Genomic DNA, 60,948 nt, shown 5'->3' with positions numbered 1-60,948 from the left:
CTTCTTGGTGAGTGGGGCCTAGGACCAGGCCACAGAGATGCATGGTGTGTGGCCAAAGACAGTGGCTTTCAGCAGAGCAGGGAACTAGGCCCTGGAGCAGCCGTATCTGGCGCTGCTCAGCCAGTCCGTGGGCAGAGCGAATTTTCTGTGACGCCTGGAACATCAAGCAGAACAGTTCAGATGGGTATTGAAGGGAAGACTTGCTCTATCCGTGGAGGGCTCCCCGGACCCAGGCCCACCTGGCAGTCTCATGGCTGCAGCTGACCCAGGGCACTTACCCTTCAGTTGCCTGCCCTGGGACCTCAGCCCCACTGGCCCTCTGCTGCCAGAGGAGCTCACACCTACAAGGCCAGCAGAGAGAAGTGTGTGTCCTATCTGGTTGCCCCTGGGGCCCCATCCCAAGGTGCCGCTTCTTGATGAAGCAGGTTCTCACAGCGTGTGCATGCCCTCAGACCCCCGTCCCTCTCGTGAACATATCCTCCTACTCTGAGGACGGAGAAGGTGGTAGAAGCAGCTCGCCCTCCTGGGCAACTTACCAGCTGCTGCAACTGAACCCTAAAATAGTAGTGCCTGTGAGCCCACCAGCATCAATGGTCAACCAGGTATGAACTCAGGAGAATGATGGCAAGACAACTCCGGACTAAAGTCTGAGGTTAGTAGCATGAGACGAGGCTGTGTCTGCTCAGATATATGAGGGTGAGGTCAAGGCCGGTGGAGGCAGGAAACACTGCTGAGGTCGGTTTGCTGATTGAGGCTCAGAAGTCAGCAGTGTGTTGTTGCTACTGACAGAGCCTCTCTGCCAACACTCTAAAGGCAATCACCCGACCTAGAAGTGAAGAATTGTGGCCCATCTGGCAGGCACACGCCATGCACTAGAGCATGGGGTCTGGCCGGGGTTGGTGACGCAGGTACAGGCAGAGACTCATCCTCCCAGGCGGTCACCTGCATGGACGCCGTGGCAAAAAAGGTGCAGTGGCCCTGGGAGCTGAGCTGCATCTCAGTGGATGGGGCCCGGGGCCAGCAGGGATCACTGGGTCTTTCCAAGAACATCTCCACTGAATCTCTTGGTTTATTTCTTCTCTTCCGCCTGAAGAGGTTAAAATGAAATGCGGTTTTTCCAACATATTTTTCTTGAAACCTTTATAGATCTCATTATTTCCCTCACTGAGTTTTCCTGAATGACAGAGATTTTAATTGACTAGAGTTTAAACTGTTTGTATTTATTTAACACTTATTAGGAGATTTTTAGATCTACCAAACACGAGTTTCTTCATTGCCTCCTCTGATGACAAATCTCTCTTACTTACATTCTCCTGGCACCAGGTCTTGTTCGAGCACGAGGATAAATGCCCAGGCCCAGGATAAATGTGCCTGCCCCACACCTGCCCAGGGTGGCGAGGATACTCCCAGTGGCCAGGCTCCAAAGCCTGTGGCCTGGTGCTGGACAGCCTGGAACTAGCCCCCAGGGGTCTCTGTGCACCTGTCCCCAGCCCCATGCCCCCATGTTATAGAACGGGGCCAGAGGAAGGGAGCAGCTCTGCCACAGAAGCAGCTCCCACAGCAGCTAGTCACACTGAGCAACCAGGAATCCCCTGGCCACACTCACCTCCACTATGACCACCACCCTTTATTTCCCTCACTCATCAGCCCCAAGTGTTCGACAAGAAGCAGCAGCATCTCCTCAGCATTCGGTGTGTTCTCCACTCTGCACTAGAAGGAAGTGAACAGTTCGGGTAAGAGTGTCACCCCCTCTTTCCTTTTGGGTACCACGGACTAGTGAGAGCATGGGCACAGAAACACTGTGCAGGAGAGGCTGGCCCCCGGGTGCCTGGCTGGCTCAGTCAGTAGAGCAGGTGACCTTGATCTCAGGGTCATAAGTTCAAGCCCACATGAGACATGAAGCCTATTTAGAGAGAGAGAGAAGCTGCCCCAGATGCTGAGCCACTCTCAGCCACTGAGCTTCCTGATGAATCAGCAGACACGGTTATGATCTCCAGCCTCCCTAGCTTCACAGAAACAGCTCTGCCACTGGACCCACTACCCATCTCCTGGGGGTACAGTGCCCCACCTGTCCCGTTTCCAGCCTCACTAAGGGTAGCATCACTCACTACCGTGCCAGACAGGAGCCTTAACCTTGCCCCTCACCATGAGCTTTTTGCCTTTTAGAACTCAGTGCATTTGGGGTGTCCAAGGCAGACTGTGCAGGCTCACCTCCCATCAAATCTGCTGAAGAGCCCCGTCTTGGGAAGGCTCGGCTTAGGCCGTGAGCCTCCGTGGGAATTGGGAACACTAAAGGCCTGCACTCAAAGGCCAGATGGGGCCTTCACAGGGCTACAGAGTTTGGAAGGAAGCTTCCAGACCTTGGACCTGGGTTCTCAGCTTAGCCTCCCTGGGAAGTGGGGGCCTTGCCCTGTGGCTCCTACTGGGCATTCTCTCTAGCCCTGAGTGCTGCTGCTTTCCCTTCACACTGAGAAGCAGCCAATAGAATGCCAGGACATAAAGCACATAACGCTCCATCAGAGATGACAGTCTTTTTAGAAGCAAGAGCAAAATTGTGAAACCTAGAGAGATTTGGGTTGTGTTCCTACCTGGAACCTCCAGTAGGTCCAAGTATGAGCCATTCACAGACCAGAACACAGGGAGCGGAGCAGAGCAGACTTTTATTAAGGATAAATTAAAACATAATTCACTCATCACCCTAAGCGATATCTGACATTTATGTCTACTTTTTTTTCTTCCAGGAAGCTTTCAGAACAGCAAACTTTCAACATGTTCTTCATGAGTGACATGATCCCTGCTGAGTGACTGGCCTCCATTCTTCCGTTTCTGATGCAACAGGTTCTCAGGGTTGCCCTTAGAGCTCTGAGGTTTGAGATCAGGTTCCCTGGGAGGAGGGCAAGAGAGGAGTTATTCTCCTTGAACCCTCACAGATGGAGGAAAATTGAGGGTCTCTAAATGGTCTTCTCTAAGTGGGTTCCAAGGGTGGTCCACTCCCAGAACAGCCATGGACGTCGTGCTGGGTGAGCAAGGGCAGGAGGCAGAGAAGGAAAGGTCTGCAGAGTTTGGAAGGAAGCCTCCAGACCTTGGACCTGGGGATCACAGGAGGTTGCTTTGCTCCAGAAACTCCCAAATTATAGCACAAGTTCACTGCTGACGCTTTCCAGAGAGTTTCCTGAGGTTCACATCACTTCTTAGCAAAACTGGCAGCAGTGTGAGCCTTGGTCTGATCCCTTTGTGGGGTCCCCATGGAGGACCCTCTGTTACCAGAAGGCTATCATTAGGATTCCACGGGCCCCATTCTCTGCCTCATCATGGTGAGGATTGGCTTTTATATTTTTGGTTTTTGTTTTGTTTTGTTTTTTGCTATCCCTTTGGTCTTCACTTAAACAAGAAGATAAATCTTACCAGATGGGGAGAATGCCATCATCACCATAGTCCCTGGGAAGTTTATGCGTTTGGCTTTGCCACTTCAGACAGTGGTCACCTCATACCTTGCAGCCAAGCATCACAAAACACAGGATGGTGGGGCAGTTTCACATTTTAGAGACAAATCAGAGGCTCAGAGAGGGAATATCTAGGCCCAGGTTGGCGTTGAGACTGCAGGTGCCATGCTGAGCCTTTCAAGCACTACAGCTTATGACCCGGGGAGCTGGTGACCTTTCTGAGTCCATTGAAAATGTCCCCCAGCCTGTACGCTGTGCTGGAGAGACGGAGCAGAGAGAATGCAGCCAGCCCTTCAGAGGCCACACTGTGCATTATCACCTTGGAAGCCTGAGCTCTGCCACGTACCCGCCAGAACCCTGGGATAGGTCCCTACGGTGCTGCTCCTCAGGCCTGACTCTGCACACCCCCAGACTCTCTCCCCCAGGGAACCTGCCTGCTTGTCATGCTTTCCAGGCCTCAGGTCAGCCCCAAGAACAGGTTTCTGAGGTCAAAGCCTTATTTTAAAATGCACTGTGCTGCCTGCAGCTCCTGTGTCACCCAAGCTCAGACACGTGTATCCAAGGCAAGTCCTAGGTTAGCAACTGGACAGCAGATCCCAAAACCCACCTGGGGGTATGATGTGTTACCCCTCTCTGCGGGCCAGAGAGTTTGGGAGGATGTGTGTGCTCAGTCAGATAACTATTGACCCCGACCACAGGTATCTGGGTTTGCTGGATGGTGCTGAGATCTGGTCCTTTGTCAGGCTCTGGGAAGAGCCGGAAGTTCCAAGAATGTGGCACAGGGTCAAAATATCCTGACAAGGGATCAAAATGCTGGGACGCACACGTCCAGCAGTCCTCGCAGCTCACAGCTGAGCATCATGTCAATGCCATGGATTCCACACCTCACTGCAAATGCCCGAGGATGGGCAGCTTCCGTCTTTGCAAGTCAAGACTAAGTCTCTTCGGGGGCCAGAAAACAGCAAGGGGAACCTGGGGGGGGGGGTGCTCAGTGGGTGAGGCGTCTGCCTTCGGCTCAGGTCATGATCTCAGGGTCCTGGGATCTGGTTCCACGTCAGGCTCCCTGCTCAGTGGGGAATCTGCTTCTCCCTCTGTAGTTCCCTGCCATTCCCCCTGCTTGCACTCCCTCTCTTCTCTCTCTGTCTCTCTTTCTGTGTCAAATGAATAAATAAAATCTTTAAAAAGAAGGAGGGGGCAGAGACGTGCTTGGGGGACTGGTCTGCAGATCTCTCTGCCTGAGGTCTGTCCCTCGTACCCAGGGAGAGGTGGTGCTGAGAAAGAGCCTCGAGGTCACCATGGGCCCTCACCACCCCCTCCTTGTCCTCTGCCTCTGTTCCTCCACTGGCCCTTCTCACTATGACACATGCTTCCTCCCCAGCAGTGCTGGGTAAAGGCTGGTCCTGTGAGAAATGGAGGATGTGGCTGTCATTCCCTGGGACAGCAGCCTAGTGCCAGGTGGTGCTGCCTGCTGGTGACAGGAGAAGTACCTATCATTCTTCTTGGCCAGTCTGCTGGCCTCGTCATCCCCATCACACCAGTTTCTCTCTGTTGACAGATTTTATCAGTCACAAAACCAAACAGCCATAGAGAATCCATAAAAACTATCAAACCAGAGAGCAATTTCTTGAGTTCCCTGAAAAATGTCTCCTTCCGTCCCTACCCTCCCTGCTTGTCCCAGGCCTCCACTCACCACCCCGCAGAGAGGCCCACAGACTATCTGTAACAGGGCTTCTTCCAAATGCAGGGGCTGGGCCGGGCTCCGCTTTGGGGGGCAATGATAGAGCTGGCCCCTCGGAGCCTGCCTTTCACCTCCGCTGCCCCCCCCACCCCCTGCCCCCCCATAATGGTGCCTGGGGCTGCTCATAGGAAGGAGCAGGTTGTCACTGCTGGCTAGCCCTCCTAATCACTTCCTAATGCTATCAAGGCTTTAGCCAAGCATTGATTCCATGATTACAGTGTGCAAGCTGTGGAAGGAAGGGAACGAGAATTAGAAAAAGAAAGCATGCTGTGTGCCTTCTGGTAGCCCACTGAGGAAGCCACAGGGTGGAGAAGCATGGACAAGGAGGAAGACTCCACAGGCAGAGGGAGCACCTCTGCCCAGACTAGGCCCCGGAGGGCACACAGCACATTCTGGTTGCTGGCCTGGCACTTGGGGACGCTCTCTCACATGGCTGTTACCAAACTGGGGCCCTGGGGCCGTCAGGGAGCCACAGGGAGCACTGAGGTAAATGGAGTCAGGGAAGCATCACTGAGGACTGGCAAGATGAATATGGGTGTTCCTGGGAAGTGAACGGCACAATTCACGTAAGCTAGCTTGTGACCATTTCACACCCTGGACCCCTAGGGAAACAGTCACTGTCATCGGAGCATAGACCTCTCAGTAGCACAAACACAGGCACCAGCTGCCTCTGTCCCTCTATCCATGTGAAGAAATGAAAGAAGTGCCCTCTGGGGCTTGTGCCAGCCTTGCCTCCGAGTTTGTTCTCAGGAATAATCGCAGCCTGGCCAGAGCACAGGAAAGCCAGGATTGACCAGAGGCCAAAGGGCCCACCAGCTCCCAAAGCCAGGATGGGGATGGAGGCATGGCTGCTGGGGTGGCTGTGGGGCTGGGCGAGCCTGAGACCCTCACAGCAAGCATGGCCTCTGTAAACAGTTGGGGTGTCAGGAGAGCAATCCTCCTGCTGCAGGAGGATGCTTTGTCCTTGCCATGGGCCACCCCTCGGAGCCGAGACTTTAACGCCCTGCAGGTACCCCCCTGCCCCAGGGCCAGAGTCCCCAACCAGGGTCAGGAAGGCAGCTCGCCCACCTCCTTGCCATTGACTTCTTACTCTCCGCTTAAATCATCATAGGGACTCCACTAGGAAGGTGGCGGTGTTGTTTTAATCAGGTATTTGTTTACTGGGTTCCACTTACCATGCAGTGTAAGGTTTTCTGTTTAGGACAGGAAGAGCAATTGTCCCACTTCTCTAACTGTAGGAGTGCAGCCATGTGTTGCTGGAGCGGAAAGATGTCATCCCGGTGGCTCTCAGAAAATGTTTTTTTCTGCTAATGGACACTCCTTTTGATGAAGGCTTTGCATCAGCAGCAATCCCCACTTAATGGTCGCAATGACCTGAATGACTGTGTCCCCCGAAATTTCAACACTGAAATCCCAGTCCCCGAGGTGATGATACTAGGAGCTGGGACTTTTAGGTCAGAAGGGTGGAGCCCTCGTGAAGGAGATTTTTTTTTCATGAGGGGGATTAGTGCCCTTTTGAACGAGACCCCACAGAGCCCCCTCACCCCCTTCCACCAGGTGAGGACTCCACGAAAGACAGGCATCTATTAACTAGAGAGCAGGCTCTCACCCGACACCGAAACTACTGGCCCTTTCATCTTGGCCTTCTCGCCTCCAGTCCTGTGAAAACTAAATTTCCATTGTTTACCAGCCCCCTGCTGTGGTGCTCTGTGAGAGGAGCCCACATGGACGCAAACACTGTGCTTGTCAGGGTTTTTTCTTGTTTTGATTCAGTACATTGTTTCTATGAAAACTGTGTATACACAGTGTTACTATATGTCTTACAAGGGGATAATGTATATTTTTTAACTGAACTATCCTTCATCTAGAGTGTGATATTGGTTTCAGGTGTACAACACAGTGATTGGACAATTCTGTGCATTACTCAATGCTCACCACGAGTTACCGCACAAAGTGACCACACACATTATTGAGGTGTATTCCCTCTGCTGTACTTTTCATCCCCGTGACATTCACGACTGGCAGTTTGTACCCCTTCCTATCCTTCACCTGTTTAATCGCCCACCCCTCCACCCCTTTCCCTCTGGCAACCACCAGTCTGTTCTCTGTTTCTGAGTCTGTCTCTGTTTTGTTTTGTTGGTTGGTTCATTCTTCTAAATTCCACATATGAGCAAAATCATATTATTTGTCTTTCTCTGTCTGACTCACTGACCCTCTAGGTCTATCCGTGGTGTTGCAAATTGCAGGATTTCCTTCTTTTTTTATGACTGAGCAGTAGTGGTCTATTTCTTCACGCTGTTAGTTCTATCTACATGGCAGGCGCCAAAGGGAGTCTGTTGGCAAGATCCTCCCTCCACACTTGGCCTGGATGCCTTCAGGACATGGTCAGCTGCCTTAGAGTGCAGAGGACACTGGCTCTGGCTCTGGTTTTGTGCCCAAGATCTGCCATCTGAACCCACCAGGAGTAAAGCAGCTCTGTGTGCACCCACGTGCAAGAAGAGCACGTGGACCCTCATTGGAGAGTAGGGAATCAGTTAAGGAGAAGACAGAGGAGTCTGGGGTGACCTCTGGGGACATCTCGCGTTCTCAAACTGAGTAGCTGACCAAAAAGAGTGATAGGTTGAGGAAACAGGAACACAGACAAGCCACACTTGGAGGAACAAGCATGGAAGCATCTACAGAGCAACCAGAGGGACCCCTTTAAAATATCACCAGATCACAATGCTCTCTAATTAGAGCCCCCTTCTCCCCGGGATTCTATTATACCTGGAATAAAACGCAAAGTCCTTCCCTGACCTACAGGATCCCCTGGGACCCAGCTTCCCTCCTCTCCCTCTCCCTGTTCTCCATCATCAGCCCATCATTAGACTGGCTCCCCCACACCTCAGAGCCCCACACATCTTGTTCCCTCCGCCCAAAGCACTTCTTCCTGGATCTTCCACGCCGTGCTCCCCACCCCATAGCCAGTGTCTGCTCCAGGTTTACCTGCCCAGAGAGGCCTCTTCTGGCCTGTCAGGTGGAAACAAGCTCCCACACCCTGGAGCAGAAAGCAAAATCCTGGCGCCCCCACCCTCCCACACCAGGGACCCCACTAAGAGCCTTCTCTATATGGAGCCTGGGTCTCCCTGCTTTTCCCTCACCATCGTGGATGCACCTGCTTACCACACCCAGCTCATCTATTTCCAGAACCAAGAGACCTGTCTCTTCGGCCTGCACAGCCTGTTTCAGGCAATGTGGGTTCTCCCCAAGTTGACTAATATGTTGACCTCCCAGGGGTCCTGGGTCCCTAGGCTGGGGTCTGGCAGCCAGGGGAATTAAGCAACTAGTAACTAGGCAGTGATTAAATAGAGACCACTTCCAGAGAAAGAAGAAAAAAAACAAAGATGCACTGGGGCCAAAGAGAAGACTGAACAGTAAGGCCGAGGGCTGACCGTCCCTGGATTTGGAGCCGCGGGAGGGGCTGGGATGGAGCAGAAAGTCACCTGAAGGGGTCCTGAGGGAAAAACTAGAGCAGAGGACGAGTTAGCGAAGAATAAACAAATGAAAGATCGGGGGAGCTGGGAGGCCTGCAGTTCCTGGAGAAGGGGGAGACCTGGCTCCTGCAGGAGGGCAGACCCAGGGCGGACTGCGGGCGGGAGGGGCTGCAGGCGGCAGGGCCTGAAGGGTGCAGGGTTCCCGGCCCCCACTGTCCGTCAGTCTAACGTCAAGGACGCACAGGGCCCGTGACCCACGCGCCCAGATGGCGGCGACAGGCCCGCATCTGCACAGCTGGACGCCAACACCCCGACCTCAGCAGGTCCTGCCCGCAGGCGCCCCGAGGCTCCGCTTCGCTGATTGATCTCGCAAGAAACGGGGGCGCGCTGGCCTGCGGGGTCCTGGGAGGTCCTGCGTGGGGGCCCCCGGGGCGCACCGGGCAGCCTGGGGCCAGGGCGCGGGCCTGCGGGGAGGCTCAGAGGCCCAGGAAGCCGTGGCCCGCACGCGGCGCTCGTTCCCGCCGGTGCCCCCGGTGCGCGCGCGACTCGTGCACGGAGCGAGGGCCTGGGGTGCGGAGCCGCGTTCCCAGGCCACGGCCGCGCCCGCGCTCCTCCGCTCAGCCTACCCGGAGCGCCGGGCCCCGCCCACTCCCCTCGAGCCCGCCCACTCCCCTAGGGCCATTCCACCCCGCTTCCGCTTCCGGTCGCGGGGGTGGGCGGGGCCCGGAAGCGGCGGCGGCGGCGGCGGCGGTAGCGAGGGGAGCGCGGGGCCGGCGATGGCTGCGAACCTGAGCCGGAACGGGCCGGCGCTGCAGGAGGCCTACGTGAGGGTGGTCACCGAGAAGTCCCCGACTGACTGGTGGGCCCCGGGGGGGTTGGGGGGGCCCGGGGGCCGCAGGTGAGCCGCCGCACCGCGGTCCCGCCGTCCGCTGGGGTGGGGGTGGGGGCCCCGCCGCGCCCCGGCCCCGCCGCGCTCCGGCCCCGCCGCGCCCCGGCCGCGCTCCCCGCCGGAGGCCCCGCCCAGGACGCCCCCGCGCCGAGGGGCTCTGCGCAGCCCTCCCCGAGGGATGGAAGCCGCGCCGGGCCGCCCGGGAGCGCAGGGGTGTGCGTGGGGCTCCGGGTTTCCGGGCCTGGGGGCTTCAGTCTCCCTCCTTCCAGAGCAGCCCTTCCCGCGTGAGCCCCGCGCGGCCGCCCCGTCCCCCGTATACCCCGGCGCCCTCCCGGGCGGTCGGTGTGCGGTGGCCCTGGGCGGCTGTGGGTCCTGCAGGCCCCGCTGGCTGCGCGTGGCCCTCCGCTGCGTTCCCGGTGGCCTTCAGTTTCGCTGACCAGTTGTGAGCACTTCCTAAGAAAGACGCTGAGTGTGATGACCAAGGGTGACCGGCTGTGAAGGAGCGTCTTCCCGGGGCAGGGGCAGGTCCCTCTCAGGGTGGCAGAGCCGCGGAGCCCTGCAGCCAGCACCGAGGCCTGGGGACACGCGCTCGCCGCAGCACCGGCTACACAGGGGACCCCGGGTGGGCCTTCTGCGCGGTGTTGCCGGGGAGCAGCAGCTCGTGGGGAACGCGTTGGGAAGGGCTTCAGTGCCTCCTTCCCACGATGCTGTACGGAGTTCGCGCACACATCAGGCTCTCATTTTTCTATGAGTTTCCAAGTGTCACCACCCCCACCCCGGTCCTGCCTCTCCCATTCTCAGAGAACCCTGCTGTTCCTCCAAACCACCATACCGCCGCACTGGGTGCCCGGTTCACATCCACGTGAGGCCACCTGACTTTGGAACCTGGGAGTGTTGTTTGTCCCTCTCCAGTCCCGCTTGCTTAGGGTGTTGCTGTTTCACGTCCCCTTTCTTGTCCAGCATAGCCTTTGCTAACTTACGTGACGGAGTCCTAGGCCTCCTACTGCCTTCCTTCGGGAGTCTTCACTCTCAGGGACCATCACTGGTTTGGGGAGGAGGTCCCACAGCCCAGTGGGCAGTCCAAGCCTCCCACGTTTCTAGCTATTCCTTGGGCGTCTCACAGCTGTCTGCTGCCACCCTACCTTCCCTTTGTCCCCTCGCCCAGTCAGAGCCCCCCACCTCCGTCTGACCAGCCAGCCTCCTGCAGCACTGCAGGTCATACACGCAGTGGCACGGACCCTGGCTTCTCTCATCATCACAGCCTCAAACATCCCAACAGAGAATGTGTGGCCTGTCCCCAGTTATTCGCTGAACAAGTAAATATAGACAGGTTACTGCTTAAATTTCAGTGGCTTCCTCTTTCACATGGAATAAAGCTCAGACCTCTTGCCTGGGCTCCTAGGTGCTGTGTGGCCTGCTCCTGATCCCTCTGGCCACCCCTCCCACTTACCACACTGGGGCCACACCTGTTTGCCACCACCGTGGCTTTCTTTCTCTTCCTCAAACTTGTGAGCTGCTTCCTCCTCAGAGCCCTCTCACTCTTGCTGCTTCCCCATTCTAGAGCACCCTTCCACATCACCCTGGGGGGCTCCCCACACTGCCTTCTTGGAGAGGCCTTACTTGACTCCTGGCGCCCTGTGCGACTTTCCCTAGATACGTGCCAGACGCTGCTCTCCTCGCCACAGAGGCTGGGCCCTCTCTGTCCCCAGCGCAAGGCTGCTGTGTCCCCTCAGGGCTCGCATGGACAGTGACCTAGAGGGGTACAGAACATGGGGCAGAGGATACCAGCAAGACAAGGTGGGCTCTGGCTTGGTGGGTACAGAGCAGGTTATGCTGGTTGGGGGCCTGAAGCTAGGGAGGGTGGGGAACAAGCGCATATCAGCTCTGCATCACAGGTCTTTGCTTTGGTTCCCGAGGTGGTTCTAGACTGAGGCGTGTGAGTTTATCTCCTGCACCTACTTTGCTGCCTGACAGGGTGTTAGTCTGGATGGGTTTCCTTTTTTGTCTCCTGTTAGAAAGTAAGCTTCATGGTCCCGGCCTGTTGGGGTTTATTGGAAGCCTCATGCCAGGGACCAGCAAGCGGTAGGTTCTCAGTATGTGTTTTTGGAAGGGTTGTATTACCAGGCTTGGTGCACCACGCTCCGTGTGCTGTGCCCAGGCGAGCACACCACTTGTCCACGGTGATTTGAAAGATGGACCGAAGTCTGTTGAATGTGGGAATGAACCTCTGAGCCAGGAGCATTCCAGAAAGTGGGTTAGGCTGGAGCCCAGAGTGGAGGGGAATGAAGGTAGAGGGCAGGCAGCAGGCATGGGCCCCTTGGAAGTAGGAAGTATCTCTGCTCCCTGCAGCTTGTCCGGCATCCCCGTCTTCTGCAGCCAGGGCTGGGTGGCTTCGAGATATACAGGCTTCTTTCCTCCAGCAGGAAGGCTGGCCAGGACTCCGGCCCCCAGAGTCTGGACATCCAGCACCTCCCATATTTTTGCCCTGTTGGCGCGTTCCTTCTAGTGTGTGTCTCCTCCTCAGAGGCCTGTCCCCCCTGCCAGGCAGACCGGCTATGCCTGGGGCTCCTTTCTTCCCACTTTCTGACACTCGGCAGCTCTGCCTGGTGGCCTTAGCAAGGCCTTGGGGATGCTGAGTGGAGGCTGATTTCATTCCTGTCAGATTCTTTTTTTTTAAGGTTTTATTTTTAAGTGATATCTACACCCAACATGGGGCGTAAAGCCACAACCCGAGATCAAGCGTCGCACGCTCCACCAACAGAGCCAGCCAGGCGTCCCGGTTCCTGTCACGCTCTTTACCCCGTGGCCCCTGTCTGGCCGGCCTGGGCAGGCCTGTGCTCAGAGCATGGGGGCATGACCCGCTAGTCCAGGTTCTGCCTCTGACCTGCTGTCTGCTGGGTCAGCACCCCACCCCCTCCACCCTCTGTCTGCCAGCGCTGCCTGGAGCTGAACTGCGGCTATTGATGGTTGGGCCCTGTGTGGACTGTGGATAAGCCACATCTTCCAGAAAGTTCTCCATGGGTCACCTCTGTGCTGGTCAAGCAACTTTCCATGCCCTAGACGTAATAAAATTTGCCGTATTTCCTGAACACCTCAGGCCCAGTTCATAGGCATGAATCTTTCCCAGAGTTCTTAGGTGCGGCCCAGGGTCACCTGTGAAGACTTAAGGCTCCTCCAGAAAGAGTTTTCCCAACCATGGAGTCTGTCCCGTGAGGAGACTGACTTCATGCTGAGTCATGGCCCATATGGCTTCTGGGTTTTCCAGGAGAGTCCCAAGCCCAGAGAGACCTGCTGCACCAACTCCTCAGGCTTTCAGGAGGCAGAGCACACAGGCACCAGGCTGTGGTGTTGGGTGTGTGTTGGGCTGCCTTCCCAGATGCCCAGTGTGCGCACTCCCATTTCCTGCCTCACCTGCTGGGGTGCTTTGGTTCCGGAAGGCACGGGAATTCTCTGTCTTCTCCAGTTCACGTACCTGGGAGGCCCGTGGGGTCTGGTGGGGCCCATGCGGCTGTCACGCTCAGCTCCTGGCAGGTGTGGCAAAGGCCACAGAGCTTGTTTGTTTTGTTTCAGGGCTCTCTTTACCTATGAGGGTAACAGCAATGACATCCGTGTGGCTGGCACAGGGGGTGAGTATGTCCCAGTGAAGGCGGGGGGGGGGGGGCGGGTTGTAGGCATCGGTGCTCCCTGGCGGCCTTGGCCATCACAGCTAACGCAAGGAGACTGCGGGCACAGAGGTGTCCCAGCACGTGGCGAGACTGTTAGGACCGCTCCCCACCACAGTGTCGGTGTTGGAGCTACATGCAGCTCTGTTACTCAGCGAGTGCTCACCAGCACCTCCTCCACTGGCTGCACAGTGGTTCTGACTGGGCTAGAAAACCTGCCCCTCACTCCCTGCTGGTTATCTGCTTAGAAGGAGGTCTCAGGCCCCTGTGTTTCTTGCCAGCACCCCAGGGGTACTCAGGCTCTGCTGTGAGAGCCCAGGGTAGGGGCTCAGCACTGCTCCAAGCCCGTGGGGACCCTTCAGCTACATTACTCGATCTAGCTCCTTACAGCCTGGGTGGGTTTGGGGGTGCTGATAACAGCTGAAGAGGGCCCGCTCCTGTGCCCCCGTCACTCCCTTATCTTTACGTGGAGGGTCTGAGAGCTGAGCCCGAGCGCAACTGCAGGCTGGTCCCATCTGCTCAGGGCCCTTTGTGGGGTCCAGGCAGCAGGAAGATGGTTGCAGAGACCCTCTGTTTGGAAGCTTCATGCCCACTTTGTTGCATGACTGTCAACATTTGTTGCATTTTTGTTTCTGGAGCTGTCTGTGGGTTTTATACGAATGGTTTTTAGGCTGGCATGTGGAACATCTCACCTGAGGTGCTTGTCACAGACACAGATCCTGTGCAGCAGCTTAGTGGGGGCAGGACGAGGAGTCTGATTCTGCAGGCAGCACTGAGCCCTGGTTCCGAGGCAGATTGGAGTTCCTCTCCTGGGGGGCACTGTGCCAGGGCAGGCAGCAGGTGTGGGACCCTCTGACCCTCCCTGTGCCCACTGCAGAGGGGGGCCTGGAGGAGATGGTGGAGGAGCTCAACAGCGGGAAGGTGATGTACGCCTTCTGCAGGGTGAAGGACCCCAACTCTGGCCTGCCCAAATTTGTCCTCATCAACTGGGTATGTGGAACCCGGGGGGCTCTGAGTTCTTATCCAGGCGTGACCCCGAAAAGCTCCCTTTCCTGCTTTCCTCCTTTGCCTTCCGTGGTGGGAGCGGAGGAGGACCTGTCTTCGGGGCAGCTCAGAGGTGGTGGATGAAGTCCTTGTGCCCCAGAGGACAGTGGGGGCACTGCTAGCCCAGAACCACTCCCACAACCAGCAGTACAGTCCAGGACACCCACACATTCGTCCCCTTCAGGGGGTTGTCCTGAGGGAGCGAAGGGCCTGGGGAGACCAGGAGGTTCTGAGGCAACCCCCCACCCCCACCAGTGGAAGCTGGCAGTCATCCTGCACTCAAGAATCTCCTTGACTTGAAGGATGTGGGGCTCACCGTATGGTCTGCTGTAGGGTCACAGTTGTCCCTCTGCTGGGTCCCTAGGGAGGCAGGGTGGTGGGAAGTTGGCAGGTCACGCCGGTGTGTCATGTTGCAGACAGGCGAAGGTGTGAACGATGTGCGGAAGGGAGCGTGCGCCAACCACGTCAGCACCATGGCCAGCTTTCTGAAGGTGAGGGTTGCACCCTGAAGGCCTCACACAGGTCTCCAGGCTCCTGTGATCCTGGGCGGGCGTGAGCGCGAATCACAGCCAGAACCGGAAGTGGGTCCCACTCCCCGATGCTCTCTTTGGACTTGAGGACGTAAGCAGAGGCTGCTGTGCTCCTGCTCGGCCAGCACCCAGAGGGCCATGCTGCGGCCAGAGCGACCAGCAAGCTGGTGTTAGCAGCGGGGAGGAACAGGCGATTGTCCTTTTCAAGCACAGGGAAGGCCAATCTGGAGTGAGGTCTTGGGTTCCGTTGGTTTTGTGAGGGTTTATTCAGCCGTGTTGTCAGGATTTGGAGGAGCAGGAAGGGTGCAGGTGCCCAGCCCCCTCAGCGGGCACATTCCCCTGTACGCTGTTTGTAGCCAACCTCTGTGTGTATTTACATCAGTCCTCGCAGTGGAACCTCGTTTAGTTCCAGAAGCCTTTGTTGTTAGCTTGTCAGATAACCTGCATTTCTTTGGTTACTGGCAAAAATATCTAGGACTTTGATTTCTAGTCTGCTGACGCTTTTTCAGACATGCCTCAGTTTCTCCATCTGGGAGCTGAAAGAGAATCCCAAGCTGTTGGATGTTTACCAGCAGGGAGTGAGGTCATGGGTCTGACTTCTCAAGAAGAAATTGGTGCCTGGGGCGCCCAGCTGGCTCCGTGTGAGGAGTGAGCGACTCTCAATCTCAGGGTCCTGAGTTCAAGTCCCAGGTTGAGTGTAGAGATTACTTGAATAAATAAGACAAAAAGAAAAAAAAAAGGAAGAAGAAATAAGTGGTTTGCTCTTTGCAGAAATTGCATTTCCAGATCCTTTTTTAAGTTGGCTTTTCGTTAATTTGTTGATTTCGTTAATCAGGACTATTTCCTGCCTGGGCCTCTAGCAGCGAACACACAGCCCTGGGGAATCAGCCTGGGCAGGGGCAAGGTGCTGGGGTGAGAACAGGCTCTCTGCCTCACGATAGTTTGTCGGTCTTGTGGAGAGCGTGCCTAGGGCCCCAGCAGAGTCTCCTGACCTTGAACCCCAGGCAGCAGTTGTCTGAGCTCTGCAGACTTGGGGCTGCGTCCTGTCCTCTCCTGGAGCTGCAACACCTAGGTGCCGTCCTGCTGCAGGGGGCGCATGTGACCATCAACGCGAGGGCTGAGGAGGACGTGGAGCCTGAGTGCATCATGCAGAAAGTGGCCAGGGCCTCAGGAGCCAACTATGCCTTCCACAAGGAGAGTGGCCGTTTCCAGGACATAGGCCCTCAGGCCCCAGTGGTGAGTGCTGCCCGGGGCCAAGGGTGTCTTATCCCTCATGGGCTTCCGGTCCTGGAGGCAAATCTAGGTGCAGATGGTGAGCCCAGGCCAGAGAGAGCCGGAGCTGCCTCCTAGTAGGCAGGTGCTAGTGGGCGTGAGGAGCAGCCCTCTACCCTGCCTGCTGGTTCCACTCACTGTTCTGGAGCCTCTTACACCTGGATGGTGGGCACCATTGGGGAGCTTCAAGTGCTGGATGGTCAGGCCCCTTCCAGCTGTGGGTAGACACCAGACATCCTGGTTATGGGGAGCCCAGTTCCCCGAAGCAGCGCTGCAGTCTATGGAGACTCCCTGAACACTGGCACGGTGACCAGCTGTCTGAGGCTAGTGGACCAGCTCCTAGAAGCGGTCAGCCTCAGAACCTCCTTGGCTTCTATCCATTGGGGCCTAGTGCAGCCAAAGACCCCCCTTGGCATTGCCCAGTGGTTCCTGGGGCCTTCAGGCCATCTTGGTGAAGAGGCCCTGGGCCAGGTGCCACTGCCGCTGCTAGGCACGGCCCCCACAACTATTGTTCACGTTCTGTGCTCCCGCAGACGGTCCTGTAGCGGATCCTCTGTCGTCCACAGGGCTCTGTATACCAGAAGACCAACGCCATCTCTGAGATCAAAAGGGTCGGCAAAGACAGCTTCTGGGCCAAAGCAGAGGTGAGTGCTGTGCAGGTGTGTCGAGCACAGCCAGCCCTCAAGGAGATCGTGCATGCCAGGTGTCGGGGTGTCTTCCTTGCCGTCCCTGTGTTTCTCATGATAAATAACCTCATTAGTGGCTGTGCTCGAGCATGCTTCTGCACAGGCCTCACTTGCATGGGTTGGGGGGCAGGAAGGGAAGCTCGCCTGCTTGCTGTGCAAGTGCTGAGTGGGGCAGGCGGGGTCGGCTCTCCCTGCAGAAGGAAGAGGAGAATCGCAGGCTGGAAGAGAAGCGGCGGGCAGAGGAGGAGCGGCAGCGACTGGAGCAGGAGCGCCGGGAACGGGAGCTGCGGGAGGCGGCCCTCCGGGAGCAGCGCTATCAAGAGGCACAGGCCAGTGAGGGACCCCAGAGGTGAGGCCCCAGAGGGAGGGCAGAGGGAGGGTCCCACATGGGCTGCAGCTGGGCTGCAGCACCTCCCTCTGCTCCCCCAGCAGGAGGAGTGAACAGCAGGAAGTGGCTTCAAGGAACATAGAGCAGGTGAGACGTGGGTGCTCCCTCCCTGAGGGGTCCCTGATATGCCGGGGCCCAGCCCAGCAGGCCTAGGGAGGGGGCCGCTGGGAAGGTCCTGCAGCCAGCTGGGACCTGTGGGTGCACAGGAGGTGGCAGTGGAGAGTGAAGGGCAGAAGCGGCCAGTGAGGACGAGTCCCGTGAGCCCCTCCCACATCTCCGGGACCCCTCACCGCTGGGTCCACATGCACTCCCCACAGGAGCCGGTCAGTCAGCCAGCACACCCGCGGGAGATCTTTAAGCAGAAGGAGAGGGCCATGTCCACCACTTCTATCTCCAGCCCCCAGCCAGGTGAGTCTTCCTTCTGCACCTCACCGTGAGGTGGGGGCAGGCCGAGTGAGAGCCTAGGATCCCAGTGTGGGGCCCCCAGAGGTAGTGACACGTCAGACAGGCAAGTGAGCAAGGAGAGCTTGCACTCCTTAGAGTGGCTTCTGGAGAGGAGCCTGGGCTTCAGGTGTCCCTTTCCTGCCCATAGCCTCATCCTGCAGAGACCTAGAAAGCAAGGGCCATGTGTGGCTTCAGAGGGGAGACCCTCCAGCCCGGCCCTATTAACCTGTGGTGCAGCACGCACAACGCGGGACCACACTGCTGCCCTCTCCCACGCTGTGCCCTGGGTGTCTGAGGTGTGCACGCCGCTGGTGCTTCAGCTGCTGTGTGCCACCCGTCCTCCTGTGTGACAGCCATTGTCCCAGTGCAGGATGCAGATCTTCTCCTTGTCCAGTGCAGGTGCATTTACCTTTGGTTTGCAGGGAAGCTGAGGAGCCCCTTCCTGCAGAAACAGCTCACCCAGCCAGAGACCCATCGCAGCCCGGAGCCCACCCAGGCCTCCTCCAGGCCCAGGGCAGGCAAGGCATTTGGCCGCCCCTGGGGGGCTGGGGACGGGAAGTGGGAGGGAGGAAGGGTGTGTGATCCCCTTCCTGGGCTCAGAGTAGGCTGCATCCTCCTGTGCAGATATCCATGAGGAGCCCCTGTCCAGCGGTCCGCCATGTGTGGTGCAGGTGGAAGAGGAGGCTGTGTACGAGGAGCCCCCGGAGCAGGAGACTCTCTATGAGGATCCCCCAGTGGTGAGTTCCCCACAGCAGGGCCTGGCTGTGAAGGGGTCACGTGCCCAGAAATGCTCTCTCAGCCACGCTAGTCACGGGATGCCTGACTTTTCAGTAGCTCCCTACATGCGGATTATCTCGTGTAACCTTGGGGCAGTCCCTTGCAGTAACTTGTCTGCCTCACCTCTGACGTGGGAGGTCATGGAGGGTGGGCAGCAGTAGCCAGTGAGCCTGTAACTAGAACCCCAGATTTCCCTTCTCTCCTTCGGGGGGCAGGTGCTGCAGCAGGATGCCGGTTCTGAGCATGTGGATTCCTACCCGGGGCTGCGCGGGAAGGGGCTGTGTGCCCGGGCCCTGTACGACTACCAGGCAGGTAACGTGCTGCGGTCCCGCCGCTACACTGTCAAGGGACAGGCTTCGGAGGCTCCTTCAGGGCGATAGAAAGGGGAGGGGAGGATGGGGTGGACGGCCCGCACAGCCCAGGCCTCCCCCTGGTGCTCTGGGCAGCCGCCCAGCATGTGTTGGTGTGAATCCCAGGTGCCAGCATTGTGCTAGAGCCTGCAAGTGTGACCAGAGGGGTGGGTGACCTGGACACGGGGCCTCCAGTGGTCCTGGGCGGAGCCTCAGGAAGCAGGCTGCTTGTGTGGAAGTGGGGGGCCCCAGGGGGAGTGGCCGGCACCCGACCACCAGCCCCAGTACAGACTCCCCTTCCCACAGCTGACGACACTGAGATCTCCTTTGACCCCGAGAACCTCATCACAGGCATCGAGGTGATCGATGAGGGCTGGTGGCGTGGCTACGGGCCAGATGGCCACTTTGGCATGTTTCCTGCCAACTACGTGGAGCTCATTGAGTGAGGACCCTCCACTGCTGGCTGCAGCAAGGCCATCCTTCCCTTCCCCACCCAGATGTGCTTTCCTTACTTCTGGGAGAGGTGGCGTGCCCGGCACAAGAGCCACACCCTGCTCCTCCAGGAATGGGACCCCCCCCCCCCTCGCCAAACAAGACAAGCCCTTGGGCTCCCTCAGACTTGGGTGCTCAGCCTCTTGTCACCCTAGATGCAGCAATATCCTGTGATTCCCACACTTGGTATCGCAGCTCCCAGGCTCTCCCAGCCTGGCCTTTGACCCCACAGAGGACATGGAGCCACACCCTGCCCATGGCCAGCCCTTCCGTGGCCTCTGCCTGAGGGGGACAGCACTGCCACGCCGGGCGGTCTGCGCAGGGGTATTTGCCTTTTCCTTTTCCTGGCTCTAAAGGGTGCTGGCTACAGCTGTTAGCGAGGCTCAGCATCAGTGAACTGAGAGTTTAGGACCAAAGTCTGAGTGGGTCGTGACAGTTTGGGCAGCAGTAGGTGATCTTTCCGGACCCTACCCTGTGCTCCCAGTTCTGTCCCCCTGCCTGCGTGGCAGACAGTGAGCAGTATGAACAGGATAAATAACTAAGCCCCGATCTGTGTGTAGGATCAGCAAACGTGTCCTTCCATGTGGCATGCCCTCTTCTACTGGCCCTGGTGTGTGCGCTCCCCTGACTCTGGCTCAGGAACCAGAGCAGCCTGTGCCTGCTGTCTCACCCTGTCTGTCCTGGCCCATTCGTGTCTGCTTTTGGACCAAGCACTGCCCTCTCGTGACCCGAATACCCCCGTGTAGAAACCAGTCCCTTCCTGGGTGTCTGGGGGGTGTGTGTGTGCACGCTGCGCCCTCAGACCTGGGGCCCACCGTGGTCTCCTGGGAGAGGCATAAAAGTAAAGATGTGACTAAAGTCCGCCTCTTGCATTTCAGTCTCCTGAATGCCATGGGGACCCTCTGCCCACACAGGGCAGCGTGTGTACGCATCAAGTGAGGTCCCTGGCACCCCCTGAATGTCAGCAGGGCCATTCCTTGTGTGCCCTGGCAGGTGCCAAGTGGAAGCACCTGGGCTGAAGGTCGCTCTAAGGAGACCACTGGGCCTGGATGCTGGCAGGTGGCCCATCTTGTTTCCTCCCCACCACCCCCAAGCGTGGGGGTTTCAGGTCCCACGTTGCAGGCTTTGAGGCTGCTGTGGGCTTGTTCTCAGGCGTGGGGACGTCCAGGAGGTGGTGCTTGGTACCCCTGCCCCATGCCCCTCACCCTGGGGCTGCAGGGACAGCAGAGGACACCCCATCTAGGGGAAACTGGCCATGGTTGCTGTCCCTGCTGCCTGGGCAGAGCTGGGTCACCCCAGGCACCCTGGTTCTAGATCAGGGTTACCAGGTGGTCATTCAGTTTTTGGCATCACCATAGGGGGCCTCTAAGAACTTACCTGATAGCGCAACTTGGGGACCAGACCCCTGCCCTTGGTTCCTGGGGCCCTCACACCTAATGGAGGTGGGCAGCAGGGGCCAAGCACCCTTGGGCCAGGTTTGTGGAACCCCAAGCTCAAAGCTTTGGGAGCCTGGGCATGCTGGGGTCAGTCACACGGTACTCCAGGTGGTAGGAGGAGGTGCCTTTATTGCCAGAAGCCCACCCTTCACTTAGCCTTGCCCTGGGCGGCCACAGCCTCCATGGCCTTCCTCACGGTTTCCTCGTCACCCAGGAACCGCATAGGCTTGGTGGGCTTCAGCGCCTGGTCCAGCTCATACACGATGGGGATCCCTGTGGGTAGGTTCAGCTCCATGATGGCCTGGTCAGACATCCCTGGGCCGGGGAACACAGTCCTCAGTCTTCCAGGCAGCTGCCCGCCCTCACGTGAAGCAGGCCCTGTGACCTTTCTGGGCCACAGAGCCCAGTCCTCCAGGCAGCAGCCCTCCCGCCCCCAGCAGCTGGCCACAGTGCAGATGGGGCTGAAGAAGGTCCAGCCAGAAATGAGAGACCAAGTGGCTTGCAGAAAGTTGTGGTAAACCAGGACCTCGTGCCCCCAAACTGGAGCCACTGGGACCTGGGCCCTCGGCTCGGCATCAGTCTCTTCTGGCCAGATTGATGGATGTTGGGTATTTAGAGTGTCCTAAGTTCTGGCTATCCAGAGCGAGGGTGCTCCTGACAGCTGGTGGTGGAGGGGACACCGAGAAGGGCCTCCTGTGGCCAGGAGGGGAGGCCCTGTGGGTGGAAAGGGCACGGTTTCCTGGGGAAACCTGACCCTGCCTGCCTCCGCAGCCCCTGGCCTGGAATAGCAGCTCGACCTTTGCAGTTCCGACACCCCACCCCCCAGGTCTGCGGACAGTGGGAGACTGTTGCTGGCCTCTTTGCTTCTCTCCCAGACCTAGTCCCTGGAAGGGACGGCCACAAGGTGGTTGTGGGGAGGGTGGACTGGGGCTGGCCAGGCCGGCGGTGGGGAGCCACTTGTCTGCTCTGGCCAGCAACCTGTAGACCCCTAGAGCAGGAGGCTTGGTGCTCCCCACCCTACCTGCCTCCTTCCCCTTCCCATAGTCCCAACAAGCTGCAAGGCCTTTCGGATGCTTAGACTGTCCTGAGCATCTGTAAAGTGTAGAGTGCGTTCACAGGAAGCCCGGAGGAGGAGTGTGCAGTGCTGGGAGGGTATAGTCCCCCACCCACCCCCCAGTGCTCCTTAGTGGGAACCCAGTGAGGGCCAGGGGTCAGGAATGCTCCACACCTGCACTCCAGGTTTCACTAGTCTTACCTTTGCTTGGTGTGGGTGTGAGCTGGGGTCCTAGGGATGGGCGTGGGCAGTCCTGGGAGCAGTCCCGCCACCCCATAGAAGGTGATTGAGCCCCAGCAAGTGACTTGACCAGGGTCACACAACAAATGGATGTGGACCAGACGGCCCCGCCTTTCCCCCCCGGCTGGGTGTCCTTGGGCAGGGCCCTCCCGCGGCTTGCCTAGGCTTGTGTCCGGGAGGCCAGGCCATTCCCAGGCCTCCCAGCCCCTACACAGGGCCTGGGCCCTTTCATCCACAGCCTTCGGCGCGACACTCATTTTCCAGTGTCCCAGGACATACACAAGCAAAACAAGTTTACAAAGTGTTTTTTAAGAATGGTCTCTCGGTCCTCCCCACTGACCGTGTGAACCCCTCCCATGCGTGCTGGCATCTGCAGAGCCGCAGGCCAGGGCGCACTTGGCTGAAATGAGGATTTGCATGCCCGCCCCCGCCCCCGCCCCGCGGGAGGGTGGCCTCACCTTCCAGGTGCTTGACAATGCCCCGCAGGCTGTTCCCGTGGGCCGCGATGAGCACTCGCTTGCCAGCTTTGATCTGGGGGGCGATCTCCTCGTTCCAGAAGGGGAGGGCCCGCGCGATGGTGTCCTTCAGGCTCTCGCAAGTGGGCAACTCCCCGGGCTTCAGGCCCGCGTACCGGCGCTCCTGGGGGCATCCACACTGCTGTTCCCTCCCCAGATAGCCAGTGCCTCCCGCGGCCCTGGGCGCCCTTCCCCGGGGGCTGCCCCTGGACCCTCCCCCGGAGCCCTGGGCTGCTCACCTTGCTGATGGAGCCGTAGTAGGGGTGCTTCTCATCCATGGGGGGTGGCGGGATGTCGAAGGAGCGCCTCCAGATCTTCACCTGCTCCTCCCCGTGCTTGGCGGCCGTCTCGGCCTTGTTGAGGCCAGTGAGGCCGCCGTAGTGGCGCTCGTTGAGGCGCCAGGTGCGCACCACGGGCAGCCACATCTGGTCCGTGCCGTCCAGGATGGTCCAGAGGGTGCGGATGGCCCTCTTCAGCACGGACGTGTAGCAGATGTCAAACTCCATCTTGGCGTCCTTGATGGCCTGGGCCCCCCTCGCAGCCTCCTGGGCCCCCTTCTCGCTCAGCTCGGCGTCGAACCAGCCGCAGAAGCGGTTCTCCTGGTTCCAGGTGCTCTCGCCGTGCCGAACCATCACGAGGCGGTGGGTGGACATGGTGCCGGGACCGAGGCGGGCTGCGAAGGGACGGCTGCCTTCCCCGGGCGCCCGGCCTTATAACCGGCCGTCCCCAGCCCCCACCCCGGCCAACTGCCAGGCTGCATTCCAGGCCGACAGGCGGCGGCAGGTGGCCAGTAGCAGAGCCTGGGGGAGGGCGGCCCCGAGCACCTAAAATAGCCTGGTGGCGGCAGGCCACCGGGCGGCACGGGGTGTGAAGGGCAGACGTCAGGGCCTCGGAGCCGCCACCGAGAGGCGAGAGGCGGGAACGCCGGCGGGGGCCATCAGGCGGAGGGACAAAACCTTCCCGAGCTTACTCTGGGGCCTCAGGGACGCAGCGGGGAGTCAGGTGGGGGGGTGCACACTTGCCTGTGTGTGCCCGGGCGCACGTGTCTGTATGCACACGCATACAGGTAGGCTGCCTGTGGCTCCCCCAAGAATCCGGCTCCTCCCCAGCTCCCTCTGCCCTGCCCACAGGGTGAGTCCTGAGGGGGCCCCTGCCCATGACCAGGCTGGAAGGGGCTGGGACATCCTCTCCACTAGCCGGTCCCTCGAGGGCCGAGGGCCGGGTGGCCACAGCAGAGCCAGGGGAGTGGGTTGGGGCCGGAGCCCTGGAGAGGGCAGTGCGTCCCTGCAGGAGGGGGCGTGAGGCAGAGCTGTGTGCAAGGGGCTGAGCTGAGCTGTTTGCAAGACACCCCGGGGAGGTGGAGGGGTCAGGCCAGAGGGGAGCGGAGGATGCCCCTGTTCTTGGCACATCTGTCCCTTAAGCCAGGCTGGACCCTCCCAGCTGAAACCACCTTTAAGAAGAAAGAGAAACCCAGGAATCCCTGGGTGGCTCAGAGGTTTAGCGCCTGCCTTTGGCCCAGGGCGCGATCCTGGAGTCGCGGGATCGGGTCCCACGTCGGGCTCCCGGCACGGAGCCTGCTTCTCCCTCCTCCGGTGTCTCTGCCTCTCTCTCTCTCTCTCTCTCTCTGTCTCTCTGTCTATCATAAATAAGTAAATAAATCTTTAAAAAAAAAAAAAAGAAGAAAGAGAAACCCTAGTCAGGCACTCCAGGGGCCTCCAGAACCAAAGGCGCTGGTTGTGGGGTTTGTGCCCAGCTCAGCAGGAGCACCCACAAGTGGGCCGAGGTTGGTGTTGGGGGGCCAGCCCAAGACCTCTGCGTTCAGATGTGGGGGGGATGAAGGCCCTTGGGGCAGGAGCTGCGGCCTCAGGAGGGAGGCCACCGAGGGTCCCTATATCCACAGCCTCACCCTGTCGCACGTCTGAAAGTGGAAAAGGGTGGATGGCGGACCGGCAGACGGGTCAGCTACCACGCTGAGCCTTGGGCCTGGGCATGCGAAGCCCTGGCATCTCTCCCTCCGGCCCGCGTCTGCCCTACGGACGGCCTCCCAGCTCTGGGGCCCTCAGACAGAGACTCCACCCCAAGGCTGGCAGGTGGAGGCCACCCGCCTAGCAGTGCCACACGTGGGCCTTGCTGCTCGAGCTCGACATCTCTGCTCTGTCGCCTCGACCACTGACCGGGCCTGGGGGCCAGTGGGGAGCCAGGCGGAAAGCCCAAGTTCAGTGCAAGACGGCTCTCTGGATCCCCCCAGGCTACGAGGAACAAGTAGGTGGAGACAGGGAAGGGAGCGGCAGCCTTGGAGAAGCCCCAAAGAGCAGCGGATTCTGCTCTGGGGAGAGCATTCCAGGCGAAGGGACCAGCGAGTCAACAGGCCCCTGGGGGGCAGCGCCACCACGGGTGCAGCAGGGGGCACCAGGGGCTGCTGGAGGCACAGCTGCATTTTTAGTCACTTGCCTCTGGGGGGGAAATGAGGCCTGAGGGGGGGGTGGCGGAGCCCTGGGGGAGGCAGCGACTTTGGGTTGGGGGAAGAGGAAGCTGCATGGCCTGGGCTGGGTGCCGATGAGGGGGCTGGAGGCTGCTGCCTGGGGGAGGGCTGGGCCTCGGGGCTGCCGCAGCCCCCGGCCTTGGTGGCAACACGAGGGACAGCCCAGGTACCTGCTGGGCACACCCCCTGTGCCGGGCGGCTCAGGCACTGGGGGTGGTGAGGCCCGGGCCGTGGGGGCCTGCGCCTCTGTGAAGGGAGACAGACGGCCTGACGCCTGACCTGCTGGGTGGTGGGATGAGACCGCAGAGGAGGCAGTGCGCGCCCCCCTCCACTCTCCCCCTGACCGCAGCTGCGGGTGCGTGAGAAGTAGCAGCCGGGAGGTGGTGTGAGGAGAGGAGGTTCAAAGTTCCACAGGACGCTGACGACTTCACGGTTTGTCCATCCTGGATTGCCCCGCTCAAAGCCTGGACATGCACCCAGGGTGGACAGAAAGGGCTGTGGAGAAGCCCTAGGGTCTGAAAGCAGCAGTGAAGGCCCTGCAGCGTCCCCACCCCAGCTCCAAGTGATAATGTGCAGGTGGCGTAGTGATGGCAGTGCCAGCCGGGCAGGCCCCCGTGACCCCGAGAGGGGAGCTACCCTCCAACCGGAGGTGCATGCCCCAGCCACCTGCCGCCTTCCCTCTGCCCCCGGCAGCCCCGGCCCAGGCCTGGGTGCAGCTGCAAGAACTGTGCCACGGAGAGGGGAATCCAAGTTCCCCGGGAGCTGTGAAGGGTCAGGGCAGGTGCGGGGAGGAGGGAGATTAGGTGAGTCATCCAGGTAGTTTCTGGGCTCTGTTGAGCTGCAGCTGTGGGGTCTGGCCATCCACGTACACCGTGGGCCCCCCGCTGCCCTGGTGAGGCCACAAGAACCACAGCTGGCACGCGACAGGTGACCTAACTGCCTGCAACACAATACAGTCAACCTTCTCCTTAGGATTTCAACAAGATCCAGGCTCTCAACATACTATTGAGAATACCTAGGACCCTTCTGCATATGGCTGTCCAATTTTCCCAACACCATTTATTGAAGAGACTATCCTTTCCCCACGGTACATTCCTGGTCCTTGGTCATAAACTAATTTACCACAACATGAGGGTTTATTTCTGGGCTCTCTCTTCTATGTGTCTGTGTTTACACCAGTAACTGTTTTGATTACTTATGGCTTCGTATATATACACATTTGTAACTCATGTTTGTATATATATGCTATGTCCATATGAGTTACATATGTGCATATACATTTATATGTATATATATATTTGTGACATCCTTAATACAGATTCAGGAATATTATTCAGTCGTGAGAAGGAAAATCGTGCCATCTGCACGTGCAACAATATAGATAAATTTTGAGGGCATTATGCTGGGTGCAATTAGCCAAATAAAGACAAATACTGCAGGGTATGACTTATATGGGGATCTTAAGAAAAAGAAAAAGGTACAGTCTATAAACCACAGAGTAGAAAAGTGATTGTCAGGAGCTGGGGGTGGGGCACATAGGGAGAGTTTGGTAAAATGGCACAGACTTTCAGCTGTCAGATGAACAAGGTCTAAGGATCTAATGTAAAGCATCGTGATTGCAGCTGATGACCCTGTATTGTAGAATTGAGATTTGTGCAGACCCGGCATAATGAAATTCATGAAAACTAAAAGACCAAGAAAAATTCCAAATTCAGCCAAAGGAAAATGATTCATTTCATGTAGGAGAGCAACTCTTCAAGGCTGTGGGTTTCTCACCAGAAACCACAAGGGCCAGAAGGAACCAAACAATATTCATAAACTGCTGAAAGAAGTGCAGCCTGATACTCTATACCCAGCAAAAATGCCCCTTGGGCACGCCGGTGAAATAAAGATAATCCCAGATGAAGAAAAAGTAAGAGAATTCATGCCTCGAGCAGCTGCTCTGGAGGAAAATGTTAATGAAATTCTTCAGACAGAAGAGAAATGGTACCATAGGGAAATAGAACATCAAGAATATAGGAGGAGCAACAAAAATCGTAAAAACACGTATAGAGGGGCGCCTGGCAGCACGGTTGGTTAGGCATCTGACTCTGGTTTCGGCTCGGGTCATGATCTCAAGCCCTGTGTCGAGCTTGGGATGCTCTCTCCCGCTCTCCTTCTGCCCCTTCTGCTTGTGCTCTTGCTTTCTTCCTAAAATGAATCTTTTTTTAAAATGTGGGGGGTGGGGGGACCTAGTGAAAATCAGTAAGGGAGACGGAGCTGGACCTTCCAGCAGGGGACACTCGCAGCCCTCCCAGTGAGGCCCTCCGCGGACCCCACTGGAGAGCCTAGCTCGGCCTCCCCTGGGCCCGGCCTGGGAGGTGGGAGCCCTGCTGGACAGACAGATGCTTCCCTGTACCCCGCCTCCCGCCCGCCGGCCTGCCTCAGGTTTTGCCAGCATGTGGGTCTCAGATTGCAGTTCTTTTATTCCTGAAAAAATCCATCTGTTCCTGGTAAAACAACTGGCAGTTTTTATTGTTAAGGCTAGCTACACAGAGCCAAATTAGAGTTATAGATCTGTAATGTCATGTAAACTTAATATATTTCTTAGTTTATTTTTTAAAAGGATTTTATTTATTTATTCATGAGAGATACAGAGAGAAAGAGAGAGAGAGGCAGAGATACAGGCAGAGGGAGAAGCAGGCTCCATGCAGGGAACCTGACACGGGACTTGATCCCGAGACCCCAGGGTCACGCCCTGGGCCAAAGGCAGACACTCAACCACTGAGCCCCCCGGGCTGCCCTATTTCTTAGTTTAAATTCAGAATTTATCACCATACAGTTTGCTGGGGGTTCCGAGGTACACAGAGGTGATCCGCCTACAGCCTGAGGGGTAAGGAGACCTACATGGTGGGTTGGCTGCTATGTTCTACATGAAGTGCTAAGATATTAAGTCGAAGCAGTCTATGAAAAGTGTGTATATCATTCCTACAACCACTAAATACCATGTATACAAAGAAATCTAGGAAGAAAGCAGCAGGGCAGGAAAGGAGAAACAGAAAAAATGACAAAGTCTTGGGCCTAACCCCAAACCATGCGGCCCTTCCATCCACGGTGCAGGGCCTTGCCTGGGATGGGCGTGTGCTGCACACCGAGCAGAGCAAAGGAGGCTGCCTCTGCTCCTGTGCACTCCTGCTCACCCCGCCGCTCTGAGTCTTCCCCACTGAGAAGTGGGGTCCAACCACCTAGGCTCTGACACCATCTCCCTGGAGACGCGTCAGCCCCACGGATGAGGGGCTCTGTCCCACGAAACTGCCCCGCTTCGGATGCCAGACAGGTCAGCTATAAACTGGGCCTCCCACCACCCCCTCGCTGGGTTTGATAATTTGCTAGAACAACTCACAGAACTCAGGGGAACTCGATGAAACCCAGATGACAAGGCCCCCAGGGCGAGGTCCTGAAGGGTCCTGAGTGCCACTGCCTCTCATCCTCAACCCTGTGGAGCTGGGCCGAAACCACCTTCCTGGGATCTTTCTGGTGGCTTCATCCCACGGCCATGACTAGTTAGTTGTTAACTGTCTCCGGAGGGCCCCCCCCCCCGCCCGGCCCTCGGGGTGAGGCTCCTAGTCATGGCCTGGTCTTTCTGGTGCCCATCCCCATCCTGGAGCCGTCCCAGAGCCCACAGGCCCTACCTGGGGAAAAAAAACAAACAAAAAACTCCTTTCATCCAAGACACTTCATGGGATTTAGGAGCTCTGGTCAGGAGGTGGACAGAAAGACCAAAATATGTTTTTTGTCTTGTGTTTTTAGAGAAAGCAAGTGAGGGGGCTCCACACCCAGCACAGAGCCTGAGGCGGGGCTCGATCGCGGGGCTCGATATCATGATCCTGAGATCATGATCTGAGTTGAAATCAAGAGTCAGATGCGCTTTTTTTGGTATATTTTTTATTGGAGTTCGATTTGCCAACACATAGTCTAACCCCCAGTGCTCATCCTGTCAGGTCAGTGCCCATCACCCAGTCACCCCAACACCCCCCCCCCGCCCACCTCCCTTCAACTGCTCCTTGTTTGTGTCCCAGAGTTAGGGGTAGCTCATGTCCTGTTTCCCTCTGTGATTTTTACCACTCATTTTAAGAGATGCTTAAAGAGATGCTCAGTTTCTCTGACTGAGCCAGAGTCAGTCTCTGACTGAGACTGAGCCATCTGGGCGCTCTTCTGTATTTCTCACCGCATCACAATATCACAGGCAAACACACTAAATTAAAGACAGGGTATAGTGTGGACGTGTTTGGTTTTTTTGTTTTTTTGTTTTTTTTAGTTTGGACTTTTAAAAATCACCAAATTCCATGCTGGCTTCGAGGCACTTGCTCTAAATATAATAACGCATGCTGGTTAAAGTGAGAGGTAAGCGCCCGTTCCACGCCATCATCACCCAGATCCCATCACTCCTCAGACATCGGAGATGCCACCTGCTGTGAATGCACAAACACAAAGCTTCAGCACAGAACCTAGCAACAAATAAAATGGACTATACACCACATAATTTACGGTGAGGGGTCTGCATCTGAAAGCCATTTATTATATCATATCATAGATTTTTTTTTTTTGACAGAAACAACACATGATCACTTCAAAAGATGAAAAAAGAAAAACATTTGACAAAATCCAACCCGCCTTCCTGATGCCTGGGTTCTGGGATCGAGTCCCGCATTGGGCTTCCTGCATGGAGCCTGCATCTCCCTCTACCTGTGTCTCTGCCTCTCTCTGTGTGTCTCTCATGAAAAATAAAATATTTTTTAAAAAACATAAGTCGTACACTACACAAGAAAACAAAGAATACGTTTGTGATTTGAGGGTCAGAGACATAACCAAAAGCACGAGAAACGAGAAACGGCCCACTGATAACTGGTAAACCAGACCGGCTGCTCTGAGAAATCCCCAGTAAGAAAGGAAAGCACAAGCTGCACACGCAGGAACAGCCACACGTCGTAGCATCAAGCGTCCTGTGTACAAAGACCACAAAAAGCCTTCAAATTCATAGTAAGAAAACAATTCAAGGGATCCCTGGGTGGCGCAGCGGTTTAGCGCCTGCCTTTGGCCCAGGGCGCGATCCTGGAGACCCGGGATCGAATCCCACATCGGGCTCCCAGTGCATGGAGCCTGCTTCTCCCTCTGCCTGTGTCTCTGCCTCTCTCTCTCTCTCTCTCTCTGTGACTATCATAAATAAAAATAAAAAATAAAAAAAAAAGAAAACAATTCAATGTTTTTAAGAAATGGACAGGGGCAGCCCCGCCGCCTGCAGCCCAGGGCGTGATCCTGGAGACCCGGGATCAAGTCCCACGTCGGGCTCTCTGTGTGGTGCCTGCTTCTCCCTCTGCCTGTCTCTGCCTCTCTCTCTCTCTCTCTCTCTGCCTCTATGAATAAATAAAATCTTAAAAAAAAAAAAAAAGAAATGGACAAAAAACTCGGACACGTCGCCAGAGTGGGGATGCTGATGGTACAGCAGTGAAACAGCCCAACGCTGACACTGGGGACACGACAGGTGTAGACCAGCGTGAGCTGGCACACGGGGCCGGCGTGGCCGCTGAGGGCCATCTGGCCAGTCTTAGACCCTGGCACACGCACTAACCCCTGCGTCTCACCCTTTACCCTAGAGAAAGGAAGACCTACGTTCCCATGAAAACCTGTACGTCCAAGTCCACAGCGGTTCCCTCCACGGTCTGGAGGGACAAGCCCACTGTTCTCAACAGGTGCTCCGTGTGGCATGGAACACGGCGCGGGGCGGATGAGGCCTGGCAGCCCCCCGGGGGCCCACACAGGCCACTCCTCATACACCACACTCTGGCGGCGAAACCACAGCGACCGCCGGCCCGCAAGAACGAGGCCACCATGGGACGGGTCGGCCCGGGCCAGCCCAACGGCGACCAGGCACACTGAAGGAAGGAGACTCCCCCTAGAAGAGTCTGGAAGGTGGGAGGGGGCTCGGGGAGGACCCTGCCCTGCTGCCCACATGAGGCGTCCGTGTCCCCCCTCCCCGCACCAGCCCTTGCCTGACTTCCTCCGTGGGACTTGTACTTGCACTTGCACGCAGAGCAGTCCCTCCTGCGTTTCCACCTGGCCCTACCATTCCCAAAGAAACCCAGTCTGCTGGCATAATGACGGGCTGTTTTGCTCTCAAGCCTGGCCTGGTGGCGCTCAATAGGTCGGCACAAACTGCATGCCCCAGGGTCAACCTCGCTGTGTTACTTTAATATATTTAAATGCAGTGAGTGGCCAGGGAAGGCGTCAGCTGGTCGAGCTGCAAAGCTGGGGCATGCCTGGGGGGTGAGCAGCAGAGGGCCCTCCCTGGGAGGCATCAGCTTGCTCAGAGCACTGCAGTGCAGAGGAGCCCCGGGGTCGCAGAGGGGGGCAGGCAGGAGTGCCAGGCCCCTGGGGGCCCCCGGAGGCAGGTAGGGAACTGCTGGAGTGCTGGGAGCTGGGAGGGACGCCAGTGACCCGCCATCCCCAGAACGGGGACCTGCCTTCTGGGAAGGGGACCTTAGACGAGCCAACGCAGAGACAGGAGGCCAGGCTGGGAGGTGGGGGCAGTGGGGCAAGTCCTCTCCCCACCCCTAGCTCCCTACTTCTGTGCCCCGCTATCTGCCATCTGTCTGCAGATGCCAGCAGTGGCCCCAAGGACTCCTGGTGGGAAAGAGCTCCAGGTCCCAGCCCCTTTCTTGGGTCCAGGAGACCACCATACGCCACCTCTGGCCCTGCAGGCCGCCCACCGCACACATGGTGCTGTTCCCGTCCCCACAGGCCCAGGGTCACACAGCCATGATGCCCCTCTGTGCCCAGTGATACCCTGCAGCTTATGGGGGCCTGGGGCCCTGGTAGGTGGCCTCTGGCAGAAGCAGGCAGCGATCTCCCAGGCACCAGTGGCATATTCAGAACACAGCTTGGTTGCTTCCACGTGCTCATTTCATTTCATCAGACTGGAAGTGGGAGAGGGGAGAGGGGTGTGGGGGGGGAGGAGGGTGGGCAGGACCTGGGGCCCACGGGGCCTGGGTCAGGGAGCAGGACCCCACATAGCTGGGGCTCCCAGTCAGGGGCCAGAGGGCATGGGGGGGCTGGGTCTTTTCTCCCTGGAGCCAACAGGGCCTGGCTTGCTGGAGCTGAGCGGAGCAGAGCGGGCAGGTGGATAGGTTCAGGCATTTCTCTGCTCCGGGGGAAGGTACTCAAGGCCCAGGTGCCTGAATATGTCTTCCTCCGAAGCTGCGTGGAAAAGCATCTTCTGCAACAGGAGTGGGGGTGTTAATGCCTGGGAGCCCCCCACCCCACTGTGCTGGCTTCCTTGAGAAGGGTGGGGGGGGCGGGGGGGGGAGGGGAGGGGGAACCCAGCAGGCTCCTCTCCCAGGCATCCCTCCCCAGGCATCTCCCCCCCAGCTGGCTCCTCCCCCAACAGGCTCCTCCTCCAGGGCATCCCTCCCCAGGCATCCCCCCAGCAGGCTCCTCCCCCCACATCCTCCCCCAGTAGGCTACCCCCCAGCAGGGTCCTCCCCCAGGCATCCTCCCGCCCCCAACACACCTGCTCTGGATCAAAAAGCCCGCAGCTGTTCAGCCACAGCCCCCTCTCCTTCCGGCAGAAGCGGCGCAGCTCCCTCTGGAAGTGCTGTGGGGAGAGCAGGAGTGGCAGCGCTGCTCACGTGCCCCAGGCCTGCCCCGCAGCACGCACCCTACCTTGGAGCCTGTCCAGCCCAGCAGGGCGAAGGGGAGCCGGCTGATGGGGACCGCCACCAGGTCCACCCGCACAGCCTTCCGGGTGGGGCAGGGCCCCTGGGTGCTCCCCACAGGCACCCCTGAGGGCTGCGGCAGGCCGAGAATGCAGAAAGTCCTCTCAAAGGCATCCATGGGGTGGCTCTGGCGGGGCGGGGGCTCGGCGTGTCCGCAGCTGCCTCGGTGGTGCTGCTGGTACAGGACAAGGCCCTGCGGGGACAGCAGGCACGGCGGCCACCGTGGCATGGGGCTGGGGGCCAGGAGCCAGGGCCAGGCCGCACACTCGGGACAGGCCTGGGAGCCCCTCACCTGCTTCTCCAGGCACTGCATCACTCTGGGCAGCAGCCCCGCCTCCCGGCCCTCCTGGGGGTGGCTGATGAGCAAGTCCACGTCGTGGCCCTGCAACTTCCCCCTGAGGGGGTCCGGTCTGAGCTGCGGGCCGCCCCGGGGCTGTAGCTTCGGTGTCCTCCCGAGTCCTGCTGGTGGGGAAGGCCCTCCCTCCGTGGCTGGCCTCTGGTGCCTTTGCAGGGGAGGACCAGGGCCATGGCTGCGATGCCAGATCCCTCACCTCCGGAAGCCGCCAGCCAGCGTCACAGTGGCCCCAGGCAGGACGGGTGCCACAGCTGCCTTCACCAGCTGCAGCAGCGCCTCGGCGTCGGGCCGCTGGACCGGGGTGCTCAGGTCGTGGTAGTGCTGGAGCCCTGAGGATAGCACAGCCCTCCTGACCTTCCAGGCCCCACCAGCTCGCGCTCTCCACCGCCCCTCCTCCCTTTTCCGGAGCAAACTCTCCCTTGGAGGGGCCTGTAGATTCACATGCAGCAGCTGAAGGGAAAGCCAGAGGGCCCCTGTGCCCCCGTCCGGTTCTCCCACCAGCAGCACCCGGCCCGGCAGGATGCTGAGAGGGATGCAGCCACAATGCACCCTTTGAGTGCCTCGGTTTCCCATCCATAAAAGGGACCAGAAGGTGATAAAGACGTGGAGGTGGCGGCTGTGCACTCAGGGAGCCCCTCACTGGGCCCTGGGCCCTCTCAGCACCTGCATGAGGGTGGCGGGGGACGGGGAGGGGGGGGAGTGAGGACGTCTGCTTCTGCACTTAGGAGAGGCCCGAGGGGGGGGCCACAGCCCTTGGCAGTGTGGGCTCTCAGTAAGTGCTGCTGGCGGTTCCCTCTTCACCACGGCAGGGGAGAGGCGACTAAGCAGCACCAGTGGTGACACTGCCCGATGTTCCACTGGACACAGGATTCCATGAGTCTCAACCCCCTCCAGCCTGAGGGAAGATGCTCGATGAAGTGGTGGGTGCGGGGCTGTGGGACACCTTGGGCAGGCCCCCAACCCCGGCCACATGGAGAGAACAGAATGCGATAACACCCGCTACCCGCTGGCTCGCACGGAGGAACTCACAGACCCCGTGCTTCACAGCGAACTGAGCCTCAGAGAAGTCGACCTGCCTAGTAAGTGGCTGAGACAGGCCTCAACCCAGAGCTGACAAGCTCTCAGGTGCCACCTGCTACGAGCAGGCCCCGTCCTGAACCTCTCCCGTCACACAGGTCCCTGTGCCATCAGTAGGCGTGCCAGGACACCAGCCCCACAGAGCACAGGCTGATCGGACACAGCCTTCCCTTTCTGGAATCAGGAGTAAAAGGCCCAGGCCTGGCCCTGGTCCAAGTCCAACCAGGAGGTGAGAAGGTCTCAGCAGCCACCGTGCTGTCCCTGTCCACTACGAAAGGGCTGCAATGGATCTGGACCCCACTAGGTGGGAACCAGGAAGCCCAGCTGAGGGGCCTGCGTGCCACCAGGGCCCCGGGGCCCCATCCTTTCTGAGGCTCACCTGCTTTCTGCTGCTGGGTCAGCCTCTGGGGCTGCTCCTGGAGGCTGTCCAGGGTCCGCAGCCCTTCCCGGTACCACCGGTCAGCAGTCTTTACCCCAACGCCGAAGATCCCCGTGAAAAGCTGTTTGGGGGATGAGGACAGCATGGTCAGGAGGAAGCACAGGCTGGAGCTGGAGTCACTGCCTGGCCACAGGGAACCACACCACGGGAACTACCTCTCATCAGGGTGGCTGGCCCCACACGACTCTCCCACAAAGGGTGGGTGCACACCTCAGTGCCAGCAAGTCACCTCTTTCCTTGCCAGCCACGGCAGAGGTAGGCACCTGCCCCAGCCAATCCCCTCCCTGGAAATTTTTGGAAGCAAAACAGAGGTCAGGTCTGTGCAGTGGTGGAGGCTGTAACCCAGGGAAGGGGAGCCTCCTACGGCCAGGTCTCTGTGGGTGGAGGCAGCCAGCGTGCAGATAGGAGGAGGAACCTGGTGGCATTGGGGGCCGCGAGCCCTGCCCATCTTGGGCTATGCTGGCCATCGCCGCCTCCCTCCTCTAAACCAGGAGCTCGGGTCCCGACAGAAACCATGCTCAGAACAACCTAATCATGCTGACGACAATAAACTCCTAACTCTCAATCTCCTCTCTATGGGTCTGGGCACCCGCTAGGCACCTACCTGGGACCCTCCGTCCTTCATATGTGGCTCCCTCTCTGAAGCCCCTGTTGGCCCTCACGACATTCTGGGCCACCTCCCAGAGCCTGCTGACCCTCCCTGCCAGGGAAGCCCCACGCCCCCAACGGGGGCTGACCGGACAGGTGTCAGAGCAGCGTGACTGAGGTGGCCAGAGACTCTGGCTCACCAGGTCAGCAGTGGCAGGAAGAGTGGAAGGTGTGCTGTGACACAGGCAGGGCGACAAGCAGGGTGTGAGATCACAGGGAGGCAGGGCAAGGATGAGCACCCCATAGACTCAAGTGTTTCCATGACCCTCCAGAAGGTTAAGTTCCGTCCGGTAGGCTGTGTTTAAGGTGCTGGAGCATACGATACACTGGAGCATATTCCACTGATGGTCCAATGAGAACAGATGGTGCTGAGCGATCGACAAAATTCCCTGTGCTAAACCCCAGCTTCTCCTTGCCCATCCCGGCTTGGCTGCCTCGCGCATATCGGGTGTCAGCCTAGCTGCCACTCCTTGGCGAGACCTTCTCTGACCCGTGGGCGCCCCTGCTCACCTCCTGGATGGGGTTGGAACCGTGCTGTCATCTGGGGGAGGCTAGTGGGCTCCAGGTCCCTGCTGGGCTCCCCACTGCACATACCTTCATAACTTTATTTTTTTTTAATTTTATTTATGATAGTCACACAGAGAGAGAGAGGGGGGGGGGGGACACAGGCAGAGGGAGAAGCAGGCTCCATGCACCAGGAGCCCGACGTGGGATTCGATCCCGGGTCTCCAGGATCGCGCCCTGGGCCAAAGGCAGGCGCCAAACCGCTGCGCCACCCAGGGATCCCAGCACATACCTTCATGGTTTGGTACCGCTCCGAGAGCCGGACTCTCTCTACCTCCTCACACACTCCCTGTTCCAGAAGCTCCTAGGGACAAGGCACAGGTCTCAGCCTGACTGCAGACCAGAACTGGGCCCCTGGGACCAGGCGGCTGCATCCCTGCAGGGTCCCGGGAGGCAGCAGTGCTCCTGGCCTCACAGCCCCGGGGTCCGGGGAACACAAATGACCAGGCCTGGGACGTGTAAACCGTTGCTTTTCAAGACATAGCTGGTCTATTCAATGGGACTTCATTCAAAAGCTTAGCTGACTTCAAGAGTCTGTTTGGGGCCGCACGTACTCCTCCAGTGGTGAGTGTGCCATCAGCTGGTCTGGCTTCACAGGACACATCAAGGATGTCATATCTTGGATCCTTAAATACTTTCTATTTTAAAAGAAATGCTCCAAGGCAGGGGTTCCCTCCACCATCGCAGACGGCGGGGCCGATGCCCACGCTGCCAGCGACCAGTCCTGCTGGTCCCTCCCAGCCACCGGGTGTGGGCTGCACTTACAGAGGAGGACTTGGAGGGTGGCTGGCCCCAGCTGGAAGCCAGCCTCCATAGGCACTCAGCCTCTGACCACCTGTGTCATGACCCCCAGGCAACCTCTGGCCTGCATTCCTGATCCACCCCTTAACTGTACTGAGCACCTACCTGGACGACCCTGCGGGAGTGTTCCCCAAAGTGTGGCAGCCCCTGCAGCTGGCTCAGGGCCGTGACCGGGCTTGGAAGGGCCTTGAGCACTGCGGCTGCCCTACGGAAGGAGAGGAAGCGGCCCTCGCTGCCCTCAAAGCCTGCGGCCTCCGCCAGCATCTCCAGGGCCTCCTGCAGGGAGAGGCTGTTAGTGAAGGGCAAGGGTGCCTCACTCCCCACCCTCTAGCTCTCAGCCACCTGTCCCCAGGCTGGCACGGGCCTGCTCCCACCCCAGGGATGCTGGGAACCCAAGGCTCACAGAGAGGCTGCTGTTGTGGTGTGTGAGGGGTGTGGGCCGCTGGCAGGCATAGGGCAGCATCCTCGCTGGGCAGGGCAGCCCTTTCCTGGGCGCAGCCACCTGTGGACAGGCCATACAGAGGCCACTCGGAGGCTGCCCCCAGACCCTGGCCTCTGATAGGGACAGGAAGCACAGAGGCAGCCCTGCCCTGCCGAGCTGGCTGAGGAGGGGCTCTTCCCCCAGAGCAGTACAGATGCCACCTGCTGACTCTCACAGAGGACTGTCCCTGTCGCTGCACACAATGCACGTGCTCCACCTCCCGAACCCTGCCAATCATGCACCAGCAGCGCACGTCATCCCCACCTCACAGACGGGGATATGGGCTGGGGGCCCACAGGTGGAGCCAGGGCAGCACCGCGGGCAGCCTGACTCTGAGCCCACCCCTGCATCCCCTGGCTCTGCATGCCCAGGAAGCGCTGACCGGGGGGCAGAGTCCACAGACCCACAGCACCCCGAGGACAGCCTCCTGCTGGTCCTGGTGCTCTCTCACCTGGGGTTACTGTCTCACTACTTGAGCAAGAAAGGCCTGAAAATGCTAAAAATAAGTGGACCCCAGGAGCTTACACCAATGACAGGAGCAGAAACCAGGAGGGCCTGGCCTCCCAGGGCCCCTGTGGTCTGCACTACCCCTACCCCTCACCTTACCTGAAGCCAACATGTCGCCCGTCCCACCGAGCCACAGCCTGCACCCAGCCACCCAGCTTACCTCCAGGCGGTGCCGGCACTCCACGGGTACCGGCTGCCCGGCTGCCATGCTTTCTGTGAACCAGCTTATGTCCAGCAGTGCCGGGCGGGAGCATCGCTGGGGAGAGGCTGCGGCCGCCCTGTGCTCCTGCCAGTGGCTGGCCTCCTCTGCTGAGGTCTGTTCCATCACCACGTGTGTCACCTCAGAGCTGGGCAGGGAGAGAAGTGAAGGCCAGAGGTCCCTATCCACCCTCCATGCTCCGTGCCACCAGGCCTTCACTTACTGTCCCCTCTGCCTGGCGGGCACCCCTTCTCGCAGATGGACACCCCTGCAATCCCAGCCCCCACAGAGCTGCGGTTCTCTGCTCTAGCTGTGATCACAGGCCCAGCCCACGCTTCTGCTAACTTGTCTGTTTTCCTCTCCCCTGGACCCCGAGAAAGGAGTTCCTTAGGGGGCAGGACCAAGGGGCCTTCATCTGAGTGCTGGACCCAGCCTGCTTGGGTTTGAACCCCAGCTCTGCCACATACATGCGGTGAGCCCTTGGGCGGGTCACTTCTCTGTGCCCTGATTTCCTCCCTTTTAAAGCAGATTAACAGCACCTCTACTGTGTAGCATGGTTACAATGATTAAACAAGCTAATAAACAAAAGGGCTTAGACAGCACACAGCACACTGAACTTTTCCAAGTGGGTCTAACCATGGGGAATGGTTGAATGAATGAGTGAGTGAAAGAACAAATGAGCGGCAGGGCGAGCAGCTGGGGCACTGGCCCCTGGTTTGTTTGCTCTTTCATCTTCAAACCTAAGGGAACCCATTTCCTTAACCTCAGCAATGTCTCTGTGGCTGATATTTGCCGATCTTGGAGCCTCACTCCCATCACTGTCTCAGCCAGGAGGAGAGAGGGCAGTTTGGCTAACAGGGCAGCAAGATGGGTTCACCTAGGGCAGAAGGCCGTGAGCCAGGGGGCCCTCAGCCACCGCACACACCCGCCTCGGTCTTCAGGAAGCCTCTGGTAGGTTCTCTCCTTGTCCTACAAAGCACTTCTGGCCGAGGCGCTAGCACACTTTTATGGAAGAGGGTATTGAGAGAAAAGCCACAGAAGCATGAAGTGCAAAGGTTAACCTGGACTCCAAAGTCTCAGGTGCCCCTCTGCCCTGGGGGTCAGCTGCCAGGTGAGTCATTTTGGATTTCAATGGTCTGAACTGAAAAGAAACACCACTTGTGAAAGTGGCTGGTAACTTGCAAAGTTCTGAGCAGGGCACTTTGTACTGAGGCCCTCAAACCCACAGCCAGGGGGTGGGGCCTGCCGGCGAGGTCACACCCACAGAGTCCCCCGTGAGCGCCGCCCCCAGGTGCCCCCCCCCCCGCGGAAGACGCTCCAGGCAGGTGCCCGCCTCCCGCCCCGTTCCCCCGCCCCGGGGCCGCAAGGTTCTCCTCCAGCGCGCACCTGTAGGCATCCAGGACCCGGAAGCCCTTGGAGAGCGCCAGGCGCGTGAGGAAGGCCCGGCGGCTGCGGCCCATGTGTGGCTCGGCCAGGTAGATGGCGACGCCGGGGAAGCGCGCCTCGGAGGAGGCAGGGTCGCCGGGGGCCCCGACCTGCGCTCGCCGCCGCTTCGGGAGCATCCTGTCTCGGCCGCGGGCAGGCGCCGGAAAAGGCACGCGGAAATCGGAAGAAAGGCGGCGAAGGCCGCTGGAAGGGGAAGCGGCACCTGGGGGTCCCGGCGAGCAGGCCTCCCCCATGCAAATCAGGCCGCTCCGGGCCCGCCGGCGCTCCCCGGGATCCCGTCGGCGCGGCGCCCGGGCTCCATGCAAATAGCGCCGGAGGACACGCCTTATATGCAAATGTCGTGGAGGGGCTGGGAAGTGCGCCGGCGCGGGGCGAGCGGGGCGGACCGGGCGGGGCCGGGGTGGAGCCAGTGAGCGCGGGGCGGGGCCGGGGCGGGATGGAGCCAGTGAGCGCGGGGGCGGGGCCGGGGCGGAGGCAGTGAGCGCGGGGGGCGGAGCCAGCGGGGGCGGGGTGGAGGCAGTGAGCGCGGGGGCGGAGTCAAGGCGGAGCCAGCGGGGGCGGAATCAAGGCGGAGCCAGTGAGGGCGGGGGCGGAGCCAGTGAGCGCGGGGGCGGGGCCGGGGCGGAGCCAGTGAGTGCGGGAGCGGGGCCGGGTGGAGTGGAGCCGGTGAGCGCGGGGGCGGGGCCGGGGCGGGGCGGAGCCAGTGAGCGCGGGGGCGGCGGCGGCGGCGGGGGGTGGCGTGGGTCCCCGCAGAGGTGCTGTGCAGTGAGGGGAAAGTCATGGGGACCCGCGGGGGCGGGTGGGAGCCGGAGGTTGGAACGGGCTGGGCTGGTCTTCCCGTGGGTGGTGTGGGTACCACTGGCTGGCCGTTTGGAAAAATAGAAGCTGGCTTCCTCTGTCAGTCCGCAAGAGCAGAATAAAATCCAGATGGATGAAACATCCACATCCAAGAGGAAGCAAACTCGTCCTGGAAAGTGGACGGATGTTTTATGGTCAATCGCAATAATCCTGGAGAAGTGGAAGAAGAGAATGGCAGACATGACCGTATGCAAATTGAAAATGTGATAAAATTTAAAATTAAAAGGCAGGCAGGGGAGGAGGGGGGAGTGTGTGATGTATTTTGAAATTGTCGAATTCCTGTCATTGTGAAACTGTCCACAGATGAATAAGAAAAAGACAATGAGGGCAGCCCGGGTGGCTCAGCGATTTAGCTCCGCCTTCAGCCCAGGGCGTGATCCCAGAGTCCCGGGATCAAGTCCCAGGTTGGGCTCCCTGCATGGAGCCTGCTTCTCCCTCTGCCTGTGTCTCTGCCTCTCTCTTTCAGTCTGTGTCTCTCATGAATAAATAGATAAATCTTTAAAAATAAAATAAAAGCATTTCCTTCCCTCTGAATGTTCTCTGCCTCTGGCCAGGAGGTAGAGGCAACTTCTAATGACCCATCACATCCTAATGCTACAAATGCTGGGCAACTTGCAAAACTGAGGAACACAGGGCCTTCTACAGGACCATTGGGTCACCACCGTCTGGCCCGCTAGGAAGTGGAAGCCTTAGCCCTCTCCTTCCACTAAAGCTGCCTGGGGGATTCCCAGACTCCTCAGTCCTCAGCCTCAGAGACTGTCCTCATGCTGAGACCACCCGTCAAAACGTCAGGCCCTTGCAGCCTCACAGGGGGCTGCAGTCCCCCACTTGCTCTGGACTGTGGCTGTCTCACTCACTCTTGCCCGGATATATGAGTTTGCATTTTTCCAAGATGAATCCCATCTAGCCATTTCCTGTTTCCATTTCCAGCTCAGAGAGGTCCCTGGGGGTGATCTTTCCACCCACATGACCTTCACAAAACCTCCCCATGGACCACCTTCTCAAAAACTCGCTTTGGTGCTTTTTGCACCTGCCCCTGGCCTGTGGGGCCGGGGCCCTGCCCAGGCTCTGGGGCCCACCCCTCCTCTGGGTTCCTGGCTTTTGGAGCTGCTTGCCAGCAGCATTCCAGGAGCACATGATCAGACTGCTGATGCTGCTGGCTGGGTGGCTCTGGCACTCGCCCTGGGACTTCCTGAGCTTCTCTCTACACCACGGTGGCTGTGGGGTACCTGCTGTGTTAGCTCAGGTGGGTGTAACAAAATTCTACACCAGAAGCTTGAATGACAGACACTTCTCACAGTCTGGAGGCCGCAAGTCCAGCATCAAGTACAGGCAGGCCGACTTCATTCTGAGGCCTCCTGTCAGCACGCACGGCCTGTTCCTGAGCTGCGAGGAGACACAGCAAGAGAGAGATCTCCACCTCGCCATTCGCCGCTAATTCCATTCAATCAGGACCCTACTCTTAGGACTGCATTTAACCTTATTGCTTCCTAAAAGCCCTATCTCTGAATATATTCACATTGGGGGTTAGGGCTGCAGCATGTGAATTTGCGGGGTGGAGGAGGAAGACACAATTCAGCCCACGGCACTTTGCATTTTCACATCCCACGATAAACCAAGTGGCTTAAAACGAGAGAACTTGGGGATCCCTGGGTGGCGCAGCGGTTTGGCGCCTGCCTTTGGCCCAGGGCGCGATCCTGGAGACCCGGGATCGAGTCCCACGTCAGGCTCCCGGTGCATGGAGCCTGCTTCTCCCTCTGCCTGTGTCTCTGCCTCTCTCTCTCTCTCTGTGACTATCATAAATAAAAAAAAAAAAAAAACGAGAGAACTTTGTTCTCTCCCAGCTCTGGAGGCCAGAGTTCCAAGATCAAAGTGTAAGCAGGGCCATGCTTCCTGTGGGGGCTCTAGGAGAGGACCCTTCGTGCCTCTTCTAGCTTCCAGTGGCTCCTGGGAGGGCTAGGCTGGTGACTGCCTCGCCCCATCCCTCCGTTCCTCTATTCTTTTCTTTTTTAAGATTTTATTTAGTCATGAGAGACACAGAGAGAGAGAGGAAGACACAAGCAGAAGGAGAAGCAGGCTTCCTGCAGGGACCCCCATGCGGACTCCGGTGCGGCACTCAGTCCTGGAACTCCAGGCAGACGCTCAACCGCTGAGCCACCCAGGTGGCCCCCTCCCTTCCTCTTTTCTGATGAAGGCCCCAGTCATTGAGGTTAAATAAAGCCTGTCCTACCTAATTCAGGGTGACCTCATCTTGAAATTTCTTATCTTAATGACACCTGCAAAGACTCTTATTCCAAATAAGGTCCCATTCTGAGGTTCCAGGTGGACATGACTTGGGAGCACCACCGTTCGACCCACCACTCTGAGTCTACAGCTCTGACCTGGGCTCAGCTCTGGGCTCTGCTAATGGACTCTGTGGCCAACCTTCCCTGATCTGCAAAGATCTGTCAGAGCCACAGGATTTCATTTCTGACGGGAATAGATGTGCTAGTGCTAGAGGCTGTGGCTTGCCAAGGGCCTGGAACATTGTATACCAAGAAGAGATGCTTTGCTTCTGAGAAACCATACTGCCTTTTTTGGGGGGGGGGTTGCTGACTGGATGGTGCCTTAGCCCATCTGGGCCGCTATACTAAATATGTAGCTGGTGGCTTATAAACAGTAGATGTTTACTTGTCAGGGTTCAGGAGTCTGGAACTGCAGATTCAGTGTTGGGGAAGGTTGCACCCTTCTCGCTGTGTCCCCACACGGTGGAAGAGGTGAAATAGGGCACCTCGTTCATGAGGGCCCTGATCCCATCCCGGAGGGCTCCACCCTCATGACCTCATTACATCTCAAGGCCCACTTTCTGAATCCAGCACCCTGGGTGTCAGGATTCCATCCCGTGAATCTGGGGGTGGGGGTCAGGGGGACACAAACAGAGTCTGTGTAAGAAGGAGGTAGGTTGAGTGGGAGGCCTCAGGTCAGGATCTGGAGAGGCCAGAGGGTAGAGGACAGCCTCTGAACCCCCGGCCCTGCAACCACAGGAACTGGGCCTGAGCGTGATGGACTAGAGGCTCGTGGTTCAGTGCACTTCTCTGGGTTCATCTGGCCAACCAGCCCTGGCTCAGTGGGGCGCCAGAGTGGGGAGCTAAGGGGTTATGAGAAGAGGGACATTCGCTGACCCAAATTCCATCACAAATGGACAAAATTGTCTACTCTTCCCACCACAGTTTATTTCATTTATGTAATGACAAGATATAAGGTCACTCTGCTCTTGAAGGAGTGCGACAGCCATCAGTGAAGGGAGACCTCACGGAGACGGAGCTGGACGCTCCAGCAGGGGACGCTCGCAGCCCTCCCAGCGAGGCCATCCGCAGACCCCACTGGAAGAGCCCAGCTCGGCCTCCCAGGCTGGACCTGGGAGGCGGGAGCCCTTCTGGACAGACAGACGGACAGACAGACGCTTCCCTGCAGGCCCCCCGCCCCCGCCCCACCGCCTCAGGTTTTGCCAGCGTGTGGGTCTCAGATTGCAGTTCTTTTATTCCCGAATAAACCATCTGTTCCTGGTAAAACAACTGGCAGTTTTATTGTTAAGGTTAACAGAACCAACGTCCTTTATTTAGATATCATCCCATTTACTACTGTTATCACTGAAATAAAACACAGAAAGCATGATTGGGCGTTCCAGTACTGGCTTCACGGAGAGCCCTGGGCTGGCAAGTTGAGCTGAATGGCCAAGGTCACCTTGGAGAGCAGCCCACAGGGTGCAGGGTCTTGAGAGGTCAGACAGGGAGGCAGCAGATGGCCCCATGTTGTGGGACAGGTCAAGGTCAGAATCTGCCCTCCGTTCTTCCCCAGAGGAAGACAGGTGGTGGGGCTGCAGCTCAGGGGATGTCTAGGTCAGCTCCCTGTGCGGTTGGAAAGGGATGGGGTCTGGTGCCATGGTGGGGGGTCCTCACTGGTACACCGTGACATTCACGGTCAGCGTGGAAGAGGCCACATGCTGTGCCCCTTACTAGTTATGGTGTACACTGTTCTCTTCCCAGGCACAGAATCAGTCCTCCCATCACATTCCCACCTTACAGATGGAGAAACGGGTGTGGAGCTGAAGTGCTGTTTCCAAGGTCACAGAGACACAGCCATGACTGAGATACTGGCTGCTTGACTGCTGAGGCATCCTCTCAGCAAATCATGCTGTGAGCACGCTCTGGCCTGAGTACCATGGGCACGGCATACTGGACACACAGCAGTCTCTGCCTTTGTTGCATTTTAGTGGAAGTAAGGCAGTATCAGTGCTGCTGTAAGCCACCCAGCTCTGGGGCCGCTTGTTACGCAGCAACAGATAGCTGCTACGATGATGGGGAGCGCCGACAGGCAGAACCGGGCCACGGAGGCAGAGGGAGGCTTTGGGTGTGTGTGGCTGGGGTGGGAGCTGTACTCCGAGGTGAGGAGGCACCCGGTGGGGGTCCAGGTGCCAGGAAGAGCAAGCACCTGTGTGGCCCGCACAGAGGATGCAGGGAGGGTCAGAAAGGGAGGCCCTTTGGCCACAGGAAGGTCTTTGACTTTTACCCAGAGGAGAGGCTTTGAGCAGGGGTGGGATGGGACCCCACTCGGGTTCCACAAGCCCATGCTGCCGTCCACAGAGGATGGAAGAGAGCAGACCCCTCAGAGGCAGGCTGGAAGGCATGGGACCAGCGTGAGGTGTGTGAGTAGAGTGGACAGGACGATCGGCAGGTCGGATCTGGCTGTAAGAGAGAAAAAGGGCCACCTGCACTGGCTGCTGAAAGGCTGGCTTGCCCTGTCCAAAGCAGCTCAGGAGTGGGGCTTCAGACTGGCCCTTGGGATCCCACAGAATCCAAAGGAGGGGTGCAGGGTCCGGTGTGGAAGCCCAGCCCTCTGCAGGTGTGGTCTGCAGGTCAGGGAGCAGGAGGTCACCTGCAGTGGGGACAGATGCTGGCCGTGTGTGGACACTGAACCAGGGGCCTCGTCCACTGTGAAGAGCAAGACTGTTCCCAGGGCATCGGGAGAACTGGGTAAGCCGCTGTCCTAGAAACCAAGTGGACAGGGGATCCCTGGGTGGCGCAGCGATTTAGCGCCTGCCTTTGGCCCAGGGCGCGATCCTGGAGACCCGGAATCGAATCCCATGTCGGGCTCCCGGTGCATGGAGCCTGCTTCTCCCTCTGCCTGTGTCTCTGCCTCTCTCTCTCTCTCTCTCTGTGACTATCATAAATAAATTTTTTTAAAAAATTAAAAAAAAAAAGAAACCAAGTGGACATGCGTGAGTGGTTGTGTCAGGCTCCCAGCGGGTCACCTGAGGTGAGGATCGAGGGCTTGAGGGTGGGTGGGGGCCTGACCCCGTAGCCCCTCTGACAGGGAGTGTGGCTGGGCCTGGCCTGCCCTCCCCTCCCCCAATGCCCTGCATCCTCCGCCCTCTCCAGGTGCTGCTGGGCTTCATCACCAGTTACCTGGGCAGCCTAATGGGCCTAGGTCCTCATTTAAAAAAAAAAAAAAGATCTTATTTACTCATGAGAGACACACAGAGAAAGAGAGGCAGAGACCCAGGCAGAGGGAGAAACAGGCTCCATGCCTTGGAGCCCAAGGCAGGACTCGATCTCGGGTCTCCAGCATCACACCCTGGGCTGAAGGCGACGCTAAACCACTGAGCCACCCGGACTGCTACGGCGCCCTCCAGCATCAGGTGACATGTCATTGTCACAGAGGGATACAAGGGACAGGGCGATTGCTCTCTGCACCGGGGCCTTTTTTGGGTCCCGATTCAAACAAACAGGCTGGAGGAAGTAGAATGCGTGGAGCAACTGGGGAGGGCGCACAGGTTGTCAGTAGCTTTGAATGTGGGAGGAATTGTGGTCAAGAGTGATTGTAGGTTGTGTTAAGCAGAGGCAGAGGAGTCCTGTCTTTTAGAGGCGCGCACAGAATGTTTCCTGGTGAAGTCATAGGATGTCTGGGATTTGCTTCAAATGGTGCTGAGTAACGGGTGGACACAGGGGACGACACGGGCCAGGAGCTGATACCTTAGACGCTGGTGATGGGTGGAAATTCAGCGTGTGGTCTCTCCAGGGGGGCATATGTCTGAGAGTTTAATGATGACATGTTTCCTATGCATGGGCATGCGCATGATGAGATTAGTGCTCTCCTGAGCTCATCAATGCTTGGGACATTCCGACGTGGATGGACTCCGTGTTCCCGCGTTGCCAGGGAGGAGATAGAGACGCACGGAGCCCTAGTAACGTGCCTGCTTTGTGCCACTGGTGAACCGCAGTGTCCGAGTGCTGTCCTGGAAGAGCACCTGGGCCTCCCTTTCTCTGCCACGACCTCTGCCACCCACCCTGAGCAATTCTCCAACGCCCGCTGGGTGCCCTGCAGTTCACCTCAGCCGCAACCCTACAGGCAGGCTGCAGCTGTTAGAGGAGATCCTACAGGTTCAGGGCTCAGCCTCGCCCTGAAGTCCAGGTGCTTCTGTGCTTCTGACTGACTGGCTGTACATTGAGGTCCCCTGAACCCCTTCTTGATTTGACCATTTGTTAGCCTGACTCACAGGACTCAGGAAAAAGTTTCCCTGCGAGATTCCTTGTCACAAAGGATAGTAAAGGATAGGGATGAAGGCCAGATGAAGGCCCAGGACAGTACTGCCAGCCGATTCTGGTGCCAAGGGGCTGGAGAGCACCACGGGAAGCTCCTCAAACCCTGAACCGTGGGGGTTTGATGGAGGCTTCCGCATGGAGGCAGGATCCTGAAACAAATCTGCACCTCGTCTCCCTTCCAGGGAAGAGGGGGTTGAGACTGAGTACTCCAGGCTCCCAATCGTGCCTTGATCTTTCCGGCGATCCTGGTCCCTCCTGGGGCCATTCTGGAGCCCACCCAGAGTCACTCATTAGAACGGAAGACACACCCTTCACCCGGGAAATTCCAAGAGATTTAGGAACTCTGTGTCTGGGATGGGATCAAAGACTGGATGTTAGAACAAAACATGCTCCCAGGGCTCTTGTCGAGGGGGAAATTCCAAGGGTTCCAGGAGCTCCGTGTCGGGAATGAGGATGGAGGCTCATGTATGCACTTTCTGTTATTTCAGGGGTGGGACCCAGGGAGGCAGGCTCCAGCGCAGACCTCTCAGCTCTGGGCTTTCTAGAAGTGGGGAAGATTATGTAACCAACTGTTAGTTGTTCTCTCTGGGAGATTGGATATGTTCAATACAACTTAACCTCAATCGCTTTGTTATTTTGCCTCTTTTCTGATTTTTCGATGATGAGCACACACCACTGGCACAATGAGTGGAGTGTTTAATAGGCCCACAGCCAGCAGCTCTGAGTCGTTCAGCAGGTGGGGTGCAGGGGTGGGGTGGCAGTGGGGCAGGCAGGGTGCTGGCCACTCTGACTCCACAGTCCCCACCCCTGTTCCTGAGGACCCAGGCTGGCAGGACTGCACACCCAACAGCACAGGCCAGCCTGGCACAGGCAGTGGGCCACCCCCAGTCCCCCGAACACTCATTTTGGGGAGGTGGCGTCTCAAGGAGGGGATGCAAAACATCTGAGCATTTCATCAAACCTGAGTGGGGTAGAGCCACTTTTCTGCATATTCTCCCTGGGTGCATCTGACCTTCCCCTCACACATCAGTCACCCCCCAAATCCACACTGCCCGGTTCATGCCCTTGGGTTCAGAAACATATGACCAGCCGTCTGCAGGGCACGCCCTCACCCTGGCTTACCCGTGTATTCCCCTGTAGATACTCTTCTGCGGGCCCCTCTTGGGCCCCCTCCCACCTGTTACAGCCAGTGGCCTCACTGGCCCCTCCCTCCCCATCTGCGGAGCCCAGATTTTGCAGGCATCACCTTAGTATCGTCCGCAGCCTGGCACCCCTGCACCGCACAGTCCATCTACTCCCTGTGACTCCACTCAGCTGCATGAAGCCCCTCTGCCCATGGGATGGGCCCCCAGGCCTCATGCTGCTCTTAAGCCCTGTCCACGCTGTACCCGTCCTCCTGGAATCCTCTGGGCTGCCCCTCACCAGCAGGGCCTTCTGGACCTTGGCAGGTGTGTGCCTCTCCCCGGACACCGTCCCTTTCCCGCAGTGACTTGTCTGGTGTGGCCCACTCGTTCCTTCCTCTGGAAGGCAACCACGCTCTGGCTGCCCTCCCACATGCCCTCGCTGTGCTGGGCTGGAGCATCCCTCTCCTCTGCTGGGGAGCCTCTTCCTCCTGTGGGCTCGGGGTGCCAGTGCCCATCATGCAGCGGGTCTATGAGTGCTTTTTGACTGAGCAAGTCATCCTGGCACCAAATGCACGCAACCTGCCTCCCACTGCCCCTGGCAAGCGCTTTTTGCCAGGAAATGCGCCTTTGCCTGTGGTGAGCCCGTGTGGCCTGGGGCTGGCCTGGCTGGGCCTACACGTCCCCACAGGAGTCCCTGAGGGCTGGCTTTGGATACACGTGGGGTGATGGTTCCCCCCCAGACCTCCAAGTGTTTGGGGTTCTAGACAATGCATCCGACTATTCTTCGGGGACAGTGTTTATACACAGGACTATGTGCAGGTGATTTAGGAGGGGAGGGTCCAGAGTCTACAGAGAGTGAAGGGTGCCTGCATGGTGTGGACCGGTTAGGGACACGTGTTGCAAAGGCCCCCAGCACAGAAGCAGGAGAGGAGGGGAGGAGCCAGCCCAGAGGTCTGGGTGACCCTAACCTTCACTGAGAGGAGGCCACAAAAGGAGCCGTGGTGGCCCTGGGCAGTCTGGGGGCTGGTCAGTGCCGGGTGCCCGTGAGGCTGCCTGGGGCTGATGATGGAGACACACGAGTGTGGACCACATCTTCGAGAAGCTCAGCCATTAGGAGGAGGGGAGAGAGACTGCAAGCACCTGCAGATTCTAGCCCTGAGGACCCAGGAAACCAGGACAGCCCTGGGGGCATTCTGGAACCCTCTCTAGTGGCAAGAGCTGTGGAGCTGGAGTGCACGCCTGCTGGGCCCCACCCCCCTTCTCCATTGGAGCTGATTGCTGGGTCTTGTCTCCACAGGCTGGGCCTCTGGCCCGGGTCTGCGATCAGACGTGTGGGGAGGCGAATACATTACCCCCGCGCAGATTGTAACGTTGCTAATGCCACGGATGGTTTCTTGTTCTGACACTTTCCAAGGGTTTCAGCTTTGACACCCTCCTCCAACGGATGCTGCGTCTCTTTTTTATACCTTCCTAAGACTTTATTTATTTATTTATTTTAAAGATTTTATTTATTTATTCATGAGAGACACACACAGAGAGAGAGAGAGGCAGAGACACAGGCAGAGGGAGAAGCAGGCTCCACGCAGAGAGCCCGACGTGGGACTCGATCCCGGGACTCCAGGATCACGCCCTGGGCTGAAGGGATCCGCTATACCTTCCTCAGAGTTTAGTAATCTCGCCAGACTCAGAAGAGAATATTGTCTGTCACAGACTAATTATTCCTCAGCATCTATTATCTCCCCCTTGTTCAGTAACAGAACTCCTGAGATTTGGCTGGCACGAGGCCTTCAGAAAGAGGCTGCACTTCTCAGCTTCCCTTGTAGCTGTGGATGGCCCGGGACTGAGCTCTGGCCAAGGCCAATGGAATCAACTTGGAGCTTTGTGTGAGCTTCTAGAAAGTGTTCTTAAAGGAGGACATTATGCTCTGCTATTCTGCTGGCTGGGATGATGGAATGATGGCTGGATCTTAAGCAGCTATTTCATACCAAGAGATGGAAGCTGAACGTTGAGAACAGGGGAGTAACAAGACGAAACGAGCCGGAATCTCTGGTGGTTGTGAGGCTGCTACACCAGCTGTGGACTGCCTGCTTCTGACTTTTGGTTACACGAGAGAAAAAATTTCTATCTTACGTTAACCGTTGTTACATTGGGCTTTTCCATCACTCACTGCTGACTCTATCTTAAGTGAAAAGCCATTTCGGGTAAGAGGAAGTTGTAGGTCATGAGTCGTCGATTGTCAATCAACTGGGACACAGGACCCTTTGTGGTCTCTGAAACTATTCAAACCTAAGTATTAGACTGAATTTTTAAAAAGGTTTTATTTATTTATTTATTCATGAGACACACAGAGAAAGGCAGAGATACAGGCAGAGGGAGAAGCAGGTATCTTTTAGGTAGATTTTACATTTTGGACACTGTATCTTTTTCCAGAGATGATGTTGCTAAGTCTGGCAGGGACAGCGGTGCCAGACCCACTCAGAGGCCAAGCCTCTCAGTGACGTGGGTCTCAGCTGTCAGCACCTCCACGTGAGTGTTGCCCATCAGTGCTCTGTTATGCTTGGTTGGGGTTTGTCATAAGGCAAAGCTATTGCCTTCTGGGAGAGGAAGGGGCTCTTGCTAATCTTCTCATGGAGCCCACAGACGACCTAGGTCAGTTAGCTCGAGCCCAGCGCCAGCACCGACCGCACTCCTGTCCTCACTCGGGCTCACAAGGCCCTAGGGAAGCTCAGACATTTAAGAGATGTTTCCTCGGGGGCCCTCCACACAGGGACGGTGCAGGAGTGAATGTGACCCAGTGGGAGACCATACCTTTCGAGGAACATGACAGCCCTCGCTGAGTGACTGAGCACCTGGCTCTGCAGGTGGAAATGCTCACGGGCCCGCCAGCTCTGAGCCCGGCTTGGCTGGCCTCACTGGACAGGTCCTCAGCCTGCCCCACGCTCTGTTCTCCAGCAAGCTGGCCCAGGTCTGCTGCCAGGGTTCTGGAAGGGGGGGAGGGGGAGGGGTACTGCAAGCGCTTCTTCAGGATGTCCTCGAACCAGATGTGTTTGAACCAGGTCTGTTCCTGTCCCACTGGCGGAGCAGCCAGGTGGCCAAGCCTGTGGTCAAAGGGGGAAGGCTCTATGATGACACAGCACGGGGCCACTCACTGGAGCCATCAACTGGGTCAGGGTAGCCCCGGGGGTCAAGGTGTCAGATGCAAAGCAGGGATGTGGGCAAGCTGAGTCCTATGCAGGGCAGTGGGGGAGCCTCAGAGAGGAAGGGCCATTGGGTAAAGGACCAAATTAGTGATGTCTGCAGAGGGAATGGCAAAGTCGTCGCCAAGACAGGCCATGCCCACCATGCTGGTGGCAGTCTCTCCTGCTACAATCGGGAAAGTGTTGTATTTGTCTGGGTGGACCAGGGGAGGATTCCTCAGGGACTAATACCTTGCTCCCTGGGGATGGGCTGGGCAAGCCGGATTTGTCCCCCGCCCCAGGGCTACAGAGAGCCTCAGCGTGGCCACAGCCCACCACAGGGCAGGAATGTGCGCCAGGTGGGAGCGGGCGCTGGGGCACGTGTTCTTTGTGCGGCTGGCCACCCATCACTGAGAAGATGATGCAGGGCCTGCTGCACCGTCAGGTCCTCTTGCGGTGCCTGGGGATGGGGCCCGGTGCAGCCCTGCGTGGCATGGGGTAGGCCACAGTCCTGGGACCTGGTCCAAGCCTCCCCCGGGAAACAAGGTGAGCCGAAGTTCTGGGCTGTGGGGCAGCCTGGGTGGATGGGGAAGGCTGGGCTGCACAGGGAGCGGAGACCCTGTCTCACCAGGTGTCTGTGGGAGGGCCGGTCAAGACTGGCCGCTGCAGAGGGAGCACTGGGCAGGGTTCCCCAGAGGGTAGCGTATGTGTATAAATACACATAAGTGAGTGTATATAATAGGTGTGTATAGAGAGAGCGTGCAGGAGGGAGACGGAGGTCGATGGATCGTGCAGGTTCAGCTCACACGGTTACGGAAGCCAAGGAGTTTCACCCTGTGTGCGCTCAGCTAGCTGAGGCCCAGGGCAGTGGGGCCTGTGGTTCAGTCCAAGCCCAAAGGCCTGAGAACCTGGGCAGCTGACGTCAGGGGACAGAGGAACAGGGGACAGAGGAACAGGGGACAACCATCTCAGCTCAGGCAGACTGGGGTCACCTGCATCGCAGGAACCGTCTGCTTTGCCAGTGCACTGATTCGGCTCAGGGGACGTCTGGTGGACACATGGCACAGACACACCCAGAAGCTTTACCAGCTCCGCTGGCATCCCCAGCCCAGTCGGGGACACGCAAGCTTAGTGAGCACAGCGGGCTTCTGTTCTTTGCAGCCAGATGGTTCTGAGTGACAGTGCTCAGTGGCTTCCCAGCACCGCCTGCACCAGGAGGTGTCAAATCCTGGAGAATTTTATATAGGAAAAGTAGTACTTAGCATATTTCAATTTGCATTTTCCTGATTTTTAACGAGGTCAACGGTTTGTGTGTATTTACTGGCAACTTATTTTTCTACTTTTGTAAATTGCCGGTTATGTCTCATCACTCACGTTAAGAAATGGGAACAGGGCGCCTGGGGGGCTCAGTGCAGGAAGCATCTGCTTAGGTTGTGATCCCCGGGGTCCTGGGATCGAGTTCCACATCAGGCTACCCCGCTCAGCAGGAAGGGAGCCTGCTTCTCCCTTTCCTTGTGCCCCTCCATCCTGCTCGTGTGCGCTCTCTCACTCAAATAAATAAATAAAACCTTTAAAAAAATAATATAAATTGAAATTAAAAATGGAAACAAAGTCAGATTGGTTTAAAAGTGTCTTTTATCAGGAGATCCCTGGATGGCTTGGCCCAGGGTGTGATCCCGGAGACCCGGGATTGAATCCTGCATCGGGCTTCCTGTGTGGAGCCTGCTTCTCCCTCTGCCTGTGTCTCTGCGTCTCCCTCTCTGTGTCTCTGTGATGAATAAATAAATAAAATCTGCCAAAAAAAAAAAAAAAAAAGCATCTTTTATCAAAGACGCTGTTTCTCAGGCACAGCTTTCTAGATCCATCTGAAGAAGTCCTTGTGCCCCTGTGACCCCATTGTTGGAGGGAGACACTGAGGCTGGGGGGGGACAGTCCGGGGCCACTGTAGATCTCCACATTGCTCCCTCTGTGTGGGGGGGTCTGGGTCCTTCCCCAGTGTTTCATTTGCCTTTTAATTTCACCTTCAGGGGCAGCCCTGGTGGCGCAGTGGTTTAGCGCTGCCTGCAGCCCAGGGCGTGATCCTGGAGACCCAGGATCGAGTCCCACGTTGGGCTCTCTGCGTGGAGCCTGCTTCTCCCTCTGCCTGTGTCTCTGCCTCTCTCTCTCTCTCTGCATTTCTATGAATAAATAAAATCTTTAAAAACAAATTTCACCTTCAGGATGCTTGGAACAGAAAGCCAACTCTTTTACCCAGCCCAAGTTCTTGATGCTTCTGCAGCTTCTGCGGGGAGACTTCTCCTGGGGGACACGGGCTCAGGCTCTTGGTCTCCGGGTACACTGTGGTGGCTCCTCTTCCAGCATCCACTTCAATCCATGGGGAGTTAATGTGGGTGAAGACGAGCACCACCACCAACATTCTTTTCCCTCACCAGACACCATGTGGAAGCTTTCCCCTCGGACGGACGGATGTGACCCTCGCGGCTGTCACGCTGCGCTGCCACATGCGGCTGTCCCTGTCTGCGGGCCCGGTCCCCCCAGGGCTCTGGAAGCCTGCCTCCCCCCACCCCCGCCCGGCCAGCCAAAAGCACCCCCGCAGCTGCGGTGACCCCCGCCTCCCCAGGGCCCGGGCCCTGCGGTGAGTGGAAGGAAGCCCAGTGAACTCTGCTCGCTCAGCAGTGTAGGCCTGGTGAGCTGGGCGGGGACCCGGGCTCTGGAAAATCACATGTGGTTTTCAAGTTGTCAGAAACCAAGGAAATTATTCCGCCAGTTGTGTGGACGACTAGACGCTGTCTGGGAGACCCCAGGTCCTGTGGTTCTGGGTACCCCCCTTCTCGTGGGCCCGAGCAGCTTGGCCCCCCGGGAAGGTCTAGCCTGCGGGCAAGGGGGCACATCTAGGGGCCTCTCCTGAGAGGGAGGGGCAGAGGATGGGATGGGTCCAGGGCTGGTGCCCTGCTGCCTGGACACAGGACCCAGAACTGCAGCAGAGAGGGGTGGGCACCCGACCCCAGGACCTGCCGTCCAGAGCCCGGACTCCCCGGGCCGTCCAGTGGGACTACCACACGCGTGCAGGCAGGCTGGGCAGTGGAGGAAGGGCCTCCAGAAGGCCCCGCTCAGCCATCGGCTTCCCCAGTGGCTCAGCTTTCGGACTGGAGCTGCTTCCTCTGGGCCTCCCAGCTTCCGCCACCCCCTCCTGCTCTCCTGTGTCCTGTGGCTGCCTCAGCTAGACCTTGGGGACGCTGTGCTGGTGCCAGGTGAATGTCTCACCTGTGCCCAGGCTGAGGCCCCAGGGTGTCTCTTAGTGACACGTGGGCCCCAACAAGACAGGCGCCAGAGGCTGTCGGGCCCAGATGGAAAGAGCATTCAGCCTGGCCTGGACCGTCCCCATCGGTGACAGGCTGTGACCTGAACACATCACTTCTTCCGGAATGGCTGTTTTGTCACTTAGAAACGGGGAGAGATGGTGGGCCTGCTGGACCAGGACTCATCACTGCCCCACCTGCCCTCCACATGCCCGACCTGAGATGTGAGCACCGATAGGGCAGTCCCAGCCTGGAGGGCTTCAGTCTCCCGCACTGAGGCCCACCCGCCTTTTCTCCCACGGGCCACTGCTCTACCTCCCAGCGATTCCTTGCCCTCTGTCCCCGGACGCTCCAGTCACTGACTTGTTGGTCCCTCCAGCCTGTCTTCAGAGGAAGGCCACCCCTGTGCCCACTGGGTCTCTGGGCCACTCCCCCAGGAGCCAGTCCAGCACACACACTCCAGAAGCAGGCCCAGTTGTGTGGGGGCCCAAAGGTGAGGGGGCTGGCCCCAGGGGAGGGGACTGTGGGCTGCAGACCAGGAGGTGGAGGGCAATGGGACTGTGGGCTCCGCAGCCACTGGGGCAAGGCAGTCTCCCACTGGGTTGGCTGGCTGGCTGGCCTGGGGACATCTTTTGGCCCAGAGCTCAGCTCTTCCCCAGAAGGACCAATGGGGGTCCCCTCTCTGCCCCCCAAACCTCCCAACCCCCACCTCAGGGCCCCACCAGCACTCTTGAGATGTGGGATCAATGCTTACGGGTGACCACATTTGGAAAGCAGGAACCCCGAGGTCTGGCAGATGAAGGAACAGGCCAAGGTCACCTGGGGTCCCCCAGAAGTGGGAGTGACCCTCACACTTCCCAAGGCCCCTGCCAGTGCTGCCTCCTAACTGTTTGAGCAGCAAAGACAGTTGTTGACCCTACTCCTCAGGCACACCCCAGCAGGAGCCCCTTCTCTCTCCTTCTCCATGGCCCTCAAACGTGTGCTCTGGCCTGCGAGCTACACAGGACGGGCCTTGTCCTGCCCGGGCGGGAGTGCTGGCAGGCCCGCGTCCATGGGCTCCATTGGCCTAGCCCTCACATGGCTGCTGGAGAGCTCCGGGGAGCCTCTTGGCCCATGGGGTCCTCTGAGAATGCTCCTCCCTCCCTCCAGAAGCAGCTAGAGTAGGCCTACCGGGCTGAGATGCCACTGTCCCTCCCTCCGGCAAGCCTTGTCCTGCTGTGGCCCCTTGAGCAGACCCTCCTTGGGAGTGAGGGGGAGGCCCAGGCTCCTCTCAGGAAGCTAGAGGTGGGAGTGCAGAGGCCAGAGTGTCCAGCAGACCCCCACTGGCTCACAGGAGCCTGTGGACATGGGTACAGATGTCCCACCCGGTGCCAGGAGGCACTGAGCCTGGAAGGGTGAGCGGCAGCCACAGGAGGCCACGAGCCTGCCACTCCCCTAGACCTGCTCGCTGCCCTTGGGGACTTTGGATTAAGGGCCATGCTCCTCAGCAGAAAGGGATCCCCTGACAGACCCCGTGGCTGCCTCCGTGGGCCCAGCTCTAGGGACTTCCAGCGTTTGAGTCTTAAAGTTAAGTGGAGTCCCAGCCCCACCCGGGCAGCGGGGGGTACCGGCCCGCATGGATGGCAGTCACTCCTCCCCTGCACCTGCCCAGACCCTCGGGGGCAGAGGGCCCCCAACTCCCTGCCCCCATCCCCTGCCCAGCTCCCCACGAGGCTTTTGCTCATGTTCCTGGTGGTGACTCACTGTGGCTGAGGAAAAGCTTCTTTCTATTCCTTTCTAGTTTTTTTTTATGGTTTCTATTTTCCCTGGCAGAGGATGGTGGGCGCAAATCTGATCCATGTGTGAGCCAGCTGAACTCAGGAGCATTCCCAGGGAAGTGACGTTCCACAGCCGCCCCCGACCCTGGCCTTGAGAAGCCCTGCTTGACACACTCAACTGGGGGCAACAGAGCAAATTCCAAGACAAAGTTTCAAGCTTGATGACTCAGAGGCCTACAGAGGACATTTACGGGTAAGAGCTTGCTTCATCTCTGCTACCAGGACCAGCCTGGGGACACATGACATGGCAAGCGTACAGCAGGGAGGCAGCCTGGCAGGGGGCAGGCAGGGGCTGGTGCTTGAGAGCTCAGGGGTGTGGCCTTGGTCTGGGGGGGGGCGCGTGGAGGTGACAGGAGCCTGGAGCATGTGCTGTCACATGTTCTGGCCTCCATCTTCACCCTGAGGCTGGGGAACAGTGGGTCCCTTGCTCCCCTTAGGTGGCCAGCGGGGCAGAGCTGGGACTACACCCCACGCACCGGCTCTTGACAGTCCCACGGCCCTTTTAGGCACGAATAAGGCGAGCCAGTGAGAAGCGAAGGAAAAGCCTTGCACAGAAGAGGTGCAGAGTCTCCCTGGGTCATGCTCCCGGTCCCGGGGCTGGGTGCTCCCTCAGGCTGGCCGTGGCTGCATGCAGGGGCCCAGGGGCTCCCTGACCTTTCCAAGGTCCAAACTCTGCCTGTCGATCATCCCAGGGGCTCCTGGGTTTTCCCAGCTACCTCTCAGGGCCAAACCCTCACGGCTGATCCTGGCTGGGGGCTGACTGCACGGGCTGGAGCCATGCGATCCACGTGCGCCTTTCCCTGCTTGCCTATTCCTTCTGCTCTGGGAGCTCTGGCCTCAGGTGTGAGATGCGCTCGGGGCCAGCCGACATCTGTTGGCTCTTGTGGCAGATGACATCTGTGGACACACCAGGCTCTTGTGTCCCGAGGCAGACATCACCAATCTGGGGTTCTCTGATCCAGGCGGGCACCATACCGTTTTACTGATTGATCCTGAGATCCTCCTACTACCTGATATATGTGCCCCCGGTCCACACGGTGGCTGGAGCTACTGGAAATGGTCTCTCAAAATCTCTGGTAAGAGGAACGAGAGAAGTGGCAGTTTGTCCTTATTGGGATCTGAGCCGCTGGGGAAGCCTTGTCTCCCGGGAGTGAGGCAATGTCCATGGCAGAAAACAGGAGAAGAAACTGTAGGGGAGGGACCTCGCCCCAGACACTAGTGCCTCTTGCCTCCCGTGGGCCTCTGTTCCCCTGGCACATCCCCGCACACCATGCTGCGGGGTGAAGGGACATGCCTCTCTCCCCAGGTGGCCAAGCATGTGCAGGGTGGGCAAGAACCCCAGAACTTGTATGGGAATCACTGTGTGAGTGCTGAGTCCCCCTCCTGTGAATCACACACACAATTAAATAAAGTTCGAAAGGAATCTCATCCCTCCCTGCTCTCTCTCTGCGCCCTTCCAGACCTGCCCCTGTGTGTGGGGACCTGGGGAGGGGGCCTTACAGGAGACTCCTGGCCCCAGCAGGGCAGCCGGCCTGCCCGGGAGTGGGGGACAGTTCTGCACCTGCCTGGCCGTGGAGAGAGCTCCCCAGGTGCTGTGCCTCCCCCCCCCCACACACACACACCGGGAACCGGCACTGGGCCCATGGACTGGGAAATTGGTTGGACGTCCGAAGGAAGGCTGGTGACAGTTGTCGGAGCAGGCCAGCCCGAGCTCCAGAGTGATAAGGATGGGCTGGCCCGGAGCCCTCGCGGCGCCCCCGCCCCCGCCAGCCAGACGGGGAGGGTCTCGGAGGCTGGAGGCCACAGCTGGGCTCGTCCCTCCGACGGTCTCGCTCTCCTCGGTGGCATCTCCTCCAGGCGCCGCAGAACCGGCGGGGGCGGGGGGCGGCATGGAGCCCCTGGGACCTGCCCCCGGGAGCCCCCAGCCCTTCCGACCCACCCCCACCCCCACCCCCACCCCCAGGCCTCGGGCGGGGGACACGGGCCCGTTGCCGCTGCGGAAAGTGCCAAGCGCGCGGCGCCCGGACCGCTCCCCCGCCCCCGCAGCCCCTCGGTCCACGCCCGGCTCCTCCCCCTCCTCCCCCTCCTCCCCCTCCTCCCCCTCCTCCTCCCCCTTCCCTCGGGGTGGGGGCAGCCCGCTCCGGAAGCCCCGGCGCCCCCGCCCCGGCCGCCACTGGAGCTTTGGGGAGGCGGCCCGCGAGGGAGCGCGCCACGCGGGGCCGAGCGCCCGGCCGCCTGCAGCGCCTCGGAGGCCCCCGCCGCCCCGGAGCCGCTGCCCGGGCGGATCGCCCCGCCGGCCTCACGCCGAGCCTCCCGGACCCGGACCCGGACCCGGACCCGGACCCGGACCCCTGCCCCTGCCTCCCCGGGCCCGCCCCCTCCCGCCCCGAGCCCCGGCCATGGCGGCGGCCCGCGGGGCGCCCCTGCTGGGCTGCCTCCTGGCGCTGCTGGCGCTGTGCCCCGGGGGGCGCCCGCAGACGGTGCTGACCGACGACGAGATCGAGGAGTTCCTCGAGGGCTTCCTGTCCGAGCTGGAGTCCGAGACCCGAGAGGACGACCTGGAGGCGCCGCCGCCACCCCCCGAGCCCACCCTGCGCGACCGCAAAGCCCAGACGGGGGGCAAGCCCGGGGCGCGCCCCGGGGGGGCCAGAGAGGGTAAGATCCCCAGGGGCGAGCCCGGGGGTGGCCCGCCACCCAGCGATGGGGGCCCTGGGGTGCTTCGCATCGCAGGTGACAGTGGCAGGCCCTGGCAGGGGCTTGGCCGCTGTCCAGTCTGCCCAGCGTGAGGAAGGGCTCTGGAAGGCACCAGAGCCCAGAGGTCTGGCGGGACCCTGTGCCAGGCCGAGGTCAGGTCAGGCTGGCCGCCCTCTGAGCACCGAGGCGCATCCAGCAGCTCTGCTGCCCCAAGGCTTGGGTCCTCCAGGTCCCTCACCCCCAGCCCCCAGAACCACTAGCCTGAGCCAAGCAGGGACTTGTTGCCCCCTCCCCAGGTCTGTACTGTGAACTGCCCTCACGTCCCCAGGGGTCTGTCTGTGGCACGCCCTGGCTGTGCCCGCGCCACCACCAGAGCCCCAGGCGCAGGCCTTCCTTGGGAGGGCTCCCCGGCACCCTCCTGCCTGGCCTCCAATTCCGAGAGTGTAGAGGCAGGTGAGGGGGCTGCGGGGCAGTGGGCAGACTGGTTCTGTGGCGGTGTGGAGCAAGTGTGGCCGTGCATCCCAGCGCCGCCCACCCAGGATCTCTTACATAATCAATAGTCAATAAATCTCAGCTGTTTATTGTGACTTTCTGGAGGGGCCAAGGGTACTGTTGGTCTCTCTCTCCCCGGAGACTCCAAAGCACCATCTATCATTCCTGAGGTCAGCAGCCCCTCCCCTGCGTCCTCTTCTAGATCTTTCCTGGCTCCTTCTCCACCCCTTGGGGGGGCGGGTCCTAGGACCCAACATGGCCTCCCCCCCCCCCCCCCCCCCCCGCCCCCGGCCCCCACCTCTACTTCCTATTCCAGGGTTACGATCCTGGCCTCCTGGATGCTGCTGTGGCAGTCCTGTGTCTCCCAGCCAGGGCCAGCCAGCCACGCACATTCTGTAAATGTTTCTGTGCTCAGGCCTATGGCCACCACCACCCCCATCAGCTTCTCTGTGCACTTGCTCAGGGGCCTGGGGGCTCCCTGGCCTGCCCCATGCCCCATTCCTGCTTCCTCCCCCCAGACTCTAAGAGGTGAGCAGCTGCAGGGCCTGCCTTTCCCCCAGTCTTCCATGTACCCCCCCGGACCCTGCATTCCTTATAGCTTCCAATCTACCCTGAGCCCTTTACTTTTTACTTCTCAAAACAGGCATGAGAGGCCTCAGACCCAGGCCCTTTACTTTGTGCTCTGGTTGGCAGGGAGGAGACCTCCTTCCCCTTTAGATTGCACCCCCCCCCCCTCCCGCTCAGGCCTGGATGGCATCGTCGCCTCTGCCCCTTCTGAACTCAGCGCAGTGTCATGCTCCCTGATGAGCTGAGCGGGCAGGTGGGGAAGAAGAGGGTGATGAGGGGCCTCTGTTGCATGTTGGCAAGTGGGAGGGTGAGGGCCTGCTCCCTGGGCCAAGATGGGTTGGAGGTAGAGACTTGCAGACAGAAAGCCTGGGTTCCAATCCCACTTGCCACGAGGGCAAGTGATTTAACCTTTCGGTTTCCCAATCCAAGACACACAGGACCACCAAGAGCCCCTGTGCCCACATCATGGATGCCTAGGGGCGGCTACGTGAGCCATAGCATGAGGGCCTCGCTGGTTTGACCTAAATCTGCATTTTTGACAGCACCTCTGGAAAAGGTCAAAGACAAAGGGAAGAAAGGGAAGAAGGATAAAGCCCCCAAAGCGACCAAGAAGCCCCTGGAGGGGTCCCCCAAGCCACCCAAAAAGCTCAAGGAGAAGCCACCCAAGGCCACCAAAAAGCCCAAAGAGAAGCCACCCAAGGCCACCAAGAAGCCCAAAGAGAAGCCACCCAAGGCCACCAAGAAGCCCAAAGAGAAGCCACCCAAGGCCACCAAGAAGCCCAAGGAGAAGCCGCCCACGCTGACCCCCTCAGAAGCCCCGTGGTGGCCGCTGCCCCTGCCTCCCAGCCCTGGCCCCGAGGAGCTGCCCCAGGAGGGAGGTGTGTGCAGGCTCTCCTGGGGTTATGGGCTCTGACCCGCCAGGCTCCTAGGAGGGAGAGGAGGTCCCTGGGTGTCTACTCCCTGCACAGATCTTGAAGGCCACTCAGACGGGGTGGGCTCTGGAGCCTCCTGGTTGCTGTCATGAATGTAGCAATCTGTTTGGAACTCCCTCAGCGCTGCCTGGGATGGGGGTGGGTGGGCCTGGCAGCCTTGTGGATGGGGTTTGTCCTCTTGTGTCTTATGATCTGTCCCCTGGCCCCACCCAGAGCCATCCTCCT

At 58.9% G+C, this 60,948-nt stretch overlaps 4 protein-coding genes across 13 annotated transcripts in view; 2 read left to right on the top strand and 2 right to left on the bottom strand.

The window, feature by feature from the left end:
- The first annotated feature begins 9,352 nt into the window (after positions 1-9,352).
- DBNL (drebrin like) lies at positions 9,353-20,049 on the top strand. Of its 5 annotated transcripts, none has more exons than XM_041752915.1 (13): positions 9,353-9,513; positions 13,114-13,169; positions 14,083-14,195; positions 14,666-14,740; positions 15,869-16,015; positions 16,618-16,695; positions 16,935-17,086; positions 17,170-17,212; positions 17,443-17,533; positions 17,992-18,087; positions 18,194-18,306; positions 18,562-18,658; positions 19,003-20,049. In XM_041752915.1, exons 1-13 carry the CDS (start codon positions 9,431-9,433, stop codon positions 19,140-19,142), a joined length of 1,284 nt encoding a protein of 427 aa, XP_041608849.1. In that variant the 5' UTR covers positions 9,353-9,430; the 3' UTR covers positions 19,143-20,049. The 5 variants fall into 5 exon arrangements, with proteins under 5 accessions (XP_041608849.1, XP_041608848.1, XP_041608847.1 ...); XM_041752914.1 differs by having other exon boundaries at positions 17,167-17,212; XM_041752913.1 differs by having other exon boundaries at positions 9,377-9,552.
- Positions 20,050-20,736: 687 nt separating this feature from the next.
- Positions 20,737-23,145, bottom strand: PGAM2 (phosphoglycerate mutase 2). The gene is made up of 3 exons (XM_041752917.1): positions 22,673-23,145; positions 22,377-22,557; positions 20,737-20,939 (listed from the first exon to the last, which is right to left on the bottom strand). Exons 1-3 carry the CDS (start codon positions 23,084-23,086, stop codon positions 20,773-20,775), a joined length of 762 nt encoding a protein of 253 aa, XP_041608851.1. The 5' UTR covers positions 23,087-23,145; the 3' UTR covers positions 20,737-20,772.
- Positions 23,146-31,933: 8,788 nt separating this feature from the next.
- POLM (DNA polymerase mu) lies at positions 31,934-39,583 on the bottom strand. 6 transcript variants are annotated; one of them, XM_041753862.1, is made up of 11 exons: positions 39,124-39,578; positions 37,699-37,885; positions 36,954-37,052; positions 36,656-36,826; positions 35,982-36,053; positions 34,478-34,598; positions 33,218-33,350; positions 32,959-33,061; positions 32,614-32,859; positions 32,462-32,545; positions 31,934-32,167 (listed from the first exon to the last, which is right to left on the bottom strand). In XM_041753862.1, exons 1-11 carry the CDS (start codon positions 39,414-39,416, stop codon positions 32,081-32,083), a joined length of 1,596 nt encoding a protein of 531 aa, XP_041609796.1. In that variant the 5' UTR covers positions 39,417-39,578; the 3' UTR covers positions 31,934-32,080. The 6 variants fall into 6 exon arrangements, with proteins under 6 accessions (XP_041609796.1, XP_041609800.1, XP_041609795.1 ...); XM_041753866.1 differs by lacking the exon at positions 32,959-33,061 and having other exon boundaries at positions 33,218-33,342; positions 39,124-39,583; XM_041753861.1 differs by having other exon boundaries at positions 32,614-33,061; positions 39,124-39,576.
- Positions 39,584-58,201: 18,618 nt separating this feature from the next.
- The window catches only part of AEBP1 (AE binding protein 1), a 9,494-nt gene continuing 6,747 nt past the window's right edge, over positions 58,202-60,948 (top strand). Inside the window, exons 1-2 of the mRNA XM_041753141.1 lie at positions 58,202-58,693; positions 60,334-60,669. Of these exons, the coding sequence (XP_041609075.1) occupies positions 58,438-58,693; positions 60,334-60,669 (592 nt within the window). The 5' untranslated portion in view covers positions 58,202-58,437. The remainder of the gene's footprint in view (positions 58,694-60,333; positions 60,670-60,948) is intronic.

The sequence above is a fragment of the Vulpes lagopus genome, chromosome 4, assembly GCF_018345385.1.
Source record: "Vulpes lagopus strain Blue_001 chromosome 4, ASM1834538v1, whole genome shotgun sequence".
Taxonomy (NCBI): domain Eukaryota; kingdom Metazoa; phylum Chordata; class Mammalia; order Carnivora; family Canidae; genus Vulpes; species Vulpes lagopus.
This window is presented reverse-complemented; position numbering and strand designations above follow the sequence as displayed.

Coding starts and splice junctions, on each gene's coding strand:
- PGAM2 (XM_041752917.1), bottom strand. CDS start 23,086: ATGTCCACCCACCGCCTCGTGATGGTTCGGCACGGCGAGAGCACCTGG. Junction 22,558..22,672: donor ACTACGGCTCCATCAGCAAG/GTGAGCAGCCCA, acceptor GGATGCCCCCAG/GAGCGCCGGTACGCGGGCCT. Junction 20,940..22,376: donor CATTGTCAAGCACCTGGAAG/GTGAGGCCACCC, acceptor TCCCCGGCCCAG/GGATGTCTGACCAGGCCATC.
- POLM (XM_041753861.1), bottom strand. CDS start 39,416: ATGGGGGAGGCCTGCTCGCCGGGACCCCCAGGTGCCGCTTCCCCTTCC. Junction 36,827..36,953: donor ACCACAACAGCAGCCTCTCT/GTGAGCCTTGGG, acceptor CTCTCCCTGCAG/GAGGCCCTGGAGATGCTGGC. Junction 36,054..36,655: donor ACTCCCGCAGGGTCGTCCAG/GTAGGTGCTCAG, acceptor CCTTGTCCCTAG/GAGCTTCTGGAACAGGGAGT.
- DBNL (XM_041752912.1), top strand. CDS start 9,431: ATGGCTGCGAACCTGAGCCGGAACGGGCCGGCGCTGCAGGAGGCCTAC. Junction 9,553..13,113: donor GGGGGGCCCGGGGGCCGCAG/GTGAGCCGCCGC, acceptor GTTTTGTTTCAG/GGCTCTCTTTACCTATGAGG. Junction 17,087..17,166: donor GCCAGTGAGGGACCCCAGAG/GTGAGGCCCCAG, acceptor CTGCTCCCCCAG/CAGGAGGAGTGAACAGCAGG.